This window comes from Cajanus cajan, chromosome 2, assembly GCF_000230855.2.
Source record: "Cajanus cajan strain Asha chromosome 2, NIPB_CcT2T_4, whole genome shotgun sequence".
Classification (NCBI taxonomy): Eukaryota; Viridiplantae; Streptophyta; class Magnoliopsida; order Fabales; family Fabaceae; genus Cajanus; species Cajanus cajan.
Genome location: NC_138518.1, coordinates 10644784 through 10716872, shown reverse-complemented (window position 1 = coordinate 10716872; position 72089 = coordinate 10644784). Strand labels below are relative to the sequence as shown.

Here is a 72089-nt window from a genome sequence, read left to right as displayed (position 1 = left end):
ATCTAAGATTACAAAACAAAATGAGACACGATCTCAAGTGTTCATGGCTGGAAAGTTTTTAGAAAATAGCAACATAGGCAAACCGAGAGCAAAACAACACTAGTTTTTCAACTCCTTTGGCTTTTTTTTTTTGTTCTTTCTTTGTTCTTCTTTTTGCAAATTCTTTTTCACTTCTTTTTATTTTACAACACAGGAGTATTAATGCCTTTTAGTCATATAGAAATCTCGGATTTGGTGTATAAAAACTACTGCCAAAAATTTCACAAAACAAGAGGTATACTAGTGAATTTGTTTTTCTAGTGCTCACAATTTTTGTACAAATTTTAAGAAATTTTTCAAGCACTTTTTCTTTTGTTTTTATAATGCTTTTAGTACACTTATACCTCTTTTTTGCCTCTGTTTTAATGGACAAAAAACGTTCACACAGTTCAGCCACACACAAGACACAAGAAGTCCTAGGAGGCAAATATTGTTTACAGAATTTTTTTGACAAACTTTTAGCAAAACATTAAGGAAACCTAACTCTAAGAAATTTGCCAGGACTAATAGCAAATCAAGAACTCAAATATGTAAAACAAAAGCACAGATAGGTCAGGTACAAAGAGTATATAAATTGCACAAAACGAATTGACCAAAAACAAGACAAAAACAAAGGTTAAACAAGCTAGTCTAGGAATTAATGACATGTAAACGACTAAACATGACTCTAGACAAAACTTCCATGATTATAAACCAAAAACACATGCTATTAAATGTTATAATCCAATCACGGATTCAGTTTATGGAATAGGAAAGACTCAACAAAAATAAAAACGCACAAGCACAATGAATACCTAAGGCAAAAACCGGATTGATTCAAGAGTAATGGAACAAGCATAATATGAATCAATCAATTTTCATGTGACATTTTGGATCCGTCAAAATATGTATTAAACCTAGATCCATTCAGAAAATATATTTATGACATAAAAGGAAGGAACAACACGGATTCAATAAGAAAAGTTAGAACACATAACCTCAAGAGCACCAAGACTCTGATACCAAAAATGATGGAAGTGAGTAGAACTGGTTGATGTTCTTCTTCACTTTCCACCTTCAATGCCTTTCTTATCTTGAGGTTGACACGCCAATGAAGAGAAAAACACCTTGAAGAAACTTCAATGGTGGAGAAGCAACAAGGAGATTCGGTAGCTTCTTCAAGAAGCTAGAAGATTGAGGCACCAAGGCACAAAGGTTGGAAACCTTTGTGAAGGAACCTAGGGGAGAAAGTTCTCCACAAAATTCTAAGGCTTCGGAAGAGAGAATTCTATAAGAATTTCTGAATATTATTCATCCAAAGTGAGGGAAAAGGTTAGAGTTACAAATATATAGAAGGAGATAGCTTAGGGAGCAAGCTAACTTTAACCATGGTTCAAGTGAACCATGGTTGAGTTGCTTGACCGTCCAAGCTAGTTAAAATGCTTGTGGAGCAAGCTTCTCACTTAGCTTGCTTGGGAAGCAAGCTAAGGAGAATCTTGTAGCACAAGCTTCTCAAGGCTTCCAAGTGTGAGAAGCAATTCGGTCAAAGGTAGAAGCTAAGGCAAGCTAGGCGGCCTTGGTTCCCTTTTGCTCCTTGAATTAATTTCAAAAATGTTTTGTTTGGTCTAGTTAGGTCCATCTAAAGATGATAAGACCTAGCTAGATCAAACCTATGAAAAATTAGGAGCAAAATGAGTTCAATATGTAAAATCTTGCCTAGGCCCAATTTTGGCCCAATTACTAGTCACACTCTCAAGCATTGCTAAATGCCACCCCACTTCTACGACTGAAAAAATAGAAAATGAGTGTACTTCAAAATTAGGTTAAATGGACTAAAAGTCTCCAAGTAACCTACCCTAGAAACAATATACAATGGACTATAAAATGAAATAAAGTGCCTCAAACCTAACATTAGTAAAACCTAACAAACCAAAGATTTTCTGTGTCTCATACATCCGATGGTCTACCACATCTAGATCTAAATCCCCCTTGAACAAGGGAAGGTGACACTTTCTAAACTTCGCCATGTCCCTCCCCTCCTATGACACCACAAACCTTGCTACCTCAACTACAACTCTACTTGCCTCCATATGAGCAAAATGAGTATTTTATTTTTGCAATTCCATGGCCATCATCTCCATGGCCTTAACAATTTGGTTATATTGGGGTCTCACCATTCCATACAAAGATCAACAAACCATTCAGTAATATTGTACAACAACCACACACAACTACATCGCAATACAGAGTAAAAACTTAAAACAAAAACCTAATGGGATCACTCCTATATGTCAGGACCCGAAAAAGTTCTTATCTTACCCACAGATGGTTTATGGACCTCCGATTTGAAAATCTCATCAGCTTCGAAATGCTCAAAGACTAAATTAATCCTTTGTCTGATAGTTTTGAAAAAGAGTTTGAAAGAGTCGCCATCTATATTTTACACAAAACATCAGTAAAAGAAAAAGGGTTTTCAAAAATGCCAATTTTGGGCCTTCATAGCCAAAGTCGGATTTAAGGATCAGTTACGTGTGGGGAAAGTATTAGACACCCCACAACACCTTAGCTCGGTACCCTATGACAAATTTGGCATAATAACGATGTAATTAAGTTTCTACCCCTTTTGTTTTATTAGACATACAACAATTTACATTATCCTTAATTTACAACAGTTGTATTACTATATTATCTACATGGTGCCCAATCTATCGCATGCAAGTAGAGCTATAAGTAAAGCAAATAAAAAGAGGGAAAAAGGAAGAGAAAGAATTTAGAACCTCTGAAGCAAGCTTTTATAAATCTCTTCACAAATTCATATGGGGGCACTTTTTGGTAGTCTTTCGCTCTACAAAGACCTCACTTATCACTTAAAAATTTTAGAGAGGGGAGAAGAATTTCGTCTACCCGCCCTCTAGAGAATGAGTCTTGGGCACGCTTTTATAGGCACCCAGGGAAGGGGAATGATCATTCCCAACACTGGAACGGTTGTTCTGCGTCTTAGTTTTACATAGGATTAGGGTTTTGGGAATGGCCATTCGGGGTTGCAAATTTTACATTAAAAATTATATTGGGAAGGTTCGTTCTAATGCTAGGAACAATCGTTCCGAGCCTAAATTAGATTTTTGGTTCTTTTCGTGCAAAAATGTCTTCCAAGCTCCCTGGGCTCCATCTTAACCCACTTTCGTGCCTCCCTCGGTCCTCTAAGACTACTCTTCTTACTTTAGAAGTCTCCCGTCACTTGTAGGAATAGCCTGGACAAAACCTGATGTCTACAACTACCCCTTTACTTGTCCTTTGGGTAGTAAGATACTACAATTACGCTTTCCAAAGGCAAGTAAAGATGTAGATGTTTTGTTCAGGTCTCCCACTTCCTATCTCCATAAGGATGAGTAGGGTTGAGTATCCTTTGTCGCTTCTCTAGGCTAGTATAGGTGTTGATGCTCGATAGAATTTGTTGATGTTTTGCAGTTGAGCGAATGAGTTTGAGATTATCCAAGCTTGTTGGGGCGTGAGTTCATATTTTTTTAGCTTCTCTAAGCTCGGTGACTTTTTTGCTAGCCTCTCCAGGCCTGAGCGTGAGTATTCTTTGCATAGCCTCTCTACGCCTTAGGATGAGTATTCTTTGCACAACCTCTCCGGGTCTTAAGATGAGTATTCTTTGCACAACCTCTCCAAGCCTTAGGGTGAGCGTTCTTTGCATAGCCTCTCTAGACCTTAAGGTGAGTATTATTTGCACAGCCTTTCCAAGCCTTAGGGGGTGAGTATTCTTTGCATAGCCTCTCCAAGCCTTAGGGTGAGTATTCCTTGAACTCAGCCTCTTCAAGTTGGATTGGTATCAAGGCTCTAGCTGACCTATGATATTTTTTAAGCTTAGCCTCCTCAGGCTAGACTGGTATTAAGGCTCCAATCGACCTATACTAGGAGATTGGAGTATTCTTTGCAGCCTCTTCAGGCCGTAGAAGGTTTCCTTAACATGATTACCTCTTTAACATTGGCGATGATGTGGGTAATTAGTTATAAATGTCCCTATGCTGATGGGTAGGCAATCCTCATCTCCATAGGGTGATCGTAGTTGTTTTGTCTTGTTTCTTTGTTGGGGAACCAGGAGGAAGTGTTGATGATGTTTTCATCTTTGATTGTTTCGCCTATATCTAGGTAGTCATTCACTAGGGATGAAAAGGCAAATGATGCTTGCTGGTGAGATGTGGGGATAGTCTTGATGCCCCTGACCTTGATTGTCTCGCCTCTGTTTAGGCGATTATCCACTAGGGATTGTATGATTATGAAGTATGAGTATTCTTTCACTAAAGCCTCTCCAAGCTTGGTCCCTTCCGCTGGGGGGTTTCGAAGTTTTGAGTAGTATTTGGGTTGAAGCCTCTTTAGGCTTGATATGCGTGTAGACCCCTAAAATTGTCCGGGTCGGAAATAAGACTCGAAGACTCTCAAAGATCAAAGGAAAGTCAGCCAGAAGGACTCCCAGAAGACCATAGGATGACTATCTGTAGGTTTAGAGGTCTTAGAGTAGCCAAAAATAAGAAAGTGGGAGGTTTGGAGCTCAATACGGCCTCCTTGGAGTTCAGTACGGCCGTACTGCACATTTTGTACTACAATACGGCCGTACTGAAACCAATACGGCCGTATTGAAGTTTCTGTATTTCAATACGGCCGTACTGAATTCAATACGGCCGTATTGAAGTACAAAAACTCAATATGGGCCGTATTGAACCCAGGGGCCGTACTGCGCCTCATCCCTATAAATAGGACGTCATTTGGACGTCATTCCACACTTTTTCCAGCTATTCTGGACCCCCTGGCTGAGTATTCTTGGGTTTTTGAGCAGTGCTCTGCCCTAGAAATCTCTCTGAAAGCCAATCCGACGAAGTTCTTGAATCATAAGCCATTTGCTTGAGATTCGAACGAGTCGAAGGGAAATCTATTTGATTTCCATAGTAAAAATTTTATTTTAGGGAAAGGAGAAAGCGAGCGTGTAGTGGGAAGGAGCGCCAAAAAGCCTCCTAGTTCTTTTAAATATATAAAAGCACGCTTCAAGAGGTTTTCTTCCAAAACTCGTCTTTTATTGCTTTCTTTATCGCTTTCTGATTGTTGCATTGCATGTTTAAAGCTTTCATCATGTAGATAATTCACTTAATATCGTTCTAATAAATAGGGGTAATTTAATAATTTTAAGCTATTATTCATGAAATAATCTGTCATAGGGAACCCGAAAGGGGCGTTGTGGGGTGCTAACACCTTCCCCGCACGTAACCGACTCCCTTACCCAACTCTGGTTGTAATGGCCTAAGTTGATTTGCGAAATCAATTGCCTTAACTCTTTTTCCAATGTTTTGAGTAAAACATTGGTGGCGACTCCAAGAACCCTTTTTGCGAAAACCACTAATCCATGGAGGGTCCCGCTTGGGGTTAACATGGATTGGTGAACCATTTTAATAAAATTGTTAGTTCGACAAGGTCTCAGTTTGAGAATAAGTCGTTCTAACAATCCACCACTTTTCAAAACTATTAAAAAGAGTCCGACCATCGTCGCGAATGCCAAGGTCCGTTTCGGCGGGTGGCGACAATGCGACGCTGATTATTATTTACGAAAGCCTCTTCAGGCTTAATCTAAGTTTGCTAGGGATGTTGGTGAATAGGCTACTCGGTGATCATTCTAGCTTAACTGGGAATTTTATATATAAGTAACTTTGCCCTCGTTCAGATCTCGGGTATCTGGTAGCCCATATGGCTATTATTCCTTGCTTGGCTCTCAATTGGCTCCTCTCAGGGAGAAAGTGGTGGGTTTATTTAAATATGGGAGGTATGATGAATCTACCCCTTATTTGGATCTCTAATATCTAGTGGCCTGAACAACTGTTAGTCTTAGATGACTTGGTTGGGTTTTTTTTTTTCGTTGGTGAGTTTCTGAATTTTCATTTTCTTAGCTTTGAATTTTTCAACATGTTTGAAGCTTAGCCTTTTTTTCTTGCTATTTTTGCCTTTTTCTAAATGCTTCGGCCTTTTCAACATGTACGAAGCCTGTCTATTTTGAGCTATTGGCTTTTTCTACTTTTTTTTTTATTTTCTATTTTTATTTGCAGTCGCCAATGGTGAAGAACTCCCTTCTCCACGATGATAGTGCTTTGTTGGAGCGTTATTTGATGAGTGTTAGTTTGAAGCCACTCTTGGCTTTGATGAATATTTTTCTATGCAACTCCTGGCTTTGACATTCTGTAAGCCATCCTTGTTCTTAGCATCATCTTGAATCATCATCCTATATTCATCTGAAGATAGAACTCCTTGGTTCAGAGCTTGAACCATGTCATCATGGTGCCCTTAGAAAGCAAATGCTTGAGATTCATTTGTTCCTCGTTTGGCCTCTTGACCTCTTAGTTGGGTGGCATCCTTATGTCTCATGATGAATATAAGCTTGCTTATTCCTTCTAGGCAAGTGCTGCTCTATCTTGTTGCTATCGTACCTTTCTTTGCCTAGTGGCTATTGATTTTCCATGTTATAGAACCACTTATTGATTTAAAAAATATAAAAATTTATTCAATAAAATGAAATTACAAAAAAGGAAAATATTTTATTACATAATTTGTTCTTGAAACTAATTCAATCTTCTACTTTTTCATCACAATATTAATAGCATATATATCACATAATTTTATTACAATTGCCAAAAGAAGAAATAGAATGAACACTTTTATTACATTAAGATATAATCCAAATCATAAGCAATGCATTATTGGATTTTCTGAAATGATATTTGAAGCTCACATATCAACATAATTTCTCTTTCCTCCAAACATGGTCATGTGAATAGTTTAATTTGCAGAACATGATTAAATAAATAATTTATCAACACTAAACATTTTAATACATTAAAAACAATATCTTTTGGACAAAAAATTTGAATTGACCAATTTTTTATTCCAAATTTAAACATATATTGTAGAGTGTGTGTTAACTTATATTAATGACAAATTCTTCCCTAATTTTATATGTTTATTGTCAAGGTTACTTCTCTTACCTGTAATTTCAAATAATGACATCCCAAGATTTCAAATAACATAATTGTGAGTTATAATAGATGTTACTCAAAACATAGGTGCAGAGACTAAATTTATATAAAATTTTATGGTATAAACATGCATGGATCTACATTTGATTTTAAGAGAAGATAAAAGAAATATTGTTAAGTAAAATATAAAAGTGAAGTCAAATTCAAAGAGTGTTAAGGGATAACATTAAACATATCATAATGAGGCAAAACACTAAAAGAAAAATATTCACTAAACTAGCTAGCATTTCATACCCTTTATAAAAAGCTCTCCACTTGTTGCATGGTATTCTACGATAAACCTTATCCTAACATATTTTGAGACTCACCCTCTTTCATAGTAAACTTCACCCCCATCATATTTTGTCATATGTGGGTTAGAAATCTACTCTTTGTTTAAGTCACTTATAACGTCCTCCTTATTACTTTTATCCATCATTTATATAGCAAGATAAATGAATACATAACCTCATTTGCAAAGGAATTGAGGAACTATATTGTCCATGTACTACATACGAAGATTTTATTATTATTATTATTATTATTATTATTTAGGTTAATGAGAAGTATTATTTTAACAACTTCTACCTTTCATATTGACTGGTCAACATTATTGTTATTTGAGCTGAAAGAGTAGATTGAAGAACTACTTCACTTTATACATATAAAGTATATAAAGATTTTAATGGTATATATATATTTTTAAAACTATTATATTTTTTATCAAAATTTATGTAGAAGATTTTATGCATTTTTTAATTAAATTTTGTAAGTTAAATTAAAGATTAAATTTCTATTTAAATGTATGTTTTATATAAGATATATGATATTAGTTAATTTAAAAGATATATATATTAAAAATTAAACTTTATAATTAAAAAAATATTTTTATCATATTATAAGTTAGTAATAATTAAATTAATATTTTAATTATAACTTTTTTTGTGGTCTTGATATGCTTATTTAGGTGTGTTATTATGTGATTGATTTTATGTATGGTTTTAACTAAGCATAATTATATGCTTAGTTATCTCTATGTCTTATATTATAGTTATTATGTAACACCCATTCTACCCCAATAAAAAGTATAAATATTTGCGAAAATTTCAATTAAAACTGCAAGTAAAATAGGCTCAGATGAAAATTGTCTCTAATATTCAACCAATTTGAAACGAAGTTATAAAGTATAGACTTTACAATAGTTTATAAATCGAAAAGAAAAGGTATATTCAAATAATATATAAGCACCTAATCTAATTTCATTGTCCCGATGTCACACTATCAGAGAAACCCATAATTTTAACTCTCGGCACCTTAAGTGCCACCCACATCAAGATCATCATTACCTAAAATAACCACAAAACATACGGGTGAAAAAACAAGTGTTCATAAGTGAGATACAAGAAAGAATTCTCACCCAATACAAAGTCAACCCATATATAATCAATAATAATATCCAATCACAACTTTATTATCAATTTTCAAATTCATCCACTACTATCCTCATCACCACATTGCAATGCAACTATTCACCATGCTCAAGTTCACACCAATGCTTATGTAATACAACCTCCTAAGAAGCATTAACTTAGAGCATCGCACAATGGGCGAACTTTATCAATCTCCTCAAGCACCGCCATGCATGGCTACACTATTAATCACCACACAGGCTAGTGTATAAAATATATTATGCATTCCCTGTTAACCACTACACAGGTTAGGGTAATGCATTCCTTGTTAATCACCACACAGACTAGGGTAATGCATTCCCTATTAATCACCACACAGGCTAGGGTAATGCATTCCCTATTAATCACCATGCAGGCCAGGGTAATGCATATGCACATGGCCCAATACTCATGCTAATGCCAGCAAACTCATTCCCTATCTTCATTCATGCTAATGCTCAATTATTAAGTAATTCTCACACAATCACATTTATACATCACTCATCCAAATACAAACCATTCATACTCAAATATACTCACATTTATACATCATACAATTCACAACCATCATCAAAGTCCATTAATATAATACCATACTTCAGAATCCCACATCAAACTCATTCAATCATATCATAAGTATTATAAAGCATCACCAAGAAATCATAAATTATCACAAACATGCCCAAAAAAGGGGGTCCTAAAGCGTCAAAAACGCAAACTGAAATATAATACCTGCGCTAGGCACTGTAAATCCTGACAGCTTGACCTCTACTCACTATTTTGACCATAACTTGAGTTATACACATACTTTTTGAGTGATTCCAACTCCATTGGAAAGATAACATCTAAGGAAAAACTTTTGTGAAGGACACGAAACCTAAAAATGTTGTTAAGATCACCTCGTATTACTCACAACACAAAGCTTAATATTACATGCACTAAAATAGAGACTAAACTTATAACTCGCATAACTCAATCAATTCTTAACATTTTTACCCGCTTGTAGAGTCTAAATCATAGCCCCAAGTGTCTACGTTCTAACCCAACCAATAGAAATTGATTTTTTTAATTACATAGAAAGATATTACAAAAATACTAAGGTACATCCATAAGTAAAATCTCTTAATTACTCATTAATTTATATAATTACGGGTACTCATCAATTTACAAGAACTCTAACTTACAGAGTACATTCCAATGAATTTAATTATCATCTAGATCATAAATTTTACCAAACAATATAATAATCGCATTTATAAATCAATATAAAACCTAATTGAATCGTCAATTTCAACTTTATAAAAGAAATAGAAAATTCTTAGAAAATTAGGGATTTCTCCCACTACCCCTTATCTCTCGTAATCTCACATATGAATCACTCATTTTCCTCCCCGTACCTTGTTGTGTTAATAGGAACAATCTGACGCAGTTTGAGATGGTTCTAAACACTTCTCTTCAGAGCTCCCTTATCCTCTTCATTCTTTTTCTAATTTTTTAAAATGCAAAATGAGACAGATAAGATTAACTCTCTCTGACATCTTTCTTAAAATTCCATTGGGTCGGGTCAACCCAACCCATTTCCCTTCTTTCCATTAAAATAAATAAATAAATAATATAAATATCTTTCAACCTATAAAAATAAAAATAATTCTGACTAAAATATAAAAATTTTAATAATATTATTATTTTTGAAAACAAGGTGTTACATGTTAAGATTAATTGATCGATTAGGAGTGAACCTTAGTTTCTTGTTTGAAATTGAATACAATGGTTACATAATTTTACCTTTATTTTGAATTAATTAATTTGAGTATTCAAAAATCCAACTTCGTTTCCCAATGAAGAGTTGGAGAATATTTGCAAAAGATAAGCATTAACTTGTCTTGAGTCAATTTGAAGATGAAATGTTTTTTGTACATTTTTTTATTTTCCTTTATTTATATTGGTACTCATATTTAACTTTGATGTATAGTTTACTTTTTCTTGATTGTTATTTGATAACATTGGTACATTCTTATATTAATTGTTTATTGTTATTAATTAATAACATTATTTGTTCACTTTAGCTTTATTGTTAACTCTCTTTGATTGCTAGCTAGTTTACTCTATACATTGTTTAAATTTAAATGAGAGATATTGTATATTATATATGGTTGTATAGAATTAGACAACCATATGTTGTATTGAATTGCTTGGATTGTATTTTTTATGTATAGGTTTGGGAAAATTTTTAAAAAAATATATTAAAAATTGCACTTAAACACGGGTGTGACATTACCCATCATGGAAAGTACACATTTTATAACGGATATGATCATACCTATCATAGAATGTGCAATATTCTATATTAGGTGAGGTCAAATCCAGCATAGAATGTGTACTTTCTATGTCGCGTGTAGTTACATCCATTATAGAATATGGGTGCCAATGTGATTAAAACATCATATTTGGTACTCATATTATGATAGACGTTGATCACCCAACATAAAAAATTTACTTTTTATGTCACATATTGACCCATCATAGAATGTATGGACATTCTATGTTGTTGGAATCTATGTTGTATTCAAGATTGACAAAAATGGTCCAAAGCACCAAAGGTAGAAAGTCCCTAGCACATTACTGTGTAAGTGTAGTTTTCACAATCTTATGTTAATGTACATGTTTAAACAAGAAGTCCCACATTACATAGAAATGAATATGTTAAATGATATATAAGCGAGAAAAATCCATAAATCTATCATCTTAAGGTTTTGACTTAAAATGTAATGTTTTGTGTAGTTTGTTCATATCCATTGGTGAAAATTTACCCTTGGTGTTTAAGTCCCTCGTATTTTCAATAATTGGTATTAAAGTTCATGGTTTGATCATGTGTAGAGGTTAGGTGATATGTCCCTTAAATGTGAGCTAACAACAATGTTTGTGTCTAAAGCGTATTATAGCGGTGATTGTTAAGCTCTAAGAGTTATCATTAAATACTCATAGATGAAAAAAAAAAATTGCTTAATGGAACATTACACGTGAAAGAGACTCACTTGAGGGGAGATTTTGGTGTGCAAACGTAAATGAAAAGTCTCACATTGGATAAAAATGAGTATAGTGAATAATATATAAGTGAAAATGACACATAAATCTAATACTTTAAGATAAAATGTAATGTTGAATTTACTTTTGTGATTTGCTCACACTCATTGGTAGAGATCTCCTCAACTAGGATGTTCACTGGCCGATTTGTGTTAGCTTGGTTTGGCTACATCCGTTACTCATCCCAATAAAAATTCTACAAATTAGACTGAGTTGAATTTGCGTAATTTTTTTGTCAAAGCCGAATCGAGTCAACTTAATCATGAAGATGTTGGATTTGATTAGTTTAATTGAATCCAATTATTTAAAGTTGTTTTTCAAATTTTCAAAAATTAGATTTTTTATTCTTTCGAAAAGTTAATTAATCTTTATATATAAATTCTATTTGTGTAAATATAAAATATTTTTATTAAACACATTAAAAAATATATAAATAATATGATATAAATAAAATAAAATTCATAAGTGAAAAAATATATTAAATAAAGTATGCATATGAAACCAATGTATATGTCTGGTAGATTTATTCCAAAACTCATCCAAAAATCCCACAAAAAATGACCATGTGTATAAAACTTGAATCTAACTAAAGAAAACGCTCCAACATGTTGCTAAACTCACCAAAAACAAACAGTAGAATAAATTAAACCTCAAAATTAAATGTTACTCATTGCTATGACTTACAAAAAATGAATTATATGTATTTTTTTCATGTATTTGTGTGATGTGATGCAGAGAGATAGTTTAGGTAAAGTTATTTTTTGTTTATATTTTTTAATTTAAAATATATAATATTATATAAATATATGATGAATTTAATAATATATTATGCATACAAGTTAAATTAAATCAAATTAAATTTAAAAATCAAAATTCATTATTCAACTCATTCATAAACAAATTTCAATTTGACTCAAACATTAAAAAAAAAAAAAAAACAATGATTCAATCAATTTGAATTGATTCATATTCACATTTTCTAATACACATGAGTACCCCTTACTCTTTGGTGTCTAACCCCTCATATTCCTCATCTAAAGATAGCTCAATGCAATTATCCTATTTATTCAATCTAATACAATGAATTTATTTCTATGAAATTTCTATTATCAGTAACATAATGATTATACGTGAAATATTGATTTGCAATCATATCATGTATTAATGCTTGATATTTAATATATTTATAACATGTTAAAACTCATTATAATGTCTTTTTATAATTTACGAACATTATAATGTCATTGATCTTTAAATGTTATTATTCATTACTTTTATTAGGAATAAATAACCTGGAATAAAAAATAGTCTTAACAAATAAAAAGACATGAAAGAAATAATTTTAAAATAAAATGGGTCACCTTGGCCTAACCCACACGAGCCGAACAATCTTTGGGCTATAGACTGAATTAAGATCTTGCTTGAAATTTTAGAACTCAGCTCATACCAAATATAATATATTGGACAACTCAAGGGACACATTTTTACATTCTTTCTTATAAGGATTAAACAAAGAATAAAATGTTTTTTTTTAACGAAAACTATTTTTTTTTAAAATAATTTTACGAGGAACATAATAAAAAAAGTATATTATAAGAACAAAATGTATATTTAAACCAACTATAAATTATAAACTTTAGACTTAATTGTAATTATTTTTGCCTTCGTATATTTTGTCCTTCAATTTATAAAATATTGTAAATTTTGTCCCTATGTACTCAAATCGCTACAATTCAGTTAACTAATTTTGTGGCCATTTAGGGGAATAATTGCAAAAGGCCAAAAAAATCATCTTTATGATGGAATTTTAATTAAGTGTAGACAAAATTTCGGAAATTATAAATTGAAAAAAATCAAATTTATAATAAATAAATAAATAAAATGAGAGTATAATTTGCGAGATTGTGTAAACTTTAGCTCTAAATTAAAAGTAGTTGAGTGAAGGAAAACAGAGTCCTGTACGGCTGTACCAACAAATCATAAGTTAAATATAAACATCTCTTTTATTTTCTTTCACCTCAAAGTCTTTCTCGACCTTAAGTTGAGACATTATTTCAAATATGGTATTTAATATGTTTAATATATAGATATGTTTATTATATAAAATTAAATTTTATAATAAATTATATATATATAAATAAATACTATATTTAAATATATAAATTTAATATAAAATTAGTAAATAATTTATATTGTAAAAAAATATTTTTATTTATTAATAATTTATTTTAAAATATTAATATTTAATTTATAATTAAAGTTTGCACAAGATTTAAATAACAATTTTAAAAACAATCTCGTACAAGATAGAGATTCATCTTTAATATATAGAAAGTGATTATATCATTATTATCATTTTTTTACAAATTTTTATATTTATGATTATAATTAAAGATGAAAACAAATTAGGTTAGATTAAATTTTATTATAATTTAATAGGTTTGTACATAACTTTCTTTAAAAATATATATCATAAATATGACTTATTTATCTATCATAGACATTTTTTAAATATTTGATTAGAACTACAATCCTAAAAATATACTTTATAATAATTTAACACTATTAAAAATATAAAAATAAATATGTTAAATTTTATAAAAATCGAATTTAATTTATTTATGATATAAACATGTTTTTAATATCTAATATATATTTTTAGATGATAATTTATTTTAAAATATATTTTATAATAAAAATTTTAAATGGAACATAAATCTTCCAATTTTTCTTATTTTAATTTTTTAATCAATGTATACAATTTTACTATTTTTATTTTTTTAATCAATGTATGCAAACAAAACATAAACATACATATTATAAATTTTATTTTATCAAAAATTAATTTTTTTAATATATTATATTATATATGTAAGTATTAAGATATATATATATATTATAATTAAACTTTTTTTGAAAAAAAATTGATTCGTTATTAAGGAGTATTCTTTATTACATAAGAAAATTAATCTCTTTTAAAAATTTGACAGATATCAAATAAATAAACATCTTCTCCAAATCTATATTTTATATATATTTATATGATAATTTAAGTATATCTATTTATTTTATTAGAATATAATTTTTATTTTTTAAAATATATTATTTTTTTAAATAAAAAACTATATATGTGTTAAATAGTAGTGAGTACAAGTGTCTCCACTGTTCACAACTTAGATCAAAGACTAATACTTTTATTTAGATTGTACTGGATTGAATACCGGAGAGTCTTACATCACCATACCTCCACCTACTTCAAGTCCAAGTTTGAATGCAATTCAAATATCAGTTGGATAATTTGGTTATACTTATATGATGAAATCTAATATTGAGTTTGACGGTGTATTTAAATTAACTCAACAAATTATAGTATATGCTAATAAACCGAATTTTATTTTTCTTTTGCCTAAACATGTTATAAAGTTTTAATGTTATACGATGAAATCTAATATTATGTTTGGAATTATGAGATTTAAATATTTTATTATTTAAATTTAATTTCTGAATTAACTTATTTTGATTAGTATAATTGTATAGAATAATTATGTACAATAATTAAATAATTTTAATTTACATTCCTTAAATTATTTTAAAAAACAATAAAAAAAATAACTAAAAATTATTGTCAAAAATGTTTTGTTTTAAATTAAATTATCTTTTTTAGTTATGAATTTTCATGGATACTTGCAAATATTAAAAAAAATTGCAAACATCTACTTAATGCAATTAAGGCTATGAGGAAAAATAATTTTCAGAAAAGTCAAAAGATATTCTTACCAATATTATGATATCAAAAAGTTCTTTTTTAAATTTTGTGAATATTTACTTAATAAGTAGTCATAGAAATATGAAGATATATAAGGATAGATAGTAAAACTCATACTCATACACATGTCCGTTGAAATAATAGAGGACTAGCACACAAAAGACATTATGCGTGCCTTGTTTTTAAAAAATAATAAATAATAAAATTATATAATTGTGAGTTGTTATTAAAAATACATACAATTATAGAGTAAAATTTTAAAAAATATATATAAAAAAATGTAATTTGTAAAAAGATAATTATAAAGGTAAAATTAAAAAATGTGACACTAAATGAGTGAATTCTTTTATTAATAATATAGATGAAATCTGCAAGTTCATCAAAATAATTAGGAGTATCACTATAACAGTGTAGAAGGAACAAATTATACTTCATTGGTGCTTGTAAGTTATACCAAAGGTGTTGACCTGAATTTGTTAACTCGGTTTAGACCAACTGCACTTGGCTGCAGGGCACTAACAAAGATCGACGAAAATACAAAGATACTAATCATATAATTGTTCATAATCTCAACTTTAAGTACAACTCTGAACTCTCGTAAGACAAAGCAACCATTGTCTCATCAGCTAATGCAATTCAAAAGAATTCTAGCAAAAGGACCTTATTTCTATGTATGGAAGTGGATACTGAAAAAGCCTTTGATCATGACTTGTGTACGTTTTTACCTTAGAATCCTTAACAATAACAATGGCTAGATCCTAGATAGATGACACCACACCAGGGGGAAAGAGACCCTTTAATATCTCTTCATAATATTTCATGTGTAAAGATACACTGCTTTACATATTATCCTTGATGCTGTTTATACTTTATAACAATAAGTGGAACTCTAAGGTTGCTGGTTGAGATATCCGAGGAAAACAATCAATTGACCATTTCACATCACCATTACAATTAAAGGGGTGTCATATTTTCATATAATGGAAAAGCCAAACATATTTTGCAAGACTCAAAAGAAACTTTGTGGTGGAGGGGTGGAGAGTTAGATTGTGTTTCAACTTTATCCACAATCTTATCAAGCTTTTCTCCTTTTTGTATTTCACCCTTGAAAAGGATTCAAGCGACATTGCCATAGCTTCAGCATATTTTACAATATTGTCTTATAATGATACAATCCTCCACTAATGAATGCAAGAAGTTTGAAAGCAATGGTTAAATTAAAGCAGCCAGATTAGTTATTGCAATAGAAAAATGTCATTAACTGGTCATTCAGTCAGACAAAAGTTCTCCTTCAAAGACATTCAAAATACTATAACCTTCTTGCATGCCACATGTCCATGGCTAAAGTTTTAACAGTTTTAAGTCAGTCACTGCTGTTTTTATGCCAACACAAATAACAGAAGCACATGCAGCATTTACACATTTCCAACAATAAGAGGCATTTTTTACTTTGGCCTTAGGTGTTTGCTAGTTTTATTTATGTAGCCACCAAAATACTGAGCTTGAGTTGTGGCAGTTAGCTGATCTGAGGCCTCAGGGTTGTACCTGTAGTCAGGACTGCACCAAGAGACAAGCATTAAATATAATTCAAATCCTCTTCTTCTCTTAGAATTCTCACATCAACTAATGAGATAATCATAATAATCTATATAAGTGAAGAACATCTTTATATAACCTTACAAAACCGATTTGAAATGTGAAGATTGTTCTTCACTTACATACACTTATTATAGTCATTTCACTTGTTGACGTGGGATCTCCAACATCTTTAGTATATAATTACAAGAAACTGATTATAGATTACCCTATCTGCAATGTGGGATTGCACTCCAAAGGCTGAAAGAAGCCTTGAGAGTGCGCATTCTGTGTATCATATTGCATACTTTGATCACCAGCTTCCCATGTTTGCCTATACTGGTTTCGTGAATTGATTTCTTCCAGCTGCCAACACACGTCATTAATCAAATCATCATTAGAGGACCATAGAGTGAATGGAAGAATAAAAGATGTAAGGTTGCATTAAACACTGCTGAATAGTTTTTTCATATTCTAAGTTGGATTAAATGTTTTTAATTTATGAATTTTTGTCAATTTTCACTTTTAGTCCCTCAACAAATTTCATTTGATTTTAGTCTTTAAAATTTTCTTCCATAAACAAAAAATCTTGATGCTAAGGACCAAAAATCTTAACAGGAGAAAAAACAAGAATTGAAAGTGAAAATCAACAAAAGTTCAAAACTACATACATAGTATAAGTAATAAAAACAAGTGCACAATCATATTATGCAACAGAATAACAATAATATTATGCAACAGGGCAACAATAACGATAATATCAAATACATAAACATACTGGTTTTAACTTTTGAATGGGCAGTCAAGTAGAGAAAATGAAGGAGGCATTTCTAATAAGGTTTTTATTCATTTTGTTTGTGGAGAAATTCATTTGTGAATTTATTTGACTAATCCTAAGGACTATTTGCTAGAAAACTTTAACTTCCAAATATCCAATTCCAATCTGATTGGGCAAACATAGAGATGCAAGGTTGTACTCCTATATGGATTTATAAGAATAAATATAACTACCAAAAGTTATCAGACAAAGTAAGATGTATATCTTCTACAAATTTATTTTGCTAGAATACAGCAAGAGAGATTCTATATTGGCAATCTTGCTTGTTGTTGTAGAATGAACTTCATGGATAGTTGTTTAATGTTACCTTCATGGTCAAAGCTCTGTTTGCTTCTACCAACATGTGCTCCTGTATCCAAAAAAGATCGAAAGTGTTAGGTACACACAAAGTTGCTTTATTCTATAGTCATGCTAATTACTGTTTACCTTGTTTTGGAGATCAGCTAACTGGTCCAGCATGAATTGAGTCTGCAAAATAATGTTACAGTCTTTCATAAGGGAACTTCGAACTCGTAAATTAGCATTTCCAACCATATGAAAAGAAATTAATAATGAAAAATTGAAAATACATGCAATTTCTTGACATTATCATTTTCTTGGATCATAAAATTGTTGGATATATATTCAATGAAGAGAAAATCCTGTTCGGTGACAATTTTCTATAACAAAAATTCTGTTACACAATTTGAATTTTGAACTCTTAATCAAAAACTTGTCCCAAATATACCTTTCTATAGAAAACATCCTACAGAAAATGTGAAATCATATCATATGGGGTAAACTACAGTAGTCAAGTGGTATTATAAGTATCACATTATAACTCTAGTAGCAAATGTAATAAAGTATATCACATCAATGAGCTTTCTATATAGTATAATTTTCTTACATAATGAGCATTGATATTTTATTACCTTTGTGGACCTCACTTGCTTGAGAGATGAATCTAGTTGCCTCTCAAGCTGCTCAAGTTCTTTGGAATTCAATGGGCCCAAATCTTCACCTAGAAGGTTTCTGAAGAATGGAACAAGTGCACGGTCTTAATGAAACTAACTGAATGCAAGAAAATTTTCTCAAACCATTTTGTGCATTTTTTTTTTAAAAAATCCTTTTATATGAAATTCACCTTTGAGTCCTTTGAAGAGATTCAAATCTTCCTTTCAGCTTCAAGTACTCTCGGTAGCTGCTCTGCTATATACAAAGGCAAATGACAAATGAAAAATAACAAAGGGACTTTTGGAACATATAATGGGAAACATATTTTACATAAGATTACTTTAAGTTGGCATCAAATTTCTAGGAATTAATAAGACTTTCCAAAGTGAAATTTCTAAGAGATGTTATTTCCTTAATGTGATAAAAAAAGAAAAAAAAAAAAAAGATGGCATTCACTAATCACTACCTCAAGCTCTTTGGCTGGTTTGCTAACTTCAACTGCACCATAGCTGCACTTTTGGTACCTTTCAAGTGTTTTGAGCATGCTGCAGATTGAAGAAAGAGAAAGGAATAACTGTTCAAATTGATCATGGTGTATGGATTAACCATACCACAATTATGAAAGAATTGCAACAGCAAATGAGCCATATATCTTGCTATGCATCAAACTTAAAATGAGTTGTCAATTTTATTGGTGGCTCAAAATTAAAGTTGGAATTTGCTCCTCTTACTTTAATGACACAAAATCAACATCAGATATTAATGCATTTATATTTTATTATTCATCTATATCACACTTACCCTCGATGTTCCAAGCTAGATAAAAACAAATAGAAAGGTTTCAAATTATGAAGTAAAAAACTACGATCTAACTAGTTTCCTAAATTCTAATGCAGAAAGTACGTAGTTCATAGAGAGAGAATAAAAGTGAAATGCAATATAAGGCTGCAGAAAACATAAATACTTGGTTTTGCAACACCAAACGAACTTGACAGGCAATGACCTAGTGAACACCATAATGTTGTTATAAATATCAGGACGTTGATTTCTAGGCAAATTTGGAGCAAATTGCAAGATGATACAACAATGTATATGTTTGAATACCGATTTAAACCTATGTTAATGGAAAAACACACGTTTTGATATAAAAAAAAATAGTAAAAATTTGTAAATGTAATTTTTTTTTCAATTCCAATTAAGTTCAACTCAATTAACTCTTAAACACATTTAATATATATGATTGCAAAAAATTCCGCTATTTGTTGAAGACAGTAGAAATTAAAGCTGAAAGCAAACATTTCAGCCCATTTTCTTTAGTGTTTGCTGATATAAAATTGTATGTAGAGTTAAGAATATAATCTGTTATTAAAATAAAAAATAAAAGCTTTTTATGTTAAGCTTCATATTTTATCTCCTAGTAAGTATAATTGAAGCACTATTTGCCCTGTATTGATTCACTTGATCTTCTAAAGCAATACAATGGGAAGCTAGAAGGAAGAAAAAGAGAATAATATAATCTCCCATTATATATACATGTTACTTTATCAGATGGAGTTGGTGACAGGCTTGAAGTTTGAACATATAATTGCATGACATGACAAGATACTTTCATGGGCAACTTTATAAATTTAGAAGATAAATATACAACTCAGGTATTTTAAAAGTATAATTTATTCATTTGGATCATCAACATGCTAAAATAAGAGAGACTATAGACAATAATATGAAGACTGATATGTACAAATTTGTTGTAGTTACACTTACACACAAATTCATGCATGCACCCCGTATCTTAATTTGTTTCTTAACTAAAACTCGTTAAAAATGAAGAGAGAAATGCACAAATAGCATTACACTTATACAACAGCCAGTAGTGTTAGATATTCTTATATCTTAGAGGTCGGTTACACTAGTCTTAAAAAAATAATAATTATAAATGATACTTCTATAACAAATTTTACAAAGAAAATTTAAAATATAATAAGATATAGTAGCATAAAGAGATCATGCATAAATACATGTTGTACAGTATGTGTATCACATCTCAACAATAATTATGCCATAGTTAATTATGAATTAATCTTTTATATATTGCCAACAAATAATTTTCTAGGGTTAAATCCCAAGTTATGCAGTCATTTTACTTGTGTTAGTTTTGCCTTTCTCGACTCATTTACTAGCAAAACCTGTATGTAATCCCCTACCGTTGAGAAAAATATGTGCATTAATTCTTTTTACTAGCTTTTCACAATACGTGTAAAGAGTAAACAATCTCATATAGAACTCAAGCAGTAACATAATCACATTGATAAATAAATAGACCTTAAAAAATAATGTTTTGCAATAATTATACTATAATATAAATGATCTAATAAATATGCTACGCTCATATCGTTGTAAGAATTTATTTCAACAACAAATCTTTCTTAATGTCTTATTTCCCACGTAAGGATAGGGAAAAGATAGAAAAAAAAATTGATTTATTTGCCATTAAATATCCAGCTTATCTTCTTTCTTTCTCATCGTTGAACTTCTATGAGATTGACTCGTAAGGGCACACCAAAATTTTATTTGTCCTTTCAATTTTCATAACCAATTAATAAATTCATTACTAATGTAGTCGGCTTTAATAATAATAAGAGGGACAGTACAATAGTTTGTTGGATAATATGAAATGTTTTGTACCATAAAAACCTCATCATAAAATTTCAACTAAAAGAATAAAAACAAGAGGAAGTAGAGGAGAAAGTATAATCTGTTAATATAAAGTCAAGAGAAAACTATAAATTTTAAAGGGGAAAATATAACACTGCTCTTCCCATAATTTGTAACCAGTTTCCTAATATAAAACAAATAGTGAGATAAAAGACCCTTTTAAGAAAAAGAAATAACTATTAAATGCAACAAGAATTTCAGAGAAAATTTCCCGTACACACTGATACTCAATAAAACAACCCTTTGTTGCTTTGACAAATGTCAAACTATTTGTTTTAGAGCAAACAGATAGTGTTTATTTATTTTTGGTGCAAGACACTGGATGCTAATATAACATTCTGTCCTTGCTTCATTGAACTAAAGTCATGTTCAAAGGAAGTTGTCATAGGAACTTCATTTTAGTACCGCCGCTAACACGTCTTGGTCTCAGAAACTCACCATAACCAGACTTTTAATAAATAAATAAAAATCAAGAAAGCAAAAGAACTAAATTACAAAGAAAACAAACAAAAATTAGGCCACTAAAAAGTAGATCCATTAGTCTTATTTGTTAATAAAAAGAATCCAAGAGGAAAAAAATTACAGAAAATCAACCAGAAACCCCTCAAATAAGGAGGGAGGAGAGAAACAAAAAAGGAAAGTAATCAGTGAACAAAATCCACAAGATACTTTCCAGATCATGAACTACATCACCAGATCTCACAATCTTACACTCAAAAAATCAAATCAAAGTTGAAAAATTGATTAATTTCTTCATCTCCAGCTCACAAGAAAGAGAAACATGAAACTTTTCTTCTCAAGCAAGTACAAAATCTTACAGAATCCACAAACTCATTACACACAAAGATATCATTAGATTCAACCAGTTATGCTGATAACTAATATAACAGAAAAAAAAAATTTAAAAATGAAAGTAATATATCATCTTCTCAAACAAGGAGAGACAAACAAGTAGATCTTATACATATACAAGTACAACAGATAAGATCATTGAATTTCATTTGAATAAGAGTGCAAAGGCAGAAACAATACAAACCTTGAGCTGCTGCAAAATTCATAAAGCTTGCCACGGGTGGAAAAGATGATAAGGGCAACCTCAGCATCACAGAGAACAGAAAGCTCATAGGCTTTCTTGAGAAGACCATTTCTCCTCTTTGCAAACGTTACCTGCCTGTTTATCTTGTTCTCTATCCTTTTCAGTTCCACTCTTCCCCTCCCCATATTGATATTTCTAGCTACCACTTAATTCTTATCTTACCAATATTAATATATATTATTATTCAAATTTTTCCCTTTTCTTATTCACTTGTTTATTTCTTCTTTTCCACGTACAAGTTTCTATTTTCCTACACCCTTCCTTCTCTTGGGTACCTGTTGATCCTTCTTTTCTGGGTCAGTACCCAACTTCACCCAAATTTGTGAAAAACAAGAGAGTTTCTGGAGTTCAAAGTTGGAACCCTAGAGAGATGAAAATTGAAGAGAGAGAGAGAGAAAGTAAACAAACAACAACAACAACAACACCACACTTGTGTTTATCTCGTATCTAACTTAGCTTTTTTAACTTAAGATGTTATCTTTTTTTTCTTTCTTTTTTTATTTTTTCTTGCATTCTCCACCATAAAATGGAGTGCAGCTTAGGGTTGGTCTGTGTTTCCTGTTTCATACAAGTTTCTTTTTATCGTGCTTTACTCGGTTGAGTTATTTTCGGAAAAAACGTTTCTTCCATTCGCGGCGGTGCGCGTGAGAATCACGCTCCTGAGTAACCTCTTTGTCTGGGACGCGCGTGTTCCGCACGGGCGCGTGGAGACAGCTGTCTTAAGTGTGAATGTGTTATGAAGAAAAATCTACTGTGTTTACATAACAAGTGCTGAGCGTAAACGTCGTGAGATACCTTAAACTGTACCCTCCACGTGTCACTTTATCACTGGCTTCCATTTTCTAGCATGCAAAACGGCAATATTATTTTGGCATTTTTTATTTTTTTTATTTCTTTTAATATTATTTATCATATTTATTCATTCCTTTTATTTCTCTCTTCCTTCTACTCTAACATCTTAAAATTGGGGTTACATTTGGCTTTTTTCTAGCTTTTACTTTTATACTATGAATTAAATCTCTAACTCAAAAAATAAGGTCTCACTCGCTTTATTTTCTCAATTAGAAATTATATTTTATATTAATTTATAATAAATTATTTAAGTTTTAATATAAAATTATTTTAAAATTGAAATAGGTGGGCAGTAAAAAAAATATATTGTATTCAAATAAAATTGAGATATTAATTGGTTTAAAATTACTTTTGAGTTTTAAATATTTTCTTGCTTTTGTTTCATTTACATACTTTTGATAAAATTTTAAATTACACGTAAGGGTGATTTTGATAAAAGTTATCCAAACCACATTAATCCTACCAAAATCCCAATTAAAAAAAAGTTTAAATATGCAAGGCATTTAGTTTAACTAAAGTTAATTTTACAAAATTGTGATCAAATTAGGAAAATTTTATTCAAAAGCAAACTTATCTTAATCAAGAGTCAACATGACATATAGAAGTCTGGTAAAGTGTAAAAGACAGGAATCTTATAAGAAAATATAACGTTATTACGCTGTCAGAACTGGGAAAGTAAGATATGTCACTCAACAGTAAGTGGAGAATGGCTACCTCCTACGCACCAAACCCCTTCTTCAAATATGAAACCAATTTCTTATGTGCCACAGTTGTTAGGGAAGTAAATATATTAATTTGTCAAACAAAAAAGATATATTATTTTACAAAGTTTGAGTTTTATTTTAATGATAATATAAATACCAAATATTTTCTTTTTAGAAGTAATGGCAAATTTTCATCAAGGATCATGAGTACATGTACAAGATAATTGAATATGTTCTTTTAATCTAGTATATTTTATACTTAAAGTTAAGATTTGAATTCTAAATAATTAATCAAGGAATACAAGTTGTTACCATTTATGTCAATCAGTATTGATATAATAATATAAGATTTGATTTTAACATAATTGATAATTGATAAAAGTACATAATACAAAAAGCTGTGCAATCATGCGATGAATTTGGCTTCTTTTCTTCTCCCATATGCAACCTAAAATGCCCAAAACAGACATCATGTTCAAGCTATGGAAAATTTAACCGAAAGAGGGTCACACATATTGAACAAAAGAATTTCTTTTCTTTTTTTCTCTTATTTAAACCTTTTGTACTTCATTCATTTTTCCATTAGATCTCAAGATATTTTAACGAGTTTTGGAAATTATAAAGAATTTTTCAATTATCAACATAATCAAATTTCTTTTTCTAACACTTATTTTTTTTGCCTATATGTATGGTGTATATATACATAAGAAAGGAAATGTAACTAAATAAATAAATAAGAAACAAAAACCATGCCTTAAGCAATAAAAATTATAATAAAATGAAATAACGTGTCTTAATTCATTTGTAAAACAAATTATTATCAAAATATTCCGATAAAGACAACTCATTTAATATCAGAGATATTTAGTGATGTTGTAAAAGTAACATATATATAAGATGAACTTTTAAGATTATTCTAGTAGTAAAAATAAGATCGAAAAAAAATGGATAAATTAATATATTTAAACTTTATTAATTATTGTTATTATAATTTTTTTTATAAATAAAAAAACGTTAAAAATAATTTTCATTTTACACACTAATTTAGTAGAATTGAATTATATTTAACGAGTATCAGAAATTGAAAGTTCATAATTATTTACACTATTGTTTTCTATCAAAATACCATATACGTTATTTTACGGAACTTTTAATTTATTTATCTCTCTTGAAACGATCTCTTTGAAGACTTGGATTTAGTGATTTTAAATTGCCCTAAACAAGTCAAGCACTTCCTTAATTGGTGTCAACATTGACAAATTCCCCATCCATAAAAACCTTGATAAGGTTGTAAATATTGATCAATATATATGTTACATTCGTACGTAGTTCACACCCTATGGTACAATAGAAGGCTCCAACATGTCATATCACCTTCATCAAGGACTTTAATCGAATGCCGTTTCAGAGTTTTAAGGTGGTTCAGTGTAGTTCTTAATAGAGCTCCGAAGAATTCACCAAAAAAATAAAATAAAATAATAGAGCTTCGAAGATTGGCATGTTTGGCTGGTCTCATCAATTTAGGGCATTTTCTTTTGTTTGGCTAAATCAGTCGAAAATATGTTTCAAGATAGTATTTTCTCAACCTAATATGGTTCAATACGTACTGAGCGAATCCTAAACCCCTGACTTGGTTAATTTTATTCTTTTTCTTTATAATTTTTATAAAAAAATGTATCGATAAATCACATTACAAAAGAAAATATTTTGCAATAAAACACGCTATAATAAAATAATATTTATTACTAAAAATTATTTTTTTCTACAATTATATTTTCATAATTATTAAAAAGTGTAAGTATAAGTTATTCTCATTCAAAAAGTTATTCTCATATTCTCATATTCTCATTCAAAATCAACATTAAAATTATGTATGAATATATGTTAAATAAATTTACACTTACATATATTATATTTATAGTGACATATTTTATACATTATTTTATATAATATTTCATGTAATGATATTGTTTAAAAATGTAAACGCATTAAAAATTAAACTAGTACAATTTTGTTTTGGGTCAATCACAACCAAATTGGAAAGCTAACACATTTGTCAAATGTATGTGCTTCATTTTTTCTAGTAAAAAATTGTGATGATATGTATGTAAAAATAATTGAATTTTGAGTTTTCGTGTTAACCTCAACAGATAATATTAGATTAGTTATTTCACTCAGTTAATTTTAGTTAGTTATTTTTAAATACCAGATATGTAGTTTCTTACAATATAGAGATAGAGGATATATATATCCTCCTTTCATGCAATCTGTGAGATACAACAGAATATATTCAGAAAATTATTTTTCTCTTTCCATTTCAATTCCTTCATGAATTCATGATTATCATACTTCTAATATGGTATCAGATGAATAGTTTTTTTTCATTTCTTGCTCGTGGGTTATCTTGCTACTAATTCTTGCTCAGTTCGTGTCTCTTTACAGCCACCATTGTCGTGAGGTCTCTTGCCCACCTATCACTCCCACATCGCCAACGCACATGGCAGAACAGCTTATGGATCCAAGAAACCCCCTTTTCTTGCACCATTCGGATGGACCAGGGCTTGTCCTAACTTCGGAGCTTCTTGATCACAAGAATTACACCACATGGAGTCGTGCGATGCATGTGGCTCTCTCTGTGAAGAACAAGTTACCTTTCACTGACGGAACCCTCTCGAAACCTGATGTAGAAGATCCTACTTTTGTTGCTTGGAATCGCGGAAACAACGTGGTTATATCTTGGATATACAACTCTGTCTCAAAAGAAATCATTACAAGCATTCTCTTTGCTACAACAACAAAAGAAATTTGGGATGACTTGAAAACCAGATTCTCAAGAAAGAGTGGACCCATAATATTTCATCTAAAGAGACAATTAATGTCTCTTCAACAAGGTTCAGATGATGTGAGCACTTATTATACCAAACTGAAATCTATTTGGGAGGAGTTAGCAAGCTACAAACCAAACTTTCAGTGCACCTGTGGAGGGCTTGAATCTCTTCATAAACACACGCAGTCAGAATATGTCATGTCTTTTCTCATGGGACTCAATGATTCGTTTTCCCAAATTCGTGGCCAGATTCTTCTCTCTGACCCCCTCCCTTCCATTGGTAACGTTTTTTCCCTTATTCTTCAAGAAGAAACACAGAAAGAAATCGTTGTCACTCACGCTACTTCTGCTCATTCTAATGATATATGGCTTTTGCTGTGAATCAAAGCTCTAAAACAAATTTTGATAACAAAAAAGGTAAATTTATCAAGAAAGAAAGACCCAAATGTGCTCACTATGAAATGTTTGGACATACTAAAGATAAATGTTACAAACTTGTGGGTTACCTTCCTAACTATTTCAAAAATCGTCAACCACAAGTTGTAAATCAAGTTGATATTTCACCTAAATCCTCGAAATCAAATACTTCCTTAAATTTGACCCCTGCTCAGTATCAGCAACTGATGACTCTCTTGAACAATCAAATACAATCAAAAAACAATCTTGATGCTATAGCTACCAATGTTACAGGTATATGCATGAATGTTGATTTTTATGATAAAAACCACATTTGGATTATAGATTCTGGTGCTACTTCACATATATGTTGTTCAAAAACCTTGTATAATTCACACTCACCTCTTATCAATTCTCATGTCTTACTGCCTAACTCCACTAAAGTCTAGGTAAAAGGCATAGGAAGTATAAAGCTTAGTAATGAGATTTTCCTGCATAATGTTCTACATATACCCACTTTCAGATTTAATTTGTTATCTTTGTTAACTCTCATAAATAAGAATTGTTTTAGATTTGTGTTTGAACCTAACAGCGTTATTCTTCAAGATCTGAAAACCTTGAGGACGATTGGCATCACTAGACCACATCAAGGGCTTCTTCTCTTTGAATTTCCTAAGTTTTTTTTTAATTTCTGTTTGTAGTGAAATTTGTAATTTTGTTACTTATAATACTTGGCACAAAAAGGTTGGGCCACGTTCTTGCTGCTGTTTACCGAATCAATGCTAATAAAACTCAATTGACTGATATCAATTCTAATTTTCATTGTAGTACATGTAATCTAGCAAAACAAAATAGACTACCTTTTCATAATTCTAAAAAATTTAGTGCTAATATTTTTTACTTAATTCAAGCTGATATTTGGGGACCTTTTAGGATACCTACTTGTGATGGATATAGATATTTTCTCACCATAGTAGATGATAAGAGTAGATTTACTTCGATATACCTGTTAAAGAATAAAATCTGATTGCATTGATATCATACCAAAATTCTGTTCATATGTGGAAAATCAATTTTAGACTACTATTAAGGCCTTTAGATATGATAATGCCAAGGAACTAGCTTTTAAGGAATATTTTTCTAAGAAAGGAATCATGCATCAATTTTCTTGTGTAGAGAGACCACAATAGAATAGTGTTGTGGAAAGGAAACACTTACATATCCTTAACATTGCTCGTGCCTTGATGTTTAAATCCAATGTTCCCCTTCATATATGGGGTGATTGTGTAAAAACTGTAGTTTTCCTTATGAATAGAACTCTTAGTCCTATTTTAAATTATAAATCACCTTATGAGCTCATCTACAATAAGATTCCTAGCTATTTTGATTTCAAGACATTCAGCTTTGTGTTATGCCTCTACTCTTCTTTCTAGCAGGCACAAATTCAGCCCTCGAGCAACTGCTGCAGTATTCATCGGTTACCTTCAAGGCTTCAAGGGTTACAAACTTCTTGATATCAACAATAATCAAATCTTCATCTCAAGAGATGTACGATTTTATGAATACATTTTCTCTTTTCAGAATAAATCCACCACAGGGCTCAATGAGGATGTTTTTACTTCTAATATTACACCAATCTTTGTCAATCCAAACTTTACACCTGAAGCTGATATGGACCCAGCCACGAATTATCCTACATCTTCAAACAGATAACCTATCCTTGGACAAGGTTAAGTTGGGAAAAAACATATATGCTCTATTTGAGATTAAATTATATTAGTTTAACTAATATTTTAATTTGTGCGTTACACATACTAAATATTTAATTTATATAATTATATTATAATTCATAATAAATAAATATTTTAAATTTATATATTTATTATACTTTAATTTATATTAAATAAATATTTTAAATATATAAATTATATTATTTATTTATAAATTATTTAAATTATGACACAATTTTTTTAAAATTAAAAAATGGATAATAAAAAAATCAAATATACAATATTATTGTGTAAGAGACTTTTCATATGAATTATTTTGGACATTCTATGTTAGTTTTAGATTTATCATAGACCTCAACAATATATAATATTTTAACATTCTATAAAATGTCAACATATATAATAAATTTTTTTGTAATAATTGCAAAAATATCATTGCGCTACTTTTTAATATTGTGGATGACATTTGGCATTAAAAATTCTATTAAATATCATTTTTGCACTAGCACAAATAAGATAAAAATGTAATGATTTGAAATAATTGAGAAAGATATATTTTTTTCTAGTTGCATAATTAAGGTGTGTGAAATACACCTTTCAAGTAGAATTAATTTCTGGTGTAAAAATAGAATTTTATACTATGACTACATTCCAATTAGATTTTTATAATTTTTTATCGAAAGGTTTATCCTCTATCAAACATTATGCAAATTTAGCTAATACAACATCGGACACATTCGCATTTATTTTAAATAAGTACTGTTTTTCTCCATGTTGATAAAAGAAAGTTTAATAAGCACGCACCAAATCAAATTTCCTTTTTCCAAAATTACGTTCTTCCTAAATTTTCTAATTTACGGTAAATAAAGATTGTTAAAATTAATTAAAACATCTTATACATTTTACTTTGAACAAACTTTATTTACCGTAAATTAGTAAATTTAAGAACATAAGCATATTGCCAACTAAAATGGATTTAAACAATGTTGAGTAACCTTAGAATTTTGTTCATTGTCACATATAATGAGTAAATGACACCAAAATCAGTCCAATTCATTTCTTAATTATTCAGGTGTTCCATGAAAGAACTAATATTCTAAAGATCTAAACATGGCAAAAACAAAAGCAAACACATTCAGATCATTCTCATAATTGTGGAAATTAAAGGACCAACCTCCAGCTATTGTTGTTCGCTTGCTCCTTCAGGTTTCTGAACCCTTGCTCTCTATACGTGATGGTGTAGTATACTGAAGAGGAGAGTAGACTCAGGGACCCAAAACAAAGATACGGGTTCAATTTTATAGAGCTCTAATCCATCGTAGAGCCTCTTTGAACGTTGGAGAAAAACGTGCGGGAATCACGGTACCATATCCGCAAGTTATTTGATAATAGGTTGAAAAATGGACCACATACATTATATGTTAAACGTAGCAAGTAAAGGGATCAGGAAAGTAACGTGAAAATCGGAAGCACGTTGTTTCCTATTACGTGGCTGTTCCAACCGAGTTTACTGTTGCAAAAACAGTTTTTCAAAATGAAACGTATATGCCAACATTCTCCCACTTGGTCCATTTATCCAATTATCAATCAAATAGGAAACCAAATATATGAATCATGGTGATAGGTCCTCTTGATAATGAGTATTATCTCCCATGTATCACAATATATTAAGTCTCTCATCCTAATCTCTTAGCTCTAATGAATAAACCATACGTTTATTCCAGGTCACAATTAATGAGTTTTCTCAAAGTAAATAGGTATGTGCACAAGATAAATGAGAAAACATCAAACTAAATAAGAGTTTTAACAAGTAATTACAATGATTGTCACATCATGGAACCAAGTCCCATTCGAGTTACATGATCCTTAAAATTCTTTGGTGGCATGCCTTTAGTTAAAGGATCAGCAATCATTAACTCAGTGCTAACGTGCTCAATGACAACTTTCTTTTCCTTAACACGTTCTCTTATGGCTAGATATTTAATGTCGATGTGCTTACTTCGACTTCCACTTTTGTTATTCTTAGCCATGAAAACAGCAGCGGAGTTATCACAATACAACTTCAATGGCTTAGCAATTGAGTCCACAACTCTAAGCCCAGATATAAAACTCTTCAACCATACACCATGTGAGGTAGCCTCAAAACAAGAAATGAACTCAGCCTCCATAGTAGAAGTAGCAGTCAAGGTCTGCTTTCTGCTGCTCCAAGATACAGCTCCACAAGCCAGCATAAAAACATAGCCAGCTGTAGATTTTCTGGTATCAATGCAACCAGCGAAGTCTGAATCAGAGTAGCCTATCACCTCCAAACTATCAGTCCGTCTATATGTGAGCATGAAATCTTTTGTTCCTTGAAGGTATCTCATTACCTTCTTTGCATCTTTCCAATGGTCAACACCAGGATTACTCTGATATCTTCCTAAAACTCCAACTGCAAATGCAATGTCAGGTCTAGTACAAACCTGAGCATACATAAGACTTCCAACAGCTGAAGCATATGGAATATTTTTCATGTGTTCCCGCTCAAGATTATTTTTCGGGCACTGACTCAACTCGAGTTTGTCACCCTTCACAATGGGAGCTACACTTGGTGAACAATCTTTCATGTTAAACCTCTCTAAAACCTTGTTGATATAGGTTTCTTGAGATAAACCCAAAATACCTCGAGATCTTTCTCTATGGATCTTAATGCCTATAACATAAGATGCTTCACCCATATCCTTCATATCAAAGTTCTTTGAGAGAAATTGTTTCACCTCGTACAACATACCCTTGTTATTAGTTGCAAGAAAAATGTCATCCACATATAAAACAAGAAAGCAAATCTTGCTCCCACTAACCTTCTGGTATACACATTGATCCATGATGTTTTCTTCAAAACCAAATGAAGATATAACTTCATGAAATTTTAAATACCATTGGCGTGAGGCTTGTTTTAATCCATAGATGGATTTGTTAAGCTTACATACTAAGTGTTCACCATCACTAGAGAAAAATCCTTCAGGTTGTTTTATATAAACCTCTTCCTCTAGATTAACATTAAGGAATGTTGTTTTCACATCCATTTGATGTAGTTCAAAATCAAAATGAGCTACTAATGCCATGATTATTCGTAGAGAATCCTTCTTAGATACAGGAGAAAATGTCTCATTATAATCAATTTCTTCTCTTTGAGTGAATCCTTTGGCAACAAGTCTTGCTTTATGTCTTTCAATGTTACCTTGTGAGTCCTTTTTAGTTTTAAAGACCCATCTACATCCAATGGATTTTACACCATGAGGCAACTCAACAAGATCCCAGACTTGATTAGACTTCATAGAATTCATCTCTTCTTTCATAGCATTATACCACAAATTTGATTCCTTAGAATTCATGGCTTGTGAAAATGTTTCAGGATCATTTTCGGCTCCAATGTTATAATCTGATTCTTGTAAATACACTACATAATCACTAGAAATTGCTGATCTTTTGACTCTAGTAGATTTTCTTAATGTTGTCTCATCACTTTGGTCAGGAACTTGTTGTCCAACCGATTGCTCAATAGGTTGTTCAACATTTACGTGTTGCTCCTGGTCAACAACTTGATCTACATTATAATCTTCAACAACTTGTGGAACTTGAATCACTGGTTGTCTAACACATCTTTGAACTGAAGGAGCGTGATTGACTACCAGTCTGTCATTTGATTGAGAGGGTTGAACTTCATAGTGATCCTTTTCAAAACTAATATCTTGAATTAAATCACTCCCACTGATCAAGTCATTTTCAAGAAACTTTGCATTTCTTGATTCCACAATTCTAGTGCTATGAGATGGGCAATAGAATCTATACCCTTTGGACTTTTCAGCATATCCAATGAAATACCCACTAATAGTCCTCGGGTCTAGTTTCTTCTCTTGTAGGTTATAAATCCTTACTTCAGACGGACATCCCCAAACGCGTACATGTCGTAAACTGGGTTTCCAACCTTAGAATAACTCAAAAGGTGTCTTTGAAACAGCCTTGGTTGGAACTCGGTTTACTATATACACAACCGTTTTAAGTGCTTCAGCCCACAAGAATTGAGGAAGTTTTGCATTACTCCTCATACTTCTCACCATATCCATCAATGTTCGATTTCTTCTTTCTGCCACACCATTTTGATCTGGAGAACCAGGCATAGTGTATTGGGCAACAATCCCATGTTCTTGAAGAAATCTCGCAAATGGACCAGGTGCTTGTCCATTCTCTGTGTATTTACCATAGTACTCTCCACCTCTATCTGATCTCACAATCTTAATTTGCTTTCCGCATTGTAGCTCTACTTCAGCCTTAAAAACTTTAAAGGCATCCAAGGCTTCATCCTTAGAATGAAGTAAGTAAAGGTACATATATCGTGAGTAATCATCAATAAAGGTGATGAAGTATCTTGGACTATTTGCATCCATGTCCGGACAACAAATATCTGTATGAATGATTTCTAGTATGTTTGAACTCCTCTTGGCACCCTTTTTGGACTTGTTAGTTTGCTTACCCTTGATGCAATCCACACAAGTCTCAAAATCAGCAAAATCTAAAGTACTAAGTACTCCATCATTTACTAATCGTTTAATTCTATCAATGGAGATATGTCCTAATCTTCGGTGCCACAACATAGAAGAATCCTCATTCATAACACAACGTTTTAACCCAGAAGAAACATGCATAGAATTATAAGCAGCGTCATTATTTTGCAAATTAATAGAGTAAAGACCATCACGTAATTCACCAAAACCAATAACTTTGGATTTATTCAACAAAGTAAAACCAGAATCCATAAATTTAAAAGAAAAACCCAAAGGTGCAAGTTGCGAAATAGAAATCAAGTTTTTACTAAAACTAGGAACATAAAAAGTCTTTTCTAAATTTAAAATAAAACCACTGCTCAAAACTAAATTGCATGTCCCAACGGCCTCCACATGTGAACTCATCTTGCTTCCTGAATAGATGCATTGCTCACTTCCCATTGATTTCCTTAGGTTTTGCATACCCTGTAAGGTATTAGAAACATGGATTGTAGATCCAGAATCAATCCACCATGTGTTATTATTAGTACTAGTCATATTAGATTCATAACAAACAAAAGCAAATAAATTACCTTTCTTTTCCAGCCAATTCTTAAACTTCAAACAATCCTTCTTCATGTGTCCTTTCTTTTTACAAAAGAAGCACTTGGATTCTTTCTTAATAATTGGTTGAGCTGGAATCTTTCCCTTCTTATTATCTTGATTCTTCTTTTTCTTAAAAGAACCAGTTAAGAGCACCTGCTCTCCTTCTTCCATCATTAACCTTTCCTCTTCTTGAACACACATGGTCAACAATTCATTAATAGACCACTTATCCTTATGTGTGTTGTAAGAGATTTTAAAGGGGGCATAATGGTGAGGCAAGGTGCACAAAATATAGTGCACTAGGAAAGAATCAGACATGGTAACCTCTAAAGCTTTCAGTTGAGCCACAATATCCCTTATGCGCATGATATGATCACGCACTCCTTTAATCCCAGTGAGCTTTAAGGATGAGAACTGCATTATGAGGGTGCTGTCAAGAGATTTATCAGATGTGGTAAATTGTTCATCAATAGCCTGTAGTAAATCCTTGACATTGTCATGATGGTCAACAGAACCCCGAATTCCAGCAGAAATGTTGGTCTTTATGAACGTCACAGAGAGACGATTTGACCTCTCCCATTTTTCATAAAGATCAACTGCATCTGGAGTGCTGGTCTCAGTAATACCTGGTGGTGCTGGTTTCCTAATAGCATAGTCAATGTCCATCCAGCCTAAATGAAGAAGAATTCTCTCCTTCCAAACCTTATAATTGTCACCCTTTAATTCGGGAATGACACACTTTATATCAAAAATATTCATAGATTGAGAAACTGCAAATGTCAAAAAACATGTTCATCATCATAACTTGAGACTAAAATAAATGTCATGTTTTACCAATGCAAACATGTCTCTTTTAACGAATCTAGTGACATAAAACTTGCCTGTGGGCTAAAGTCATATTCAATTAGACTCATGTAATCTTATGATAAAACTATCAAATTATGTTTCCTTTCTTAATTCCTGTGGGTAAATTAAGAAATATAATATAATATTTCATCCTAATTAATCATACAAATGTAAGAAATTTCCTGTGGGTATATTTCATCACATCACATATAATTAATTACAATTAATATTTTTCTTAATGTGATCTTTAAAATTATATAATTTTGATTAATTAAAGATGTTGTGGCTATTCTCTAACTTATTAAAATTATATGTATCACTAAACATTAATATAAAATAAATAAATCTTATTTTTATTTTAATATCAAAATAAAATAAATATAAGCAAATATTGGACAAGCATATAATATTCAATAATCATTATTCTTAATTTCCAATATTTAATGCAGCCAAGAATAACATGTATTACAAAAATAATTACACCACGTAATTACGAAACATGCAAGAAATTAAAAATTATTTGATCAGCATGCGCGTGACTCATCATATATAAAAATAAAGGGAAATCAAAACATGCAAGACACCAACAAGATTCGAACCCATGCCATGACAGTTATATCCCAAGTGAACAAACCACTCCACCAAGCGCTTTTTCTCATAAGTATGATACAATTTAAAAATAAAAACTATGCTTGTCAATAGCAAACAAACAAACAAAACGCGAAAACACATTGCGTTTCACTCGTCTTCAACCTTTAGACGGGTCATTTGTACCCGTTTGTGACCCGCGAACCCGAAATGAAAACCCGACCATTTCTCCACGTTTTGAACATCGAAAAACACCATTTTAATTACAGAAACGGTAGAAAAATCATCCTCTACTCCCTCTCCAGTTTTAGAAACAATTATGGGGTTGAAAAGAGATACCCAAAAACCCGATACAAAACAAGGCAGAGGAAACAACGTGCTCTGATACCAAATGAAAGAACTAATATTCTAAAGATCTAAACATGGCAAAAACAAAAGCAAACACGTTCAGATCATTCTCATAATTGCGGAAATTAAAGGACCAACCTCCAGCCATTGTTGTTCGCTTGCTCCTTCAGGTTTCTGAACCCTTGCTCTCTATACGTGATGATGTAGTATACTAAAGAGGAGAGTAGGCTTAGGGACCCAAAACAGAGATACGTGTTCAATTTTATAGAGCTCTAATCCATCGTAGAGCCTCTTTGAACGTTGGAGAAAAACGTGCGGGAATCACGGTACCATATCCGCAAGTTATTTGATAATAGGTTGAAAAATGGACCACATACATTATATGTTAACCGTAGCAAGTAAAGGGATCAGGAAAGCAACGTGAAAATCGGAAGCACGTTGTTTCCTATTACGTGGCTGTTCCAACCGAGTTTACTGTTGCAAAAACAGTTTTTCAAAATGAAACGTATATGCCAACATTCCACAACTAGCTATTTGTCATTTTCTTGAGGGCGTGGTGCCGCCATTAAACCAAAAACTACACCCTATGAAGAAATGTCAAAGATTTGGATTTGATGAGAACCCATAAATGATAGGTGACTTAGGTTAATTTAGTTTGCAAAAACACCTAAAGTCAAATGAGAAGATTAAATGTACACAGCTAGCTAGCTACGGATGATTCCATATCTACTTGTATTTTATGCCAAAGGTGGCAAGTTATGTTAGAATTGGTAGGGTCCTAATATTCCATATGAGGAAAACATGGTGGATTTATTTGATTACATTAAAATCATGCGATCCAACTAACTTTGTTACATGTGCAACATTTTTTGTGGCATAAGAAAGAGTCCCAACAATGCTTCTTCCCTCTTTTAATTATCTCTTTTTCAAATAGAAAAAGAAATGTATATCACGCGCTAGAAAATTTTTGTCAACTCGTGCACCAGTTTCAAAACATTAAACAATTTGATATTATCACGATAATTATGTTTATTAAATTTTATTAGGTCATTTATAATTTGTTAATATGTAATAATAATAGATATTTATTTATGTTTTATTATAGTATGATATAATGTATTGTATCAAAGTATTAATTAATTTTAAAAAAAATGTGTATGTGACTTATTTTGTTAAAAATTTAACTTACAGATTTTTTACAACTTTAATTTACCGACTAAATTAATAAATACTATTTAATGAAAATTTTATTAAATGTGAAGTTTGTTGAACCTAATGTTAACATAGATTTTAAGTGAAATTGATCATGTTAGGTGCAAGTTTTTTGCTAATTTTTTATGTGAAAAAAAATTAATATCACTTAAAATGTGTAAAACATAAAAAAAAATTGAAATAAAAAAGTTTAAAACAAAAAAAAAAAAAATATAGTCCAAAATAGCATTAAATATTTATTACATATTTACAGAGGTCTATATAATTTTTACATACTTAAGAATGCTATATGATCATCAGGATAATTTATACTGTTTAAGTATTAATTAAATTATATAAACTTTATCATGTAACCTCACACACGCATACACATCATTTTCATTTTAACTTCAGGAAGAAAAAAATTTATTTTGGATGAAATTACTTGTTTCACCTAAATATTAAACATTACGACTGTCAACTAAAGTAAATTATATGTAATTTAAATAACTTCTAATTTGTTTCGTGAGGATAACATGATTAATTAAATTCCTTTCTTCTTATTAATTATGACCTTGATATCGAATTTGATTTTTCTATCTTTCGTGAGTTCGTACATTATTATAATCTATACTTTTCTTTGCCCAAAACAAATATTCAAATTTAAAATTTTAATACAAGTTATGTAAAGTGAGAAAACCATTACACTATTAAAAAATAATCGTCATTTGAGAGGGTTAAATAATCAGTTTTAGTAGCTAAACTAATTGCCAAAGATGACAATTCTGACAGGAACTATAATAATCATCAAGTACTCATGTCGTTGGTCGTCAAGTAATAAATATCAAATAAGGACTACATTATTGGTTTTGTAATTATCACAACTGAATAAAAATTAAACAAATGAGAAAATAACATTTATCTTAATTTAGGGTTTAAAGGGTCCAAATCCAACCTAATAAATCATAAAACAAAATCACAAAAAGTAAACTTTGCTGATGTACCACAGTCATGGGACGAACCATGGGTTCAAAAACATGATGGGACGAACCATGGGTAGACTGTGGTTCTTTCTGGTAGAGAACTTAAGTCTCCGTTGAAATAGTAATAATAAGGAAACATTACAATCAACCCTAGCTCCTGACATATACTTCTCTAATGTTTAACGATTTTTTATTTATTTTTAAAATAACATCATTAAATAAAGTTAGAAATATAGAAAAAATAAAAGTCTATTTATATTGTTCTAATCATATATATATATATATATATATATATATATATTATTTTTGAATTACCTTTAATGTTTTGTTTTCTTTATAATTTTTTTTATTCTTCAATTTAGAATATAATAATTTTTAATTTTGTTTTTTGAAATTATTTCTTGAAATTGACATATTTTTTTAAATCACATCATGAATGTTATTTATGATATAATTTGGGAGTTAAAATTGAATAAAAGATCAAATTTTATGTAATTATTGACACTTGTATTAATTATTTGTTCTCTTTTAATAGTGAATCTATGATATTATTTTATATAAGAGGTTGTATATGTCATTTAGATAAATAAATAAATTAATTAATATTCAATTAAAAACTAAAGAAAAATGAATGTCATTTAAACAGGTTTCAGGTGAGATGAGTAGAAATTTTCCTAATATTAATCTGTGATAGTTGCTAAATGGTTGAGGAAGGGTGACGATGGTGGTAATTTTTCATCATGTAGTTCTTTGAAATAATATTTCGTTATTGTCTAGCATTCAATTCTTGAGCAAATGACGGGATTTACATTACAATTGAGTGTTGACTCTACCGTTTTGAATTGAACACGGAGAAAAAATCAATGTTTGAATTTGGTCAATTTTTACAATCATATATTCGTATACAAATACAATCCATATTTTTGTAGTGAAACACTCAAGGACCTTTAATTAATTGGCACCCTCGTGTCCATTGAACTTTGTGATTGATAGAGTTATGTATATAAACTTAACATATTCTTATCGTATGCTTGAAACATGTTAAGCCACAGGATATATAAGAAAATAAATAAATGTTTATGTTTGGTAAATAATAGACGACACAAATAAATTATAATATCATTTTTAATATTAATTATCATAATAAATTATTACTATTTCAAGGAAGATAATAGTTATAAAAATTTTAATAATGATATATGATAACATTATAATAATGATAGTAAAAATAATAATAATCTGAATAAAATGATAATAAGTGATTATCATGATAGTAGTTGATAACAAAAATGATAGTTGAATAATAATGATAATTAGAGATTAGGGATGACAATGGGGTTCCATGGGGACGGGTAATACCTCGTCCCGCTAGATGAAAATTAGCCCCGTACCCACCCTATATTCGTGCAGGTATCCATTAAGAGGGTATCTATAAATTTCTTGAATACCCACGGATATCCGTGGATATCCATGGATATTTATAATTTTTTTAAGAAATTAAAAAGATTATATTACAAATAATTTTAAGTTTATATTTAATCTCATTGAAATATTAAAAAATAAAAAATTAATGTTAATTTTAAACTTGTATTTAACATTAATTTTGTTGAAATAATAATAAAAATGCAAGATAATCAATAATTTAAAATACATCAATCTCACAAGTAAGTTAAAGTCTTATCATAAAGCTACAATAATTCAAACTCATAATTTCAAACGAAAGTAAACAACTTAAAATACATCAAAATTTGTTGGTTCAATCAAACCTAAAAAATTAATCAAATTACATCCAACATAATTCTATAACATGCTTCATCAACTTTTGTAAGAAAATAAGAAGAGAGAGTGTAATTTTAGGGTTATGTAGTACAAGGATAATTAGGATATTTAAAAAAATTATTCAACGGTACTCGCGAGTATGAATATGAATATCATCATACCCGCCCCCGCCCCGTTTATAAATGGGTAAAAAATTACCCGTCTCCATTATCTGCGGGTACCCAATTAGTCTATCCATTTATTATCCGTAGCGAATTTTACCCACAGATATCCGTGGGTGCGGGTATTTTTGTCATCCCTATTAGAGATTGTGAAAATATGACTGATTATTTTTATAATTAAGACAAAAAATTGTCTTATAATTTATAGAATAACAAAAAATAAGATTTTTATGTCATATACTTTTTCTCTTTTTATTTCGTCTCATAAATAAATTAAATACAAAAAAAAATTATATTCATCATATTTTATATCATGATTTTTAACGAATCAAATGAATTATTATGTCCCTCTCTCTAAAAAAATATTCCATCAAATTTAATTTAGCGACGGTAGAAAAAAAAATTGAACGAATATTACAATATCAGCAAAATTGCTTTGCAATGACTCTATCTCATTCCAATTATACTTTTACTTATATTTGATTTGAATATGTTGTTTAGATTGATAACATATGTTTAAATCAATTTTTAGTCTTACAATTAGAGCAAGAATAATAACAATATTAATTGTTAACAAGAATAATGATAATAATGATATAATTTCATAAAATTAAAGTTAATTAATTACTAATTTTTTTTAAAAAAATTCTAATGAAATTACAAATTATCAATTTAATCATTAACACAAATCTATGTAGAAAAATATAATCATGATGGAAGTTAGATTTGAAAAATTATATAAGAAGTAAAATATACAATAATAAAGTTAAGAATTATAATTTATAGGATAAAGATTAGAGATTGAGACATTATACGATTTTCAATTGTAAAAGACTTTGAATTTCAATTCTCCCACACAGACACAGCAATGAAAAATGAAACAAGAATAAAAGTCAGTAAACAAACTAGAGAGTTACATGGTATGAAAGATTTGATAACAGTGCTGGTGGCGTAATGGTCAACTATGGGTGCATCACATAATCCATCTCCAGTTCACCAATTTCCAAAGGGTCTTCAGTTCAGACTTCAGAGTCTGAGACTGTGTACAAATAAAGGAACACGATGGCATGCACTAGCAAATAGAAAAAGAAGAGAAACGTGTCGAGCTTTCATTGGCTACAACGCACAGTACCAGGTGACGCAGACTCGATTGATGGAAAACCAACCCTGTACCTCTGAGGACACGTGTCGGATGGAGAGTGCGGGAAAACGGAACCATTCGATTTTCCGCCGCTGATCTGGTTCCACGCGTGCCATCAAAAAGTAAATCTAGAGTTACTGTGCGGTGATTATGGGGCACAACAACTGGGTGGATTTCATTTCAACCACTGTGCAATCATCATTCAGTAATATTTTATTTCTCTCTCTTTTTTCTTTTTTTTTGAGAAAAATTAAATAAAAATCTTTGCAACCCTGAGGTGGTAATTCAAGACATAACCACTGTGCAATCTCTTATTTCTATTTCTAGTCGATTCAAATGGATATTTCTACCTATTAAAGAATCCAACATTTTTTTTTATTCTTAGAATTTTATTCGTATATTTTTACTGTAAAAAAACACATCAATCAATTAGTACATAATTGTTAACTAAATCAATAGTTTCATATTAAAATTTTTAATTATACAGTGATGTCAGATATTTAAAAGAATAGGTTTACTATTCATAATATATAGTGTTGCTCAGATCTATCATAATTAATTTTAGTACAGAATATATATATTTTTACTGTGTTATCTTTTTCAATATTAATTTCCTTCATTTTACTCTGTTTTCTTATATTTTTTAACCACGCTTTTTTTTTTCTCTCTCTTTATATGTATGATATTAGTTAGAGAGTTCTTCGAATAGTACAATATTAAGTACTGTTAATAAATAATTTTAGTATTATTTTTAATAAAAATATGAAAATAGAACCTATTTTATTATTGTCATGCATTTTTATTTTTTTTTATCTTGTCTATATCACAAATATTCTTCACTTGAACCAATCTTATTCAAATTAAAGTATTTAATATATTTAGGGTGTGTGAATTTAAAATTATTAATTAAACTGAAATAATTTCGTAACAATTGACCTATACTTCATGTGCAATAATAATTATACATATAAAGAAAAATCATCTAAAAAGTACTTTTAAAATAGTAAACATCTAAGTTTGTTTAAAAAAAATGGTGTAAACCTAATGTGTATGAGAAACTTACCATCACTATAGAACTCGTTTTCTATAATATTTATAGACGGGCATTTAACCTACCAAGTTTGATAAAACAAACCCTTGTTTCTTCTTATGATATGCTTAATTATCCCCTAAACTAAACCAAGCATGGAAGTTTGTGTTTTTGCCTAGTTGCCACTTGTAGGGAATCACCAAGGACTCGGCATTATGCTACTGCAGTTGAGGAATAGCATCTGCTCCCTCATTATGGCCTAACAAACTACCACAAAGGTCACTTCCCTTAGGTCCACAGGCCAATCTCTATGATAAATTTAACCAAATCCAATCACACAGCTTCAATCTTCATCCATAGCACATAATTATAATACCACGTGGGTGAGTCTTGCCTTGCCATAGCAACCTTTTCACTTCCCAGCTGCTTCATCAGGACACTCACGCACTTAACACATGTAGTGTGTATGGTTTCACTATGTGACATGTAGGACAAATGGAACAACCCAACAATGTAATCTTCCGTGCATAGCTAATAAAGAGAGAGTGGTTGTGCATCAACTTGTACCATATGATCACACCCAAATTATATATTTCCTCCCTATTTCTGCTTGCATTGCCTTACTAGCAGTTAATGATATGTTCTAAAGTTCTAGTCCATAAATGGCACCCAGGAGAACAGTGATTGGTATCCTATGAAATATGTTGGTTCACATAATTATTAGTGATTTGTGACCCTTACAAAATTGTTTAGGATTTAAATCATCACCATAGATATGAAACAAACTATTTTAAAAGAGAAATATTCATTTTATATACCGTAAATGTTTTAGACAAAATAATTAATTACTGTAAATACTGTATTAATATCATATTTACTCTAATCTAGCGTCTTTTTCATTTAAGGTTAAAAGATTGTATACTTTTCAATAACAGAAGACTAATTAATCTTATAGGTAGAGAAAGTTATAATATTTTAGGTATGTTAAAATGCGTTGAGGACAAGTCAACTCACTTGTTTCACCAAAATAGATTGGATTAGTTTGAATAATTCAATCTTTTAACTCACGTAGTATAATTTACATAATATGTCAACCCAACAAGTTAGATGACAACTAGGATTGGATTAACTCATTTTTCTTAAATATTGTTGATAATTTTTTATTTTTCTATTTTATTTCACACCAATATCTTAAGCTTCACCTTAAATTAATTTGGTTTGGTTAGAAATTAAGTTAAGTCTAATTAAGGATTGTTTTCACTAAAGATCGAATTGAAGTATTAATTGTTCGAATGATTTATGTTAATAACCATTTAGTTAAATATTATTTTATATTGGACACAATATTAATTTCATGTTATTTTACTCTATTACTACAAGAAATATTATATATAATGACATACAAAAAGTGTCATTATAGGTACAATATATGTAGATATATGTCTATTTGACATATAGTTACACACAATTTTAGTGTTAATTTTAAATGAGATTTAACAACATATTTTGTGTGTCACTATAGTCTATACTCACAGTTTTTAATAATATACAAACATATATTGTAGTTATTGTGTAGGTAAAAGTAATTTTTAGTGACATGTATAATATTACTATAGGGTATGTGTTACTATATGACAATTTTATTGTAGTGTATATTTATTTAACTTAAGATGATAATTTATAAAAAAAAATGTGCATGAGAATTTAGTAAAATAATATTCATGTATGTCATCGAGTTTAGATTATTTACACTTATTTATTTTGTAAGTTAACTTATGAATAATCAATTTTTATATTTTATTTTTATTTAAAATTTTGGCATCTCAATCCAATCTAACTTGCAACTTAATATAAGGTGGATTGAGTTGAGATTTTCAACACCAAATCTTAAAATAAGTTCAACCTAATTTAACCATTTTTTTGTTGATGAGTTAAAAATAAGTTAGAGTAAGATGAGTTGAGTTGACTCATTTAACATCTTTACAAACTTCAGATATTATTTAACCATTGATTCAAAGTTGTGGCGATGAGAGGACACTTTTCCAATTAACAAGAATGATCAATTTTTCTTCTTCTTATTTTGTGAGTAAGCATAATATTGATACCTATAGTATCTATATTAAAAATCATGAGTAATGTTTAATATTATTTTATACCTAAAATTAGGATTTAAATTTGGACAAATTAATCAAAAAACACCAATTTTTATACTTATCAATGTTGGTATCACGGTCGATCTTGAAGACACGTAGGATTTACCTTAACTAATAAATTTACCACTACTATGCGTGAGACACAAGATTGTTTTGATAATCCAAATTAGGAATATTGCAAGGTGGGTGAAGCAATGGACCTTCAAAACCAAGTCTGGAATCTTTCCAAAATAAATAAATAAAATCTAGTCATTATCACTAATTGCTAATGGTATGTATTTTTTAATAAAATGCCAAAGCTAGCTAGTGTAGCTACTTCTTTTCGTTCTATTAGAGCTTATTCGTTTCTTTATAGCCATCATAAGTCATAAGTCTCCATTCTCCAATTCACCCCACTTCCATTCGCACTTACGAATATCCACCCCAGAAAAGTTTTAACTCAAATTATAATATGCATTTTTCATTATTCTTATGTTTAGGAGCAAATTAAATGATACGGCACCATGTTCCTTGAAGGAGAAAATGGTCGTTGCTGGTTATTAATTTCTCGCCGGGGTGGCCAAGTGCTAAATTATTTGTTAGACGAGAACAAAGCATTAATAATTTATTTGAATGCAGGCCGGTTTTGAGTTTTTTTAAGGTTTTGGTAGAATAAAAAAATATGTTCTTAATTATTTGTATTGAAAAAAATTCAACTATTTAGTTTTATAAAAGATTTAATTATAATTTTATCCTTATAATATTACAATTATCCGATTTTAGTTTTTAAAGTTATAATTGATCAATTTTAATTGCACAATAAATATTGCATAATTGTGTGATTTTGGTTATCTACATTTTAATTAAGTAATTTTAGTCTGTTAAGTATCATAATTATATGATTTTAGTTCCAAATATCCTAATGATGTATTTTTTTTTATCTATTCAACAAATTACATTATATAATTTTCATTCACGTATTAAATGATATACATTTATTGTACTAAAATTATTAATATATGTAACTTAAATAGACAAAAAATTATATAATTATAACACTTGAGAGATTAAAATCATAATTGCAATACTTAAAAAGTTTAAAATTACTCGATAAAAAATTAAGAAGTCAAAATTATATAACTGCAATCCTTAATAAACTAAAATTACACCATTAAAATTACTAACTTGTGTCTTTATTTATGAAAGTTAACATCACATCAAAACTAATTGTTGTTCCACAACTTATTCAAATTGATTTAGTCAATGATGTTGTAGGTGGTTCAAGAAACTAAAACAAGTCTTTTTTAAAAATATAGAGTGAAAATGATTTTTTTTATATATAATTTGAGAATAAAAAGCTTACTTCAAATTTAAAGAATTAAAAAAGTATTTAAGAAAAAAAATAAACAGCTGTAGTTATGTTGAATGATATCTTTAAATCCTATTTATGTCATAAAATAAAATTCAAATAATGGTAATTTTAGTGTTACAAACAAAATTTCTCATCTCCTAGTACCTTTTCTTTGTATTTTGAATTAATTAATATTTTAAGCACGTGTCAGTGCACATATTAAATGTTTATTTTATATAACTAAATTTATAATAATTTATGTATATAAAAAATTATGATATTTAATTATATAAATTAAATTAAAATTTGTATAAATAAAATTTTTAAAATATATATTTAAATTTTAGATTTAATATATATATATATATATATATATATATATTCAAGATATAATTAGTAAATTACAATTGGGCGTATTTAAACTAAAATACTCTAACTAAAATGCTAATTAGATCATTTTCATGTGCATTTCCCGATACCATCAATTTCCAACTAAATCATAAGTTGCAATTAGATCTTAAATTTTTAAAACATCAATACTTTTGAAATAAAATTAATAAAAAAAATAAAAAAATCAATGCTTTTGAAATAAAATAATAAAATAAAAACATCAATACTTTTGAAATAAAATTAATAAAAAATAAAACATGAATAATATAAAATGGAGGGAATATATACATATAAAATTATAAAACATACAAAATAGAAAACAAATATCAACCCATGCAATTTTAGGATAAAAAAAAAAATGCAATGCCTCCTAGCTACTACTAGTTGATAATTCACCTTAACTAATAACGAATTCTATCTTTGTTTACCAAAATCCAAATAACGTTCCATTTCCACTCCACTATTTTTGGGCTTTCCAAGAAGATAAAGGGGAAGCTTCTCAGTTCCCAAACAAACTCGTAATTGAAAGTACTATTACGTTCCAATACATTAAAATCTCCTAATTGAAAAATTAATGTGTGAATCACTATGTTCGGGTTCATTAAAAACTCGTAATTGACAATGCACGTGTTAATAATTATTAATTCACCTTCTCCAAAACACTTTGTGGGGGAATTTATCTAGTCACCAATATGTGTATATATATTCATTCTCATCATTGGTCATCATCTTCACATTCAAGCAAAAAGACTCACTTAAGTTGTGACGTAGTGTTCAATGGAAGAGAAAAAGATAACACACTACAGGAGCACTCATAGGATCTTACTAGTGGGAGAGGGAGATTTCTCATTCTCACTATGTTTGGCAAGGGCATTTGGCACAGCTTCTAATATGGTTGCTACCTCTTTAGATTCTAAAGGTATATACATATTTTAAACTAAATTGAAATTGAAATATCGGTAGTGTGTTTGGATACTTTCTTGACTGAATTTTAACATGTAAAATCATGGTGAAATTTTGAAAAAGTTGAAGACTTGAAGTAATTATTTGTTTTTCCTTTGACATTCACCATGATTGTGCGATTGATTTGAAAAGAATTGAAAGTTAATCCAAACGTATACTATACTATAATATATGATTCATGCAACTTTATTTGCATGCAATAAAGCTGTGCTTGAACTACTTCATATTGCTAACTTCATGTTTTGCTTTTTAATATTTTGAAGATTCTTTAATGATGAATTATGAAAATGCCTTAAGCAACTTGATTGAACTTGAGACTCTTGGTTGCACCATTGTGCATGAAGTGGACGTGCACACAATGAGAGAACACCCACTTCTTGAACATGAACGTTTTGACCGCATAATTTATAATTTTCCTCATGCTGGTTTCAATGGTCGTGAAAGTAATGCCTCAGTGATTATGTAAGTTATGCGAAAAATGTGCAATCTATAAGTAATAGTTTATTTTTTAGCTCTAATTCGGTAATTCATCTTATGTATACACGCTTCAAAATAATGCAGGCTTCACCAGGATTTAGTTAGTGGATTTCTGAGAAATGCTAAATGCTTGGCTACTTACTTTGGTGAAATTCATATTACTCACAAGACATCGTACCCTTACAGCGAGTGGGAAATCAAGACATTGGCAAGTTATGAGGATTTGGTGTTAGCTAAAGAAGTGGATTTTAATACATATAATTATCCAGGTTACAATAACAAGAGAGGAGATGGGTGTCAATGTGATGAAAGTTTCCCTGTTGGACAGTGCAGTACTTTCATGTTTCAGTTATTGTAGAAAATGATGTTGTTGACGTGTTTTAACCTTTAAGTATTGAATACTTGAACTTGAAGCGTCACTTTTTGTATTTTGGTTTCGCGTGGTAGTATGAAAATTGCAAGTCTTTTCTTATTAGAAATTCTATATTATTGTTAAATTTAGAGTACTTTCGTTTGTTTTCTCCCTCTTGGCCTGTAAAGGGATTTCATATGCTTGTTACCGTTATTATTGTTTGAATATGGGTATGTGTTAAAGAATTCAAGTGTCCTACTTGGACTAATAATATGTTGGAAAACATGCAATTTAAAAATAAAAGATTAAACATAACACATTTTTGAAAAATGCTGCAAAGAAGCAGTATTCAAATTGTTTGTTCTTGCAAGAACTTAAGTACCAGAAGATATACATATATACCATCGTTTATGATGAATTCTAATCACAATTGAGAACAGAAGGGGAACCGTTTGACATTTTATACATGCTATCAATTTCAGGTTTGATTCACTTTTACCAAGTGTTTCATAATTCATACAAATCTTTTACAAAGTTAATATCAAGTATTTCTCTTCCTTATCTGATTGACCCGCACTACAACATAAATAGTTTTTAGCAATATTTAAAAAATATTACTTAATTATATATAAACCTTACTAATTTGCTTTAACAACATATTATTAAATATTGTATATAATCCATGTTACTAAAGACTTTTAATAACATTTTTATATAATTAGGCAACATTTTTCAAATGTTAGTAAAGTAATACTTTTATAACATTTTAATGATGTTTCCAATATTTTGTTAATTTTATAGAATGATAATTAATTGTAATTTAGATACATTACTATCAATTATTATATTTTTATGCCTCTTAAACTCCTAGGAATTCTTTGGGAGAAAATTAAAGACATTCTTAATTAGTTATCATTAATTATATATAAAATATCAAATTTTATTTATCTGAAGTATAATTATATGATTATATATACTCTTTCTAAGTCATTAATCTATTAGATGTGAGACTTTAATTATGGGTAACAATTAGAAATAAGAGAAATATACTTTTTTTACTCGATGTGAGATTTTGATTTTAGAAAAATTATAGTAACATTTTTTCAAAAAAAAAATGTTGAAAAATAACCTATGTGAAATTTTTTTATTCGATATGAGACTTTGATTTTGAAAACAATTAGAAAAAATAATATTGAAATAAAAAATATTACTCTATCTATAATGACATATTTTTTTTAAAATATTATAAAATAACCTATTTGTTTAATATATAGTAACATTTTAATAAATGTAAATAAAAAAATGTTGCTAAAAAACTAAAATCTAGTAGTATCGGTTCCCTTTGCACGTGGAGAAAGTCAATTCCCTCATATTCTCATATATATATATATATATATATATAATCCTTAAAAAATCAAATTTGTAAAACAATGATTACCTTCACTTATACTATATTTTAACTATACTACTGATCCATCACTTGTATATTTTATTTTAACCTTATTATTAGTTAATATAAGATTTCTAACTATAATAATTCTAACAATCTATTGTGTTGTATTTATCTTAATATCATAAATTCTTATATCCTTGACTACAACCATTTTGTGATCACTGCTAAAGATCTGACCCCCACAAGTCACTTCATTATTGGCGTATTTACAAATCAAGGGATTGTGAAAGTTTGAACACCACCATGATATAGAATACAATACCGAAGCAGTTTGCCAATATCGGTAACTTGCTGCATATTATATTATATAAGCAAAACTTAATCTTCATAATATTTAATATTACCAAGTGATATAAAAGGAAGATAGAAGAATCCAAGATTTGCCAAATTTGCACTAAATAACTTGCCAGAAATTTTTTTTTTAAAGTACATCCAAATTTCAACGAACTTCCATACTTGAGAAACAGACGAACGCCTTGGTATAAAATCATGCACAGACGATATAAAAAACTGCTATAGTTGTCTTCTAAAGTCCTAACAAATTAACAATATAGAAGACTTAAGTAGTCACCCATGTTAAAAATGCTAAAAATTTCTAAAGAATTCTAGAAATTTATAGGCGTGTAAAAAGGAAAATACTAGAAGCTAGACTCTCATATTGTAAAATACTACATAATTCTAGAACTAAGGGTCTAGAATGAAGTAAAGAAATAAAAAAAATATAAACCCAACATTCATAAAGTTGGTGGAGCTTGCTTATAAATGGGCATTACAACACTCTCTATAAAGTGCTTGAAATACAAACAAAGGAATATTATCCTACTTATTACAAATCTTGTGTGCCCCCTGTTTCCTTAATCAATTTTTTTTCACGTTTACCACTCGTTTCTTTTAAAATTTATTGGTGATACTAGAGTTACATTAATTAGCACTAGTGGAAAATGAGGCTTTTACGTCACCTCTTTTTCGCTCATTGGACTTAACAAAAATCGACGTAAAAAAGATGCAGTGGCATCTTTGTAATTTTTGTGAACTTTTTAACGTCGGACCTGGTAGGGTCTGACGTAAAATGTAAAATCTACATCAGACACAACATAAAATTGACATAGATTTTACATTTTACGTTGAACCCTACCAGATCTAACGTAAAAAAGTAGCGAAAGCGAATAAAAAGAGTGCATGGGAGGCACACACACGCACGCACTCACTCGAATCTCATCACTTTTCTAGATTCTTCTCTGCATAAACCCTCTCCCTCTCCTTTGTTGCTAAATCATTTTTTCTGTCTTCTGCAGAGTGGGGTGAACTCTTCGTTACTCGTTCACACACTGTTGCAGCTCAAGTATGAATTAGGGTTTCACTAACACCTTTTTGCTTCGCATTGCTATTCTGACTATTTGTTCTATTCAGTCTTTATATTGTTCTATTTGTTTGGGTTGTTGGCCTTTTCTTCTGGGTTGTTCTATCAAGCAGAACGACCCGTTCTCCGAGCAGAAGGGCCCGATCACAATTGAGAACAGAAGGGGAACCGTTTGACATTTTATACACATATGCTATCAATTTCACGTTTGATTCACTTTTACCAAGTGTTTCATAATTCATACAAATCTTTTACAAAGTTAATATCAAGTATTTCTCTCCCTTATCTGATTGACCCGCACTACAACACAAATAGTTTTTAGTAATATTTAAAAAATGTTATTTAATTTATATAAATCTTACTAATTTGTTTTAGCAACATATTATTAAATATTGTATATAGTCCATGTTGCTAAAGATTTCTAATAACATTTTTATATAATTAGGCAACATTTTTCAAATATTAGTAAAGTAATACTTTTATAACATTTTAATGATGTTTTCAATATTTTGTTAATTTTATAGAATAATAATTAATTTTAATTTAGATATATTACTATCAATTATTATATTTTTATGTCTCTTAAACTCCTAGAATTTCTTTGAGAGAAAATTAAAGACATTCTTAATTAGTTATCATTAATTATATATAAAATATCAAATATCATTTATCTTAAGTATAATTATATGGTTATATATACTCTTTATAAGTTATTAATCTATTGGATGTGAGACTTTAATTATGGGTAACAATTAGAAATAAGAGAAATATATTTTTTTACTCGATGTGAGATTTTGATTTTAGAAAAATTATAGTAACATTTTTCAAAAAAAAATGTTGCAAAATAACCTATGTGAAATTTTTTTATTCGATATGAGACTTTAATTTTGAAAACAATTAGGAAGAATAATATTGAAATAAAAAATGTTACTCTATCTATAATGACATTTTTTTAAAAATATTATAAAATAACCTATTTATTTAATATATAGTAACATTTTAATAAATATAAACAAGAAAATATTGCTAAAAAACTAAAATCTAGTAGAATCGTTTCCCTTTGCATGTGGAGAAAGTCAATTCCCTCATATTCTCATATATATAATCCTTAAAAAATCAAATTTGTAAAACAATGATTACCTTCACTTATACTATATTTTAACTATACTACTGATCCATCACTTGTATATTTTAGGTTAAATACCTCTTTTTGTCCCTCAATATTTTTTTGTTTCTATTTAGTCCCACTTTAATTTTTGGTTTCAATTTAGTCCTCAATAACTTAAATTATTGCAATTTGGAACTTCCGTCCAAATGATTTAAACGGAGTTAACTGTTAGCCACGTGGCATCCACGTGGATGCCACGTAGATGTGTACGTGAATGCCAAAATTTCTAAAAAAACTGGGAACCAGAACGGCCCGTTCTGAAACCAGAACGGACCGTTCTGGATGCACTCTTGGTGTGTTAATTTTGCATCCGGAACGGCCCATTCCAAATGCAAAATTAACATACTAAGAGTGCAACCAGAATGGGCCGTTCTGGTTCCAGAATACCAAACACGAATGGTCACTGATTATAGTTTACGGTTGTGAATCGTGAAAGAAAAAGACCCAAGGTACAAAAGATTTCAAATACTGAATTTGGTAATATTGTAAATGAAAATTCATAACTTCAATTGCTAAACAGTTGGGCTATACAATGTATCATTAAGGATAATGCAGTGTATCAGTAAAGACAATGGTAGCAGGTTTTATTTCATTATTAGTCAAACTGGAGTGAACCACTTACTACCAAACTGACACTATACAGTCAAGGATGAAACAACGGTGTTTTCCCTTGAAGTAATTGACGATGTACCCCAACAATAATAACATGTTCTTGAGGATGTATAACCTGAATTTTTATGGTTTAGGGTTTCCCTTCAGCGTTACCCAGATGATTTCCTTTCTCAGTAATTTTTTTGAACTTTTTTAGTATATGTTATGTTCTGAATTTTTGTTTTCAGTTTCTGAACTATGTTTCTATCTTTGAATTTATGATATGTTATGAATTTTTATTTTCAATTTTTGAATCACGTTACGGCATTTTGGTCAACGGATGCATGGAGTTGGTTTTTTTGGAACGGGCCGTTCTGAATCCAGAACGGACCGTTCTAAAACCAGAACGGCCCGTTCTAAAACCAGAACGGCCCGTTCTGGTTTCAGAACGACCCGTTCTGATGCACTGATGGTGTGTGAAATTTGCATTTGGAACGGCCCGTTCCAGTTGCAAAATTAACACACCAATAGTGCATCCAGAACGGGCCGTTCTGGTTCCAGGTGTTTTCATACCATTTGGCGTTCACGTACGCATCTACGTGGCATCCACGTGGTCAACAGTTAATCCCGTTTAAATCATTTGGATGGAAGTCCCAAATCGTAATGATTTTAATTATTGGGGACCAAATTGAAACAAAAAATTAAAGTGGGACTAAATTGAAACAAAAAAATATTATGATGGAGGAAAAGAGGTATTTAACCTATATTTTATTTTAACCTTATTATTAGTTAATATAAGATTTCTAACTATAATAATTCTAACAATCTATTGTGTTGTATTTATCTTAATATCATAAATTCTTATATCCTTGACTACAACCATTTTGTGATCACTGCTAAAAATCTGACCCCCACAAGTCACTTCATTATTGGCGTATTTACAAATCAAGGGATTGTGAAAGTTTGAACACCACCATGATATAGAATACAATTCCGAAGCAGTTTGCCAATATCGGTAACTTGCTGCATATTATATTATATAAGCAAAACTTAATCTTCATAATATTTAATATTACCAAGTGATATAAAAGGAAGATAGAAGAATCCAAGATTTGCCAAATTTGCACTAAATAACTTGCCAGAAATTTTTTTTTAAGTACATCCAAATTCCAACGAACTTCCATACTTGAGAAACAGACGAACGCCATGGTATAAAATCATGCACAGACGATATAAAAAACTGCTATAGTTGTCTTCTAAAGTCCTAACAAATTAACAATATAGAAGACTTAAGTAGTCACGCATGTTAAAAATGCTAAAAATTTCTAAAGAATTCTAGAAATTTATAGGCGTGTAAAAAGGAAAATACTAGAAGCTAGACTCTCATATTGTAAAATACTACATAATTCTAGAACTAAGGGTCTAGAATGAAGTAAAGAAATAAAAAAAAATATAAACCCAACATTCATAAAGTTGGTGGAGCTTGCTTATAAATGGGCATTACAACACTCTCTATAAAGTGCTTGAAATACAAACAAAGGATTATTATCCTACTTATTACAAATCTTGTGTGCCCCCTGTTTCCTTAATCAATTTTTTTCACGTTTACCACTCGTTTCTTTTAAAATTTATTGGTGATACTAGAGTTACATTAATTAGCACTAGTGGAAAATGAGGCTTTTACGTCATCTCTTTCTCATCGGACTTAACAAAAATCGACATAAAAAAGATGCAGTGACATCTTTGTAATTTTTGTGAACTTTTTTACGTCGGACTTGGTAGACATAGATTTTACATTTTACGTCGAACCCTACCAGGTCTAACGTAAAAAAGTAGCGAAAGCGAATAAAAAGAGTGCATGGGAGGCACACGCACGCACGCACTCACTCGGATCTATCACTTTTCTAGATTCTTCTCTGCATAAACCCTCTCCCTCTCCTTTGTTGCTAAATCATTTTTTCTGTCTTCTGCAGAGTGGGGTGAACTCTTCGTTACTTGTTCGCACACTATTGCAGCTCAGGTATGAATCAGGGTTTTGCTAACACCTTTTTTGCTTCGCATTGCTATTCTGACTATTTGTTCTATTCGGTCTTTATGCTGTTCTATTTGTTTGGGTTGTTGGCCTTTTCTTCTGGGTTGTTCTATCAAGCAGAACGACCCGTTCTCCAAGCAGAAGGGTCTGTTCTGCTTGCAGACCGCCCGTTCTGCTTGCACTCATTATGTATTTTTTTTTGTTTACAACTTTTTTACGTCGGATCTTGGCAATGTCCGACATAAATTTATGTTGATTTTCACAACCGACGTAAATTTACGTCTCCCGCTTTAATGTTGAAATTTTTTCTAACGTAAAAAGCTTAAATGAACCGACGTAAATTACCTCTTTTGTACTAGTGTAGGTCATCTATATTATTTCACATCATCTAATTGAATTTGAAGAGACTTGTTTGTAAAATAATACTCATTTGTCGGTAAAAGAATATTTGTTTGAGTTTGAGGAAAGTTTGACTATTAAAGAATACTTGGTGTTGAAACCTGAAGAGACTTTGTATTGATAGAATACTTGGGTAAATTGTTTGAAGAGACAATTTAAAAAACAATTAGATTTGAATTAGAAGTAACTTGTTAAAAACATACTTGTATCTTTTTAAAAAAAAAGTGGAACTCAATCTGATTTGATTGAGAATTGGACTTAGTCTTAGTGGGTGAGATGAATTAGTATAAAAATTATCATGTGTTTTGTCTACCTCTTCTTCTACGCTCTTTATTGTTAGCGTTACTAGTTCACTACTAAAAAAAAATGAGTTTTTTATGGACACTATTCAACCTCCTTTCTAATATTTATCTTTCTCCATAATTTGGTATCAAAGCTTAGTATTTGATGAGGTTGAGTATATAACTATTGTTGCAACTGAGATCACAACGGGATGACAAAAATAAATTAAAAAATAGGGAGCCGCCACCAATGTTATTTTTTTTTACATAAAAGCATTGGAAAAACCATAAAGTAGAAAATAGTCTACGAAAACCAGATTTTTGAGTTCAGGAGTCGATTAAGTGTGAGGAATGTATTAACACCTCACAACGTTCATCCTAAGATGATTACCTTTAATTAATTAAACAAATTATTTATAAAATATTTATCTCACCCTAGATTAATTAAAACTAAATGTAACAAACAAATGTATTTTATTTAACTAATGCATTTATCAAAAAATATGATATTATTATTTTTTGGCTCGACAAGATTTATTTCCTGCTCCTACATATCTTCATATGCAATGGAAAATCAGAGTCACGTAGTTCTTTGTAGAAAATATTTATGTGTTGATATTTTTTAATTAAATTTTATTTTTGTTAAATTTATGATTATTGAACTGTCTCAGCTCATTCACCCTAAAAATATAAAATTGACTAAGGTGTACACCAAAGTCAATTCAATAAAACTTTAATTATAATTATTGCTATAAATATTATTATCTTAAAAGATTTTTTTTGGTTGAACATTTTTTTTTGGAGAAAAAAATTTAAAAATATCAAGTTGTCACAACTTGAATTTTAAACTCAAAGGTTAAAAAGATGTCACATCTAATTAACCATTCCTCCAATAAATTTTTTGATACAATAACTTCAAATATTTATATTGAATATTGCAACACTATATTTATATTTAATCATATTTTGAATTTAAATAAGGACTTTAAGATGACAAATCGTCACAACTTGCACCTTTAAGCTCTAGGATCAAGAGAATGTTTCATACAAATAATATTTTTTAAAATGACAGATATTACTAACATAACAAGAAAATAAAAAGAAGTAAGTTCAATATACTCACTATTCTTCGCTTAAGAAGTGGTAACTTGCTAGACTTTTCCTCTAGGTTCCCTCTGGTTTTCAAAGAGTGTAGAAGAAGAAGAAGTCCAAAGTGGAGATCTGTGAAGCCCTTTGGGAAGGCCAAGGTGCTGTTATTTATAGACTTTCAGGAGTGACCGGAATGACCCGTTCTGAATATGGAACGGCCTGTTCTGAATCTGGAACGGCCCGTTCTGGAGTTGCATCTTTACTCACAACGACCATATTTGGAATGACCCGTTCTGGGCTAGAATCTATATGTCTTTTGGTAGGTTGGAACGGCCCGTTCCAGTTTGGGAACGACCCGTTCTAGGCTAGAATATATATATAGGTCTTTTTAATTAGTAGCTTGGAACGGCCTGTTCTAGTTTGAGAACAGTCCATTCTAGGCTACTAAATTCACATGAAAATTACTAAATTACCCTCCATAAAAGTATGAAAATTGAGGTGTTACATTTGGCTTCCATATTTTTGTCTTTTTTATTCTTTCTTGTATATATTGTTGAAATTTAAATCTGATTTATAAAATATTTTTATTATTGAATCATTGACATGAAAACTTTGAGAGAGAAAATAGTGGGAAGATTAATGGAACAAAATTGGTGTTTATAGTTGCCCCGCTTTGCCTAACTTTTGCTAAATAATATGAATAACACTAGTTTTCATTTAATAGTAGTAAAAGATAAGTAAAGACTTACACTCCAATTTTGTCTAAGACAAAAGTTGCATGTATTCACCACTTAGAGAAAAGATAGTCACGAGATTTTAGCACAAATAGGAGAATATAAGATCTAAAAGCAATAAGAATTGTAGACTCAGGGTTCCAAACTGTTGAGAGTTAAAAGCATGGGGGCTGGCTCGAAATGTGAAAGTAGTGAACTCGGAGATCCAAAGAGTTAAGAGTTATGAGTGCGAGGACTCAAAATATGAAAATAGTGGACTTGGGGATCCAAAATATTGAGAGTTATGGGCTCGGGGACTCAAAATGTGAAAATAGTGGACTTACGGATCCAAAATATTAAGAGATATGAGCGCGGGGACTCAAAATATGAAAATAGTGGACTCGAAGATCCAAAATATTGAGAGTTATGAGCGCGTGGACTAAAAATATGAAAATAGTGGACTCGAGGATCCAAAATGTTGAGAGTTATGAGCGCGAGGACTCAAAATATAAAAATAGTAGACTCGGGGATCCAAAATATTGAGAGTTTTGAGTGTAGGGACTCAAAATGTGAAAATAGGGCACTCGAGGATCCAAAATATTGAGAGTTATGAGCAAGGGGACTCAAAATATGAAAATGGTGGACTCGGGGATCCAAAATATTGAGAGTTATGAGTGCGGGGACTCAAAATATAAAAATAGTAGACTCGGGGATCCAAAATATTGAGAGTTATGAGCGCGAGGACTCAAAATATGATAATAGTGGACTCGGGGATCCAAAATATTAAGAGTTATGAGCGTGGGGACTCAAAATATAAAAATAGTGAACTCGGGGATCTAAAATATTGAGATTTATGAGCGCGGGGACTCAAAATAAAAATGTATATGAGCATGAGGGCTCAAACATTAAAACTTGAGAACGGAGGCATGAAACATTAAGACATGAGCGCGGGGGCTCAATCATTAAGACATGAGCGCCAGGCTCAAAAGATTAACCGAGTGAGCATAGAGGCTCAAAACATTAAAAGAGTGAGTGCGGGGACTCAAAAGATTGACAGAGTGAGCATAAAGGCTCGAAACATTAAAACATGAGCGCGGGGCTTGAAACATAAAAGATGTATATGACCACGAGGGCTCAACATTAAAACATGAGCACGGGGGCTTGAAACATTAAGACATGAGCGCGGGGGCTTGAAACATTAAGACATGAGTGCGGGGACTAAAAAAAAATTAATAGTGTTAGCACAGAAGCTCGAAACATTAAAAGAGTAAGTGCGGGGACTCAAAAGATTAAGACATGAGCACGGGGGCTCAAAACATTAAGAAACATGAGTGCGGGGACTCAAAAAAATTAATAGTGTTAGCACAGAAGCTCGAAACATTAAAAGGCTGAGTGCGGGGACTCGAAAGATTTAAAGAATGAGCATAGGGGCTCAATCACTAAAAGAGTGATATAGTAGTCAAGTATAGGAAAATTTAAAAGTTATAATAAACGCTGGATTGGTTCATGATCATTGAAATGCATGCACAATATGCTATGTGGAATGATCTTGGTGGAAACAATAATAAAATGAGTTTTGGCCTTTCATCCTTCTTTTGCATCATTTTTCTGACCTTTGACCCCTTACGAGCGTGAGTGCTCAAACCGACCTCTTGTCAAATTATTGCGTCGCTAGATAGGCTATCTTGCCCGATTAGAATAGTACAATTCAAAGCTTTCAACATCTATAATCTTCACTAGTGGAAAAAAGGCTTTTAAAATCGGTTATTTGGGACTTTTAAAATCGGTTATGGAACCGATCTTAAAAGAGCCGATTTTGAAAAGGTAGACTTTTAAGATCGGTTATCAACCGATTTTAAAAGTAGACTTTTAAGATCGGTTGATTTTTAACCGATCTTAAAAGTCTTGACTTTTAAAATCGGTTGTTATATAACCGATCTTAAAAGTCTTGACTTTTAAGATCGGTTATGATTTTAACCGATCTTAAAAGTTAAGACTTTTAAAATCGGTTATGTAACAACCGATTTTAAAAGTCAATTGAAATAAAAAAAAAATTAATATGAATCTTTTAAAATATAAAAGCACATTTCAAATATACATTAAAATTTAAAATAATTAACTGAATAAAATAGGAACTAAATATGCATAGGAACTGAATAAAATAAAAACAAAAATAATCATTTTTCCTTAAGATCATAAATTTTTCCACAATTGAAGATCCAATGAAGAATATAAAAGCACATTTCAAATTGATTGAAGAACTACCACCTAAATTATGAGTCCATATATGCCAATACTGTCAGAAACTTAACTGGAAGGAAAAATAGAAACTACCTAGCACAATGCAAACTTCACTATGCATCCTAATCAACTTCCCCTTCATTCAATCAAGAAAGACTAAATTTAATTTGTATCATAAATCTATCACAAATTAAATTTGTATGCAAGCAACTGAGTTTAAACACTGATATATTATTATCATATACACTCTAAATCAATAGTTCATCATTAACATGAATATCTTATCTGAAATCCTTCTAGATTTTAAACCCAAAAAAGAGTGAAATTAAGAAACCTTGAGTCAAATCTCAAAATACTCAAAGCAAGCACAATAAAAACCAAAAGTTTCACAAATCATAGAATAAACAATCAATGTGACAGCAATACTATCGGAAATTCAATGGCATAAATTAGAATTCTAAAATACATAATCAGAGCTGACAGTTAGGTAAAATGAAATTCATCTTGCATTAATCACTTGCAATAGAATTAGAAGTGTTGGCAAAATACAGGATATGTAATATAACAATCATAATAAAAAAAACCAAGATTACATCAATCAACGCAACTAAACCTCGCATTCATTTGCATGTCTTGGCCCCGGCAAACAGAACCTCAAAATCGCATCCATTTCAATTTTTTCTCAACGAACACATCAACATCGTCCAATAAATAGGCCATTCATAAAATTTATCAAAAAGCAGCACTGCAGCAACACATCCATTTCTCTGCATCTAAAATACCTCAATTGCGAATTTTCAACATGTAATAATAAGTAGTATAGAAGCTAATTATCCACTAAATATCCAAACAAAAGAAAAAACCTAGTTTCCCATCAAAACCCTGTATCAATTGGCATATCCTTGTAGTAAACAGAAACTCATAAACACCAAAATGGTGCATTTCAATTCCCTCAATGAACACATCATCATCACGCAATAAATTGCCACCCATTCACAAAATTTCTCAAAAAGCATCCCTAGAGCAACACATTCATTTCTTTACATACTTTCATATCATATAACATAATTTATTAAATTTTAAACATTTATAACAAGTCCTGTATTTGCAGTCCAACAGATTCCAAGCATGAGTTTCATGTGCAGAGAAACAACTAACATGAAATTGGTTCAGACAGCCATAAATCAACTAGTGCTATCTCAAAGGGCTCTCTTGAGAAACTAAAGTGGAATGCAAATCTAATTTATGTATAAATTAAAAATAAGATTATAAAAAATTAATAGAAAAGAACTTTTACAAAGTAGATCAAGAAATTTGCTTATAATTAAGCTAATTTTAACTTTTGAAGAAATTGATTATATTTCTCTCCTAAAAGTGTTTATAAATAAGTTTATCCAATCAGACTCTAAATTTATTTTTATGTTATAATAACAATACCTAAAGAGGGAAAATTTCCCACATTGATGGGGCTTCAAAATGCTGCCTTATTACAAAATGTACAACCTCTGGAACACATTGATCAAGCGACAACTCATCGGACTCCATCACATTCTTGAAAAACCGAAGTCTTCTGTCTTCATCTTCTTCCCACCAAGCACGCAAGGTGGAACATTCATGGCATGATGGGGCACATACCTGCACATTGACGTAAGTCACCCAATCAAATGGCAATCTTACAAGCCCAAAACCAGAAACTTTTCGTTCATTACAAAATAAAATCACAAAATATTTAAACGTGGCAAGGATATAACACAATCAGATTAAAGTGATTGAAGATTTTAGGTATTAAGGGAAAAGAAAGGAAAGAACAGAGAGTGAATATTCTGAAATTGATATTGATTGAAGCTTACCTTCCTTACTAGGACTTTTGACTCTCTTTCATTTTTATTCCTACTTTCTCTCTCAACAGAGCTACCTTGAGTGGTCTCTCATGGCAGAGCTCACACCCTAAACAAGAGAGATCAATCAAATCAAATCACAAACAACCAACAACCAACCTCCATCCTCACTTGGCACTTGCATAGAAAAATGAAAGCCTTGTACAGAAGCTCTCTCTTGGTCCTCCTCTCTTTCGCCATCTTCTTCACTTTGTTAGGCGCTGCTTCCAGAGACCCCACTGCGCAACTCATAAGCTTCAAAAACTCTCTACCCAACCCGACCCTGCTCCCCAACTGGCTCCCAAACCAAAACCCCTGTACCTTCACCCGAATCACCTGCAACCAGACCCACCTCACTTCCATAGACCTCACCTCCATCCCACTCAGCACCGACCTCACCGTCGTAACAACCTACCTCCTCACCCTCGACCACCTCCAGTTGATCTCCCTCAAATCCACCAACCTAACCGGTTCGCTTTCCCTCCCTCCCTCCCATTCCAACTGCGCCTCCTCATTGTCCGCCATAGATCTGTCGCAAAACGCACTCTCCGGTTCCCTCTCCGACATGTCATTTTTCTCCTCATGCTCAAACCTCCAATCGCTCAACCTCTCCAGCAACCTCCTCGAGTTTGACTCACCGTGCTGGAAGCTCAACCTCCGCGTGGCGGATTTCTCCTACAACAAGATTTCAGGGCCGGCACTCATCCCGTGGCTCCTCAACCACCTGGCGCTGAAAGGAAACAAAATCTCCAGCGAAAGCGACTTCTCCGCTGCCGCTTCTCTTCAATACTTGGATCTCTCCGCCAACAAATACTTCGGCGACATTGCTCACACTCTCTCCGCTTGTAACCGCCTCGTCTACCTCAACGTCTCCAGCAACCAGTTCTCCGGTCCGCTTCCCTCCCTCCCCTCCGGTCCGCTTGTTTACTATCAAAAGTCCCTGTTGGATACGCGAAGTTTTAGTGAAAGATTCAAGCTTAAAAACATTTGCATTGCAAGGTTTTAGTGAAACGTACCTGTTGGACGAATGAAGCCCTAAGCACGAATGAAGGAAAGGGATCTCCAACAAGCTTAAAAACGAACCTGAAGCTGAACAGACAACTGCCTCTTTGTGAATATGTGTTATAGGACGAATGTGTTACAGGATATTTAAGATCGGTTCCTATATAACCGATCTTAAAAGTGGTAAAAAAGACATGATTTAAAATTAGTTAAAATAAACCCGATTTCAAAAATACTTTTTAAAATCGGTTATATTTGAACCGATTTTAAATGTATACCTTTTAAGATCGGTCATAAAATAACCGATCTTAAAAGTACTTTTAAGATCGGTTATAATATAACCGATCTTAAAAGTGTTCATGTTATTTACAAAAATGCCACCGCATCACTTTTAAGATCGGTTGCCTTATAACCGATCTTAAAACTCCGATTTTAAATCCAATTTTTGCACTAGTGCTTCTTCAGTAGAGTTAGCTAAAGATCTTTCATTTCTTTGTGACTCTTAGAATCAAACATCGTAATTAAAATACACTAGTTTATTTTTGATTTTATTTGTTTATTTTTCTTGCATTGCATGTTGCACTTTTAGCATACAATAATGAATTAAACACACAAAAATGAAGAATGTGGGGAGTATGGGCTTTTATTGCTTCAAGGGAGAAAGTACAAGTACATGAGAGTGGAGATAACCAAAACAAGGGGAGAAATACAAATCATTTTTAAGAAAGCAACACTAATTCCCCATATCAAATATTTTGAGAACCCCATTAATTGGCCTCTAAAGGTATCAAATGCTTGGTGAGCATTTTGAACATTGCCTTGATCTTCCAATTTGCCCTAGTGTTGAGTGTCTTTTATGTATGATTTACACTCCACTTTTGGTATTCTTTTTGGTATTTGTAGATATTTATATATGTTATTTTGCCCCTAAATTGGAAGAATCAAAATATACTAAAAGGGTAGAAGAGTAGTAGAAAAATCCTAATGTTTTCTCTCCATTTTTTGTAGGAAAATTGAGAAGACAGATTTTCACAGCCATAGCTGTGGTTCTGGAGCTATAGCTGTGGAAATCTGGGGAGAAATTTTGAAGACTAGAAACTTGCAGCTATAGCTGTGGTTCTGCAGCTATAGCTGTGGAAATCTGGAATGCTCATTTTTGGTTCCAGAGACTTGAGGCTAAAGCTGCAGGTCCAAAGCTTGAGCGTTGAGGCTTGGGAGATCAAGGAAAGCCACAGAGACTCACAGCCATAGCTATGGTTTCACAGCTGCAGCTCAGGGAGTTGCTTAATCATGAAGGAGTTTCCACAGCCATGGCTGTGGAGCTACAGTTGCAACGCCAGAGGTTTCTTCACCCTGAAGGACTCTCCACAGCTATAGCCGTGGATCTACAGCTGCAGCCGTGGGAATAAAAGTCACTTTTTGGCCCTGTTTTGAAGCCCATATAAAAGGGGAAAAGAGGAGAAATCAGGCATCATGAAAAATACAGAGAAAAACAGGGGAGAAGCACGTGAAGAGGGAAGAACGAAGGAAGAACAAAGATTTGGAAGCTGAATCCTTTGGGAACGAAGATCAACTCCATTTCTTCATCCTTTACTTTGTAATTTCTTCTTTTCACTCTTTGATCCTGTAATGGCCATGTGTGGCTAAACTTCTTAAGGATTGGTTGGATGTAACTACTAACTCCTCTTCTTCTTAAATATATGCATTTTGATCTCATTATTTGTGCTTGATTCTTCTCTTAATGCTTATATCGGCTTGATCACCCGTTGTATGATTTTTGGTTTTTGAATCCAGTTGGAAAACGTTTTCGAAAACCCGAACTGAATCTTGCACCTAATCACTTCTTGTTCTAGTAATAGACTTGATTTGGTTAGTCACATTGTTCAAGTCATTGTTCTTAATGCGAAGTGTTAAACTCAAAACATAGAGGAATCATGTTTTGAGCTTAATGACTTTAGGATTCAACCTTGAGGAATCTTGTTGGATTACTTAATGAACATGGAAATAATGGAATTAGAATCACATTTATTTTAAGAAGATCTACGAGTTAGCAAGTGCTTCTAAACCAATCCTTGTTTCTTAATCATTATCTTTACTACGTTTATTTTATTGTGTTGTTCTAATATGTTTTCACTCATCAGCAATTTCAACATCGCGTTATTAATCATTGGAGTAAGAATTACTAAACTCCCAAATCCCTGAGGACGATACTTAATTATTACATCGAAACTTGGTTCGCTTGCCAAGTGGAGTGTTGCAAAAACCTCATCACCCAGCTTCGTACTTTGGTTGTAATATCTACTTCCTCCTTCTTCACCTTTCTTTAGAAAAATTGCTCTAACATTTGCCTAAGCTTCCCTTTCAGGTTTTCAGCCCAGTGAGCCTTCCTTTTTCTTTCATTTATTTTCATTTTTCTTTTTAGACCTTAACTTTTGCCTAGGCCGCTCTTTTTGAGTTTTCAGCCTACCAGATCGCTCTGAGTTTTTCCTAAACTGCCTTTTCAAGTTTTCAGCCCAGCGAGCTTTTTTGCTATTATTTTGTTTTCATTTTTCTTTTTAGACCTTAACTTTTGCCTAGGCCGCTCTTTTTGAGTTTTCAGCCTACCAGGTCGCCCTAAATTTTGCCTAATTTGCCTTTTCAGGTTTTCAGCCTAGCGAGCTTTTTTGTTATTATTTTGTGTTCTCCTTTATGCATAATATTTCTTGACTGCATTAGAGTTTATTGGGTTCAACAGATCTTCCCCATCCATATTTGTGAGAATCAAAGCCCCTCCTGAAAAAGCCTTTTTTACCACATAGGGCCCTTCATAACTCGGGATCCATTTCCCTCTATGATTTTTTTTGAGGTGGCAATATCTTTTTTAATACTAAATCTCCCTCTTGAAACTCTCGTAGATGAACCTTTTTGTCAAAAGTCCTCTTGATCCTTTGGCATAATGCATTCAATCTTTTCTCTTCAATGAGGTTTAACTGATCATAGCGAGCCTGAACCCATTCTACTTCCTCAAGTTCGGTTTCGGCCAATACTCTTAGAGAGGGTATCTCAACCTTAATGGGAAGGACTACTTCCATACCATAAACCAGAGAATACAGAGTTGCCCCAGTAAAAGTGCGAACAAAAGTGTGATATCCATGTAGAGCGAAAAAAAGCATTTCGTGCCAATCCTTGTAGGTGACCACCATCTTTTGAATAATATTTTTAATATTCTTGTTTGCTGCTTCTACTGCCCCATTCATCTTAGGACGATATGGTGAAGAATTATGATGTTGAATCTTGAAATAATCACATAACTCTTTCATCATCTTATTGTTCAGATTGGTCCCATTGTTAGTAATGATACGATTGGGCAACCCATATCTACAAATTAAATCTCTTTTAATGAATTTGACCACCACATTTCTGGTCACACTAGCATAAAAAGTCGCTTCAACCCATTTAGTGAAATAGTCGATAATAACAAGAATGAATCGATGCCCATTGGATGCTTTTGGTTCTATTGGACCAATCACATCTATTTCCCACATTGAAAAAGGTCATGGAGCAGCCAATACATTCAAAGATGTTGGGGGAACATGAATATTATCTGCATAAATTTGGCACTTGTGACACTTCCTCACATGACTACAACAATCAGGCTCTATGGTCAACCAATAATAGCCATATCTTAGGATCTTTCTTTCCATTGCATGTCCACTTGCATGTGTCCCGAATGAACCTTCATGGATCTCTTCCATGATTTCCCTAGCTTCTTAAGCATCAACACATCTAAGCAATGCCATGTCATGGTTTCTTTTATAAAGTACCTCTCCATTTAAGAAGAAATTCATTGCCAATCTCCTTAAAGTTTTCTTGTCATTTTCTGAAGCTCTGGGAGGGCACTCTCTGTCTTTTGGGTAGCGCTTGATGTCACAGAATCATGGCTTGCCGTCTGGTTCTTCCTCTATTGCTTGACAACATGCTGGTTGACCTCGATTCTATATTCTTATTAGTGGAACCTCTTTTCCTTGACTAATCTTGAACATCGAAGACAATGTAACCAAGGCATCAACCAATTGATTTTCCTCATGAGGGATATGATGGAAAGTTATTTCCTCAAACTATTCCATCAAATAACCATTTATAGAAACTCCTACTTTTATTTCTTTTTTATCATTCTCATTTCCCAGATTAATCACTTCAAGTTCTTCCTCATGGGGTTGGATTACCCGATCTTCTTGTTCCACCAACCTTTCCATTTTCGGTGGAGTGCTCAAGTCATCGTCATTCTCCTTAGCTTCATTAATGAGGTGATCAAAATTGTGACATGGGATATTAGCGTTATTATTTTTGGCATGGTTATTATTGGATCTGTAATTTAGGGTTGACGAAAGAAAATAAGGTTGGAGCAATAAATGAAAGAAAAGAAAGATTAAAGGATAGAAAGGACACATGATAGAATATCGAAATGCATCTCATTCATATGATATACTAAAAGACAACATGCATGCCCATTAACAAAAAGTCATATTAAAATCACGAGCGTAATCATAGAGTTTGTGTTGCAATTAGTTTGAAATTTAATTAAGAGTCACAGGAAATTCAATGATCTTCCAATTGTGGAGCTCTTCACATGAGTCACACTGATACACGAAGTTGGCGTGATTATCATCATCTTCCTTAATCATAGCCACTTGATCTACGTGCACCACCCCTCCACTTGGAAATCTTTGATAAAGGTGACAAATGGGAATCCTATAAACTCTAGGCTCTCGATTCTCTAATCGAGCCAACCTTTTATCTTATTTGTGGTTTATAAGGGTTTCTTGATGGTTGTGGATCCTGTTGTCATGTGGGCAATCTTTTCACTCCTGACTTTCATCTTAACCCTGTCTCCAATGATGACCAAATCTGAAAAATTTGATGATACATTTCCAATCATCTTGTCATAAAAGGGTGATTGGAGTGTATCAACGAACACCATGACCATCCCTTTTTCCAATAATGGAGGTTATACCTGAGCAGCTACCCCTCTCCATCGTTGGGCATATTCTTTGAAAGTCTCATTCTCTTTCTTCATCATATTGTGTAACTGTGTACAACCTGGGGCCATGTCCATATTGTAGTTGTACTGTTTCAAGAAGGCCTATGCCAAGTCTTTCCGTGTGCGCACTCTTCCTCGCTCTAGATTCATGTACCAACTTAGTGCTTTCCCAATAAGGCTTTCTTGGAAGAAGTGAATCAACAGTTTGTCATCATGAGCACAGGAAGCCATCTTTCGACAATACATAGTGAGATGATTCCTTGGGCATGTATCCCCCTTGTATTTATCAAATTTCTAAACTTTTAATTGGGAGGAATTACAACATCAAGAACCAGACACAGATCCATAGCATTGAAACCATAATTGTCAAATCCCTCTATGGCCCTTAATCTGTCTTCCAAAAACTGGAGCTTATCATCATGGGGAATATCTTCTGAATGACGATGATGTACAATAGCAGTTGGCACAGGAACTACCCCTTGGTGAATAAGGGGCCCTTCATCATGAGTTACATTAGGTGGTGCATACATATGGGTAGATGGTGCGTGAGCAAATGGGTGGGTTGGAATTTGTGGGTCATTGACTTCAAGGGTTAGGTTTTGGGCTTGTGTTTGATTTGGTGGGTTTAAAGTGGAGGTAGATGGATTACTTTCAGGAATATTAGCCACAGGTGGCGTGTATCCTAAAGGTAAGCCATATGGAGGCAATGGGATTTGGCCTTGAGGTTTGAAGTGGAAACATGATGGTTATTTTCCGAGGTCGTCAGGACGACAAGTGGTGTGTACCCTTGAACACTTGGGTTGGGTTGCGTGCATGGAGTAAACCCCGGAGGGTAATCAGGTGGCTCATGAGGTTGTTTGGACGACTCTCCATTTGTCATTTTTTTAGATTCCATTGACTGCAACAAGCTCAAAATCTTTCCCATTTGTTCTTTCAACTGATTTACATCTTTTCTCATCTCCTCATGTTGTTGCTCCAAGTCATCTACCATTTCTTCCATGATTTTGGTATTTGTTCGTGTCCTGTAAGGGTGTCAAAGGGATGCTTTCTTTGCTTCAATAGTTGTTTTCTTTCCTTTTTTGACTTTACAATGATATAAGGAAATATGATGAGTATGCGATGATATAAAAATGCAACTATGTATCATGTATGCACAAGTGTTAAATCATTGGAGAGCCATAAAGCGCATAACTCGCATGGGACCATTTCTTTAATTGTCTCTTAGATCGCCACGTTCTAGGCACTAAGTCATGGAATCAATAGATCTTTTGAGCATTGATTAAACTTTTCCTTTAGAACGTCACGTTCTAAGTACTAAGTATAATATGAAATGAGTAGTTTATGTGTAAGCGTTTCTCTTACCTTTCCTTTTTTAGAGCATAACATTACGAGCATATATAGAGAATGAGGAAAAGAAATCAAAGCAGAAATTGAAAAACTTCTTCATTGATGATAATGTAATACATTAAGTGAAGCAATACATCATGATAATTCTTTTACAACTCAAAGATAAAAGTACAAATCATTCACCATTAATAGCCATCTCTCTCATCTTAGCTATCATGTGTCTACAGTATTCAAGGAAGTCATAAATTTTTTTTAGGAGTGGAATGTGGGATTGCTATTCCTTCAGCTCGTTGTAGTAGGTAAAAGGTGTCACTGAGCATGTTTTTAACTTGTTGAACTCGATCCACAAGATTATATGCCCAAATTTTTTCATTTTCTTCATGTATTTCGATGATATCCCTTAATTTCCTTACTTCTTCCTGTAGGCCCATAACTTGATGATTTTTCTCCTCTAATGTGGCTTGATAGTCCATATTCAAATTGAAATTCAATCTTTTTCACCTTGAACTCTGTTTTAATATTCAGATACTACCCCTTTGAGTTGTTGCTTTAAATCCTCAAGCTATTTTTGTGCCAATCTCTCAGCCTTTTCGGATATTTCCCATGCCTCTTTCCATCATTCACAATCAACCCTAGCTTGGTCCCGTTCACCTCTCCGCATCTTTAACTCTATTGAAGCGGCCTCTAAACAACTACGGGTGTTCAACTTGCCCTCTTCTTCAGTTCTTGCTCGCTTATTGGCTAATTCAACGAGTTGTCTTGCTTGTGAAATTTCTCTTTGCGCTGCTTGATACTCTTGGCGTGCTTGTATTAACTCCCTCTTCATATCTTCTTTTTCTTTCTCAAATTTGGCCAACTCTTCTTTAAGCTTTTCAATTTCCTCTAAACTCATGGGTTCTTGAATTGGTGTTTCTTCAATAGCCGGAATGAGACTTCAAAATGGCAACTTGACATGTTGGACCCTCTCATTGAGCCACTGCTGATAACTCCCCTCTGCATTACAGTTTCTTTTTCCCAATTCTCTCCCTTTGTCTCATTTTTGCTTGCTAGTTTTCTAGCATCAATCCCCAAGGATGTGGCAACTTCGGTTAATGAAGGATAATGTCCCATGTACATATAAGGCTTTTTATTCCCTAAGAAAATACCTAGTATCTGCTCAAATTCCTCAAGCAATGGTGCCAGTTGAAAATCTTGAAAAAGAAAAGACCTCAAAGGAGGATCATAGAATTGGGCTAGGGCAGTGAGAGCTCCCTCTTATACGTCCACCTCTAATAGGTTAAAGAATTCTGCCATACCGAACAACAAAAGTTCGTCGTTGACTGCCCTTTAACATGTTACTGAAAGTCTTCAAGCTACTCAAATCTGTTTGTATGACCTTTAACTTCAAAGTCTTCCTTAAACTTGATTCCATGACTTCTCGAAAGGTGTTCTTAGCGACTTAAATCTTTATGACTCTCCAACAACCTAGAAATGAATGCAGTATGCTATTGATGAATTTATCTATTTCATTTTATTTGATTCTATTTGAAATGCATGATATGATGTAACTCTTTATTTTTTTTTTTAATTTTGCCATGAATGAAATGCATGATGCTTGTTATGGAATGGAATAAAATTTTCTCTTTTTTTTTTTTGCGTCATTCGAACGTAGAGGTAGAATATTGATCCTATGATACTTAATAAGGGAATCCCTAAGTTGAAAACTCTATGGACTACTAATATGTGTTCCTCTCAAAAGGGTGGGACTATAGTTCTAAAACAGGTTCCTAGAGCCAATAACCTTTCTTAGGATATTAGTCACAATAATAGGTAAACTATTAGAGGTGATAATACTCTTGAAAGGATCAAACTCTAGGTGAGGCCTTCATAATAACCAAACAAGATGTACATCAAGAAGGTTACCATTACTCAACCTCTTACTTATCATAAGTTGCACTCAAGTTCAGGCATAGGACCCCACTCACAAACGTGTGTGAAATTGTGCAAGTAAAGTGTGTGAAGGGAGCAACCCTAGACTATCCAATCTACAAAACACAACACATATGATATAAAAAATAAAATTCTTCTATCCTAAAGTTCAAATTACACAACACATATTTATATAATTCATGCAAATAAGACAAATAACAAATAAGGGACATAAATAAAAAAAATAAAAATAAAAAAATAAAATAAAAGTGAGATAAACATTTTTTTTAAAAAATTATTAATTAGTTTAAGTAATTATTATAGGCTTGACTCTAAAAAATGTTCCCCAGCAGAGTCGCCATCTATCGCAACCGAGATCGCAACGGGATGACAAAAATAAATTAAAAAATAGGGAACCGCCACCAATGTTATTTTTTTACAAGAAAACATTGGAAAAACCATAAAGTAGAAAATAGTCTACGAAAACAGATTTTTGAGTTCGGGAGTCGATTAGGTGTGAGGTAGGTATTAACACCTCACAACGTTCATACTAAGATGATTACCTTTAATTAATTAAACAAATTATTATAAAATATTTATCTCACCCTAGATTAATTAAAATTAATTGTAACAAATAAATGTATTTTATTTAACTAATGCATTTATCAAAATATAATATTATTATTTTTTGGCTCGACAAAATTTATTTCCTGCTCCTACGTATCTCCATATGCAATGGAGAATCAAAGTCACGTAGTTCTTTGTAGAAAAAATTTGTGTGTTGATATTTTTTAATTATATTTTATTTTTGTTAAATTTAAGATTATTGAACTATCTCAGCTTATTTACCCTAACAATATAAAATTGACTGAGGTGTACACCAAAGTCAATTCAATAAAATTTTAATTTTAATTATTGCTATAGATATTATTATCTTAAAATATTTTTTTGGTTGAACATTTTTGTTTTTGGAGAAAAAATTTAAAAATATCAAGTTGTCACAACTTGTATTTTAAATTCAATGGTTAAAAAGATGTCACATCTAATTAACCATTCCTCCAATAAAATTTTTGATACAATAACTTCAAATATTTATATTGAATATTGTAACACTATATTTTGATATTTAATCATATTTTGAATTTAAATAAGGACTTTAAGATGACAAATCGTCACAACTTGCACCTTTAAGCTCTAGGATCAAGAGAATGTTACATAAAAATAATATTTTTTAAAATGACAGATATTACTAATATAAAAAGAAAATAAAAAGAAGTGAGTTCAATATACTCACTATTCTTCGCTCAAGAAGTGGTAACTTGCTGGTCTCTTCCTCTAGGTTCCCTCTAGTCATCAGAGAGTGTAGAAGAAGAAGAAAAAGTCCAAAGTGGAGATCTTTGAAGCCCTTTGAGAAGGCCAAGGCGCTGCTATATATAGACTTTCAGGAGTGACCAGAATGACCCGTTCTGAATCCGGAACGGCCCGTTCTAGGGTTTCATCTTTACTCACAACGACCATATTTGGAACGACCCATTCTGAGCTAGAATTTATATGTCTGTTGGTAGGTTAGAACTGCCCATTCCAGTTTGGGAACAACCCGTTCTGGGCTAGAATATATAGGCCTTTTTAGTAGCTTGGAACGACCCGTTTTGGGTTACTAAAATCACATGAAAATTACTAAATTACCCTCCATAAAAGTATGAAAAT

General features: G+C 31.4%; 4 protein-coding genes across 5 annotated transcripts; 2 read left to right on the top strand and 2 right to left on the bottom strand.

Annotated features, from left to right (window-relative positions):
* Window positions 1-16586: 16586 nt before the first annotated feature.
* Window positions 16587-23031, bottom strand: LOC109788063 (agamous-like MADS-box protein MADS2). Of its 2 annotated transcripts, none has more exons than XM_020346700.3 (8): window positions 22472-23031; window positions 19187-19265; window positions 18911-18975; window positions 18699-18798; window positions 18214-18255; window positions 18095-18136; window positions 17179-17315; window positions 16587-16931 (listed from the first exon to the last, which is right to left on the bottom strand). In XM_020346700.3, the coding sequence occupies exons 1-8, from the start codon at window positions 22654-22656 to the stop codon at window positions 16820-16822; spliced, it is 762 nt and encodes a 253-aa protein (XP_020202289.2). In that variant the 5' UTR covers window positions 22657-23031; the 3' UTR covers window positions 16587-16819. The 2 variants fall into 2 exon arrangements, with proteins under 2 accessions (XP_020202289.2, XP_020202290.2); XM_020346701.3 differs by having other exon boundaries at window positions 18911-18972; window positions 22472-23028.
* A 3553-nt stretch (window positions 23032-26584) lies between these two features.
* LOC109788067 (uncharacterized) lies at window positions 26585-27295 on the top strand. The gene has a single exon (XM_020346703.2). It carries the CDS (start codon window positions 26585-26587, stop codon window positions 27293-27295), a length of 711 nt encoding a protein of 236 aa, XP_020202292.2.
* Window positions 27296-46886: 19591 nt separating this feature from the next.
* Window positions 46887-47907, top strand: LOC109788065 (uncharacterized protein At4g26485). The gene is made up of 3 exons (XM_083069387.1): window positions 46887-47028; window positions 47336-47534; window positions 47634-47907. The coding sequence occupies exons 1-3, from the start codon at window positions 46887-46889 to the stop codon at window positions 47905-47907; spliced, it is 615 nt and encodes a 204-aa protein (XP_082925513.1).
* Window positions 47908-64935: 17028 nt separating this feature from the next.
* LOC145954700 (uncharacterized) lies at window positions 64936-65289 on the bottom strand. The gene has a single exon (XM_083069386.1). The coding sequence runs from the start codon at window positions 65287-65289 to the stop codon at window positions 64936-64938; it is 354 nt and encodes a 117-aa protein (XP_082925512.1).
* Between the last annotated feature and the right edge of the window lie 6800 nt (window positions 65290-72089).

What these genes read in the sequence shown, in the direction of transcription:
- LOC109788063 (XM_020346700.3), bottom strand. Translation starts at nt 22,656, where the DNA reads ATGGGGAGGGGAAGAGTGGAACTGAAAAGGATAGAGAACAAGATAAAC. An exon ending in GAATTTTGCAGCAGCTCAAG is followed by an intron (nt 19,266 to 22,471) that starts GTTTGTATTGTT and finishes TTCAATCTGCAG; the next exon opens with CATGCTCAAAACACTTGAAA. An exon ending in AACCAGCCAAAGAGCTTGAG is followed by an intron (nt 18,976 to 19,186) that starts GTAGTGATTAGT and finishes CTTTGTATATAG; the next exon opens with CAGAGCAGCTACCGAGAGTA.
- LOC109788067 (XM_020346703.2), top strand. Translation starts at nt 26,585, where the DNA reads ATGGCAGAACAGCTTATGGATCCAAGAAACCCCCTTTTCTTGCACCAT.
- LOC109788065 (XM_083069387.1), top strand. Translation starts at nt 46,887, where the DNA reads ATGGAAGAGAAAAAGATAACACACTACAGGAGCACTCATAGGATCTTA. An exon ending in TACCTCTTTAGATTCTAAAG is followed by an intron (nt 47,029 to 47,335) that starts GTATATACATAT and finishes AATATTTTGAAG; the next exon opens with ATTCTTTAATGATGAATTAT. An exon ending in AGTAATGCCTCAGTGATTAT is followed by an intron (nt 47,535 to 47,633) that starts GTAAGTTATGCG and finishes AAAATAATGCAG; the next exon opens with GCTTCACCAGGATTTAGTTA.
- LOC145954700 (XM_083069386.1), bottom strand. Translation starts at nt 65,289, where the DNA reads ATGGTGGTCACCTACAAGGATTGGCACGAAATGCTTTTTTTCGCTCTA.